Here is a 72,089-nt window from a genome sequence, read left to right as displayed (position 1 = left end):
TAGTTACAATTCTCAGCAAACTTGGATGGATAAATGGAAACCACCACATGGTTTAAAACAGATGGCTTATTCAGTTTTAAATTCTTTTGATGGTACACATTTATTTAAAAAAAAATGTTTTGCTAATTTAAGTGACATCTCAAAGCCTCCATGTAGTAGCTTCATATCCTACCAGGGAGTAATGGCCCACAGTTTCCTATTAACATTCCTAAAAAAATAAATTAAAAAAATATTTTTTTTAAAAAAGGACAGAGCACACAGAAGAATTTTCCTCAAATAGATTATTCTGTGACTAAAAATATATATATAATTCCAAGAAAACATTGTTTTAAAGATTTTTTTTTTTTTTTTTTTTTACAAAATGTGATTCAGCAACATTTTTAGGCATGACTCAGCCCAGTTTTAAGCAAGCGTTCATATTTCTGCTGTTGGATTTTATGGACAATTTCAAGACAGAAAATAAGGAACCATTTTTTTCCATAAATCTCAGTGTCCTAGGGTTTGTTTAGCTGGTTAGTGTATGAGGACAGGTGGGTGTTTTTAGCCACACAACAGGATGTGTTCCCATTTCCTGTGGCTGCAAGGCCACGGTTCAGGCTAAGGTCAGCGTGACCCTCCACTCGTGTAACTGCACTTGGTTTGCTTTATGAAGCTTGTTGCTCAATGTGATGCCCGCCCTTTGCGATAATGTTGTGTACCATTTCTTTCGGTATTTCTGTAGCCCCTGCTGATGAAGTCTGGTTACCGCTAATTGGCTCCTGCTTGTTGCCCCTGCCTCTATGACCCTTTCATCTTCATTAACATGAAGATGTTATCCACTCTTGATACACAGACAGTATTCCTCCATCACTCTACATCCTCCTCTGCTCACCCCATGCACTTCTGTCTGCAGAAAAAAAAATGGAGAAGCATTGATTTTCTAAAGCTGCCATTTGATGCAGAATGATTTAGCAGCCCCCACACCCCTCCCTTGGTATGGACTCTACGGTTGAGCCTGTCCAGAACAGGGCAGGGTTGAATAACTCAGACTTGCTGATGGATTTGGATGAGACCTTGTCCGCCCTCCTGTCTCCATAGCAGCATAATGATGGCAGCAGCGCCGGTTACAGTGCACACGATGCAGACAGAGATCCATATAGATAAGAGGAACAAATCACAGCTAGGGTCTTTCAGTGTAAATTAATGTCCATCCCCTTGAATTACACAACCAACCTGTGCCTTATCCACAATTATCAACACTCCATGACCACAAAGTCTGGTTCAACTAAAACAAGAGAATAAAACAGGCCTATCACCAAGCCAAGAGTGTAATCTGATACTATATTAGTAACCTATCTAGAAGCATACACCCCCTACAATCCCAAAGTACAGTTTAACTGTATTGATAGAGTAGTGCAGACTTTAATATATCTGGGTGTGTTTATTGGGACACATGGTGTGTTTGCTCACAGTAACAACTTATTAAAACTCAAGGCTCTAGACTGTTGCTGTCATTTTGTGTGGAAGTATGGGCGTTAAAATTTTACTTAGTAATTCATGGGAGTGGGCTATCTTCATACTGCAACTATGGGTAATGTGTCAGATATTGGGCGCTGATGTGCGAAACCATCCATTTAGCTGATAGCGTGTTTTAAAGAAGCTGTCTATAGGTGATCATTTTAAAAAGAGATTGATGGAGAGCTGACAAGAGGTCCCAACTCAGACACGACTAATAATGAGTGCAGGTACATGGAGGGAAATGCCGACTGAGACAGCAAAAAAAGAAAAAGTACTACTTTCAGTCAAGCCAAAATCAATGACACATTACCTCTTGTTGTGGTATAAAAGATGTTTTGCTGTGTGTGTATTGTTGGCAACATGGCATGTCCATTGAAGGCAACTCTAAATTTTTTACGTTGTGTGTATGACACACTCACACAATGAAACAGAGGCCAGACAAGACAAGAGCAGAAGAGAATCTCACTCTGAGCTAAAAACGATACATTTGGAAGCACGCAATGTCATGCACACGTTGCTTTTCAGTTTAGTGCGAGAAAGCTCTGGACTAAATTCTGCAACCTCACTATTGTCTCTTTATAAATAAAGGCAGGGCCAGCTGTTTCAAAGAAGCACACGAGCACAGACATGCACATGCAGCCAACTACCAAAACAATGAACAGCATAGCTCGGATTACCACACACAAATGGAGACACCGTTATTCCATTATATCCTTAAATATCAGCTAAAATTTTGGTCTTTTAATTATATTCAAATTATCACTTATCAAAACTTTGAAGCTTTACGACTATAAATAGAAAAACCTTCGGAGAAAGATTAATGACTGGAAACATGACCCGCCTGATTGCTTTTCAGTGGCTGAAAACATACACAATGACGTTGTGCTTTTCTTTTATTTATTTTGTGGATTAAATGCTTTTATTTAATCTTTTAATACATATAATACAACATGACCTATTTTGTCAGCCACTGCTTGTGGCAGAGATTAAGACATTCTCAGAGAGTTGAGAGTCTATTCATGAATGCATAACCATGGTATGAAAATTGCCAGCACCAATACTACCAGTGAAAATGTCAGTCTGGTGGCCTGCATTGAACAGAATGTTGAAGGGGGAAGTGAAAACAAATAATATTTATGCATTAAAATGTCATACAGTATTTCAAAAGCAGAAAGGTCTAGAAAATATCAATATCATCTCTGGATGTCAAAGCTGTTTCCTTTTCACTGCTAAACACACATTTAAACATCAACCAGAGGTGGATGTATGGTGATTCCCCCAGTTTAAACACAAGGGAAGAGCAAAGAAGCCTTAGAAATAGGCTCTATTCTTTAGCAGTTTAACATTCTGGGCATGCAGCAGCACAGAGATGAGAGCAGGGGGCTCAAAAGGTTTAGTTTGGGTTGCAGAATGAAACAGCGTGTGTGTGCATATGTGTATATATATATATATATATATATATAGCAATATAAATGTTGAGGTTGCTCTGTAATAATTAGAGAAAGGATGGTTCAGTAGGTTTAATAATATTTTCCAAATCAATTTAGCGTGGCTATAAATGAAGCTGACTGCAAGACCGACAATAAGTCATGCAAACCTCATTAGGTTTTTCTTTTGTGAGCGTACGTGTGCAGTAGTTATACCATTGAACTATAATGCAGATTATGAGATAATAGCTTATTAAAATTCAAAGTTCACTGTGGTTGTGGAAATTAATTTCAGGTAGGGAGCATAGCTTTTTGTAACATTTAGGTATGCCACACTTCCTTAATTGCACAACAAACAGAATTAGCCCAGTGGATAAGCTAATTTTAAACCACAACGCTGGCGTGTTCAGGGTGGCTGATGATTGTTGTAAGTGATGTCCACATGACACAGTCAATACAATTTGCCAGAATTTTTTTTTTTTTTTGTCTTTTTCTGGATTAAATCTGCCTAAAATGTCTTGGGTGACATTGTTTCATATAGCAAGTAAAATGATTCTCTTTATTTTCTTTCAGAATGCTTTCAGTATATATTTACTTTAAAGATTTAAAAATTATGACTGAATTAGTCCAATAAAGTCTAAAACTTTTACTAATGTGCGACCACTCTTGCTCCACTTACTGTTCACTCGATTTACCATTTGACCTTTTTCACTTTAGAAATCTATAATCTGCTTTAGACAGGTATAATTATTTGTTTCATGAAAAAAAAGGACACATGACTGAATAATTGGTAAGCAACCCTGTCATTATCACTCCTGAAATGCAACAGTGGAAATGTCCTGCCAAATATAAGAGTGTTTGTATCTAAACATTTGAAAAATAGCAAACTGCAGTCTTTGAATACTGACTGAACTTTTTAAATTTAGAGATGTGACGCCCCTGCTGAGTTTAGCTTATATCTAAAATTAAAGCTGAGCAGGGAAAGCTGCTGAGGGCAAGAAGGGCTCTTTTGTTCATCGTGTGTGTTTGGTCCAACAACTTGAAAAGGTCCAAAAAAATAAATGTAAACAGTTTGTGCAACAGCGATATGCAACGAGAAGTAGGAAGAATACTATATTTTACTAAACTCTGGGTGCTGTCTTGTCTACTAAACTGTCATGACAGAACAATATACCTACATCACAACAGAAAAATGACACCTTTTCATAAAAGCATTGGTATCATCACAGCACTGCTTTTCAGGCAACTGATGATACACTATTTTGTATTTTTTTTGTGCAGGATGCGTCACCCTGCTAACCAAGACACCAGAGGAGAACCTAACGTTCAGTTAATGGGAAAGCTAATTGAATCCAAATCATAATCTTTTGTGAAACCTACTCAAGTAGTTTTATTGCTTAAATCTAACTAAAGCATGACTAAAAATGTAAATAAAAACACTGAGAATTCCACCAATGAGACATGTACCCAAGTCATCTGAGCGAAAAGTCATGATTCATTTTCTGTTATGACGAGTGTTCCGCAAGTTGGCGATTTGTCATCAAAATGTCAGTCTAGAATAGAAAATGCAAATGGAAGTGCGCAGTAGTTGTGCCTTTATGAAAAATGATCACCCCTAAAGCTAAAAAGCTAAAAAGGGAATCTTTCTGATGTACTTATATGCATATCCAAGTTTAGAGACCTCTATGGTCTTGCTGGGTATATGCGTGGGAGGTCTGTTCTCATCTTACTTAATAAAGATCTCACTCAAATCATGTCTTCCCTCTTGGAAGCACATTTAGAGCTCTTATCCTGTCTGTGATTTTAGCATAGCTGGGGTCTTCTTAGACCATTACTCTTCCTGAGTTTCTGAATCAAGGCTAAGGAGCTGAAAGCCTCTTGTGTGCTGCCAGGTCTACCAACTGTACATCTCTCTCCATTAGCTATGTCAGCCTGTCTCTGTCTGATCACAGCCGCACACGTACACAAAAACACAGACACACACACACACACACGCACGCACGCACGCACGCAGTCATATAAGCATACTAGTAATACACATGAACACAGTTCGAGGTTGCAGATGGGCAGTGTCAGATAGCCTAGCTCTGCAAACAAGCTTGGGAGGACGACATCATGCCAAAACAGCTCATTAAACGCTATTAGCCTGTCATTTCATCTAAGTAAATCCTTTCTCGATTCCTCTGCTTAGCAAACAGCTTTGGGGGTCACAGCTAAAGATGAAGAAAAAAAAAGAGACAAGCAAATGAACCAGGGCCACTCGCCCTAATGGTGCTTTTGGGACTGGCATAGAGGATAATGTGTTGTCAACGATCAGAGAACAGAATTTCAATCTAATTATACACTGAAGAGCAGCTGATGCAGGATAGTTTGTGCTTTTGAGAACATGCGTCTCCCAGAAAAAAAAAAAAGACTTAATAACAACATCCAATGAGCTGTGTAACACAAAAACAGTTATCCAAGTCATACAAATTACCAATACACTTACAGGCCAATTCCAGAGTTAATGTTGTGTTGGAAGACTGTAATAGTTTCAAGAGCACAGAAACTAGATGAATATAAGGATGCAAAAGCTGGTTAGAGACGGCACATGCAGATGTGTATACAGTATACATAGCATAAAGGTACAGTCCTTGTGAAGATCGGGGGGGCACTGTTTTTAAATCATTATAAATATAGAAATGTGATCATGCACCACAATGTCTTCATCCTTCAGATGATCTGGTCTGGGGCCAGTTGGTCTTCACTAAGCCTGGTCATAACTGCCAAGTCAGTCTTTGTTAAGACTTGTCTTTAAAATTGGCTTTGCATTGATTGTACCAAGCACAATTAAGTCTCAACTACACCCGGTCTTAGCGATGCATGTTATTGTTCATGTACACACCTATGGCCGTTGTACAACAGTATGCCTCCATTAGAGCACGCTGATTGCCAAGCTGTTTAACTTGACAGTGAACTATAAGAAGCAAGCGACTAAGAAATAAATCAGTGTTAAATAAGGGCAGCCTTATTCAGAAACCAATGTCAGGAAAGCTAACCCTGCTTTAGGCAGCAGAAAATGGGACTACAGACCATCTGATTGCCTCTGGACCTACACAAACAGTAGATATTTTACAGACTCAAAGCCTCCAGTTCAACTCCTCATCACTGTATACTGTATATCCGGCTGATTGCTTCTGGCTCCACTGCCTAAAAATCTGTTTGTTGCGAACTCGGCATAAGACTCGCAACATTTCTTGTGGTCTTACAGGTTGCATAGAAATGGCCAAGATTCTGACTTCACTCCTGCTCTTGGCAAACTATAAGATTTTTGATGGTGCAACTAGCAGAACTACTAGTTGGGACTTGGAACACCAATTTACAACCAAGTTAACATGTGTAAGCCCTGTTGGCATAAATCCTGATGTATATATATTTACCGCAAAAATGTAATTCAAGGATTTGGACTCAGTAAAATCTGTAGTGGAAAAGTGGTAATGTCTGCAAAATAGCTGGATGCACATGTGATTTAAACTTTCAAAGATCCCTGATGACACTGACAAGGATTCAAAGAGGTGGTTTCACTTGAAATTTGAAGTGCATAAATCTTATATAATAGAGCAAAGCCTTTAAAGTAAAGTCTATTATGATGTTACCAGTTTATTTATTTATTTGTTCACTATGCCGTACAGGATCGAATGGTGCCATTCAACTCTATTTGAAAAGTTTTTGTCTGGTTTCTCCCTGCAGATGGGTGTATAAATCAATACAACTCAACAAAGACAGAATACAGCCTAAGTGGAGACTAAACAGATGATTAATATGGCTCGAGGTTTTTATAAAGGTCAATTTCGTAAAAGTATGCATCGGTTTGAAGCAATTACCACCAGTGATATGGCTCCACCTGCAAAATTAGAGTTGCCATGGATACTTGCTGAGCAGGAAAGAGTGACGCTTATCCTGCATGACAACATTTTAAATGTATTCATTACATCCATGTTTACCTGCCAGTGGAGCTGGAAACACGGATTTCTTCTGAATATTCAACAACAGGATTTTGCTGGATTGCGGTATATATAGTATACTATGTGCTTTTGTTTTTGGCAGAGTGGAAGACACTGACAACTATAATATTCATGTACATATAAAGAATTAAAGGCTTAACTCAAGTGCCCAAATCATTATATAAATGAAACAGGTTAAAAAAAAAATTATATGATATGCGATTAATATGATAATATAGGAATCAGGAATTACAAATCCTCCCCTGATGTGGCTGGCCTCTGTGGCCAACCTCAGATTCAACTTTAATTTGATCTCACACTTGTAAAGTTTCATGACTGCATCTTGCGCACAGTTTTGATGGTGTCATCGTGATAAAACCTTTCCACAAACAGATACATAAACACATGCTGAAGTAGACATATATGATACAGTGTCTCAAGGAACACATTTTGATATGTGGACACACACACGCACACAGTATGAACCATCAATAATCAGGTTAGTGTTTTAAGTAGTAGTCACCAAAGATTTTCTTTCTTCAACAAACATTAGCAAAAACAGACAATCTGCATCATCTAACAAAGGTTAACAGGAAACTCGTTAATCAAACTCATCTCCATTACAAACCAATGCAAAACTGATTCCCTGAACTTCTCTATGAAACAATTTGAGACTGTGTCCAGTGCAGCAACACAATTTCATTCATAACAAAGGTGAACACTTCAACATGAAGACGATGAGGTTACATCTGCTAAACCTCTTCATAAAAAGTTAACCAGGACCAGAATAACATGTAAAAACATCAACCTACACTGAAAGAGTAACTGTGATAAGATTTTAATGGTTATTGGAATTTAACATACAGCATTAATTTTTTTTTTTTTTAAAGTCAGCTTCTTAACTCACTAATGCATTTCTCCACATGTACAGAGTACAGTGACCTACAACCAATCTGATAACTCTAGTATCTCTACATTGATCTCTTCACGCCCACCACCTTAATCAGTTTCATGTGTTTTCAACACAAAAGTCAATTCTGGGTGAACATTTGTGTTTTTGTATTTGCAGTTAAAAAAGAATTCATTAACCACCGCATACCGCCCCTCGCAGCGCCTGCCGTGTTTATTCTTCCCACGGCAACACTTGCACTTCTGTTTTCATTTTTAAAATGACTAGATTTTCTTGCACTAACAAACCTGTCTCAAGTGATTTAATACACAGTAAATCAAATTTCCTGGTGTCACATATTGCTCAGGGGTGAAAAGCCTTACATCTTTCCTCTTCACACATTCTGAAATTGTTTCACAGATTATCAGTAACTCATCAGTGACCCCATGTTCACTGAATCTGTGATCAAATCAGCATTTGAAATTGAATTTATTCTATAGAGGTTCACCCCCGAGTCAATTACAAAACAATTTGACTTTCCAAGAGGGTGTGTTCATAGACTGTCTGGGTCTGGAGACTGAAGCGCCATAAACCTGCATTCTTTCTATTGGCCAACAGGGGGCAACTGCTCTAGTTTCAAAAAGGAAGTCCAGCTGTATAGACGTCAACAGGAAAATGAGCCTTCTGCTCCCCTGAGCACTGACTGGAGTGAGCATGGTCTGATTCTCCAGTTTCAGTTCTCACCAGATTGTAAAGTGCACTGGCAGCTTTCAAGCTGAGTCCAAATTAGATCATATCTTCTTAGTAAGTAATAATTACATTGCTGGTCAATAATCATTTGGCAGTTTTGAAGGTTAATTAAGAGAGCAGAATAAAGAAAATGTGAAAGATTCAAACATTCAATCTTGCTTTTATTTCAGCTTCTGCTACACGGAAAATGCATTTCTTAGATCACAGATACTGATCGGTTGAATCTTGTACATTAGTTAATGATGCTTGAACTGTTCTATCAGAGCCACCATCTCTCATTATATAATGTTTTATGCGTGCAGTTTGCAAAGAATGTAAAAAGGGCTCGCACATATTTTTCATCTGAATAATTGAAGATTAGATAACTTCACAAGCCCCACAGACCAAGACCATAGACACAAACACCCATATAGTATATTTGAACATGGAAGTGTTGAGCAACATGCTGCCTGTGGCTTCAGGGCCTCAAAGAGATGTGACTTCTGAAAACTAATCATTTCAAGTTACAGTTTTTCTACTTTATACTGGGTCCTAAGGGGAGACACCACCATGTAGCAATGTAAATCTAAAGTATCTGCTACTGTGTTTTGCAAAAAAAAAAAAAAAGATTACATTCATCAACAGTTCCTCCTTAAAACTGGTAAATAAGCAAGAAAAACACAGGTTTTAGTAAGATTCAGTGTCTCTCACAGGCAAAGTAGAACATTCCTCAGTGTTATAATTTCAAGATATGGCTGTCATCAACATGATTTGCAAACTGTCATTGTCAGTAAGATTTCAGCAGATATTAACAGGAGGTTGTGACAAATATAACGATACACCCAATCCCTTTTTAGCAGAAGATGTCTCAGAGCAGTGCCACTGCCTTCTAAGTGAGTAGGGTTTTAATTAAACCCACAAACACAGAACCTATCAATAAAGTTTTCACAACTTAATGCCCTGTGAGTTGCTACTGTGGATGTGAGGAGGTTGGTGGGGTTATTTACACCATAGGGGCTGAGTTAATCTTCCTTGATTCTCTTAGATCTCTAATCAAATGGAAAGAGATTGTAAATACCACAGAATAATCCACCCAACCTTTGTGGTGAGGAGTCAGATGACTTTCAGAGTTTACACACAGAGTTCATCCTAACAAATTAGACTTGGAGCAGGTGTAGCAAATCCTCATTTGGGACTATTAATTTTGTTCCTAAGTGGCGCTAGAAACCTATTCATAATTAGAAAAAAAAAACTCATATGGTGCAAATCTATTTTTTTAAACTCTGTCCACTCATTTGTAATCTCATTGTAGGTATGAGTGACTTTTACTGAGTAGACTAAGTAAAATATTTACAATGAGGTACCAGCCATACAATTAGTTTAGTGGAGAGGACTGAAGGCACAGAATAAGTATTGGGGAAACAAATCCCACAGCAGCTGAGTAACCTTTTTTTATAGCTTCTCAAGCAATAGCTCTTGTCAATTAGATTTCCCATTTTAAACTAATTTAGCACCACCCCCACACATACTTTTGTGCACTATGCTTTAATACTACATCCCCCCTAACGTTCTTTTGTTTTACAAATATTTAAATCTGCAAACAAAAAAAGAAAAAAACAATTTTAGACATTGAAACTTTCCCTGCAAAACAGATTCTCATAAATGTACAAAGTTAAAAAAAATCATCAGAACTTACTGTATACTATACTTATTATATCCCATCCACATGATTAACAAATAAAATGCATATGCATTAGGATGAATGTATGGTTAAATGTGACTTGTAATCTAAAGCGCTTTGAGTGGTCAGTAAGATTAGAACAGGGTTATATAAATGCTGCTCCAGTCCAGTCCATTAGGTCAGTTTCAGTAATTGCATGCAAGAGCAATGTGGCCGGGTGACAGGCAAACTGTATTGGCAGGCTGGTGCAGCTGAGATAAAATATTTCTCTGTGCAGAATGAGAGCAATGTGGCCTTATAAATATACACAGATATGGTATTTTTGACTTTTAAAGTAGCTTCAACACAAAAAAATTCTGATGCTTCAGAATATACAAAATGCACACAGCACAGGTCTGATACAACTAACCAAAATATAATGGAGGGACGGGGAAAATTCTACAGAAAGATGCAGATATTAAACAGAAGGAAAAAAAATGCCTTTGATGTCTAGTTACTGTCTTCACAGATAAAGCAGTCCCCAGCGAGCTTGACGAAATTGAGGCAATGTGCACATCCTCGCTATACTGGAAGAAAAGGTGTCTATATAAAACTCTACTGTCCATTTCTTATGAAACCAATCACACTCTGAAACCAGGTAAAAAAAAATTAGGGGTGAAAGTCTTTGATTCTTCAATACACTGTGGTTTATATGCATATTTCTTGGTTTATTCATATCTCCCATACAACTGTGAGAGCCTTAAGGCCAAAACCTCTGCTGAAAGGATTAAGTTCAAAGGCAAGTGAGAAAATTACTCACAGACTCAAAGTCTTCAGCCGTGCAGCTGGTCTTCTGAAAGCGACAAGACTTCACCATGTCCCACAGGCGGTGAGCTGAACGGTCATACAGTGTTTTCCAGTCAAACTGGCCACAGCATGGAAGCTCTGCTTTGGTTCCCATTGAGGTATTTCAAAGTTTCCCTATTCATCTTATACACAGAACTTGTGATGTTCCCTGTAAGCTTTGCAGGTATACCCCACATCTCTCTCAGATGTTCTATGTCACAAGCACAGAGTTTAGACTTTCAAAAAGGATTTATATTACAGAATGTAATAGCAGGGAAGGTTTTCCCAGAAACTATAATTTCTTCAAGTTTGGTGATATGATGGCACTCAAAGTAGTAGACAATCCCGCTAATGCTGTGGCAGGAAAAGAGTAAAAGACAGCCTGTGAAAGAAAATGTCCAGAGGCAGTGACGGACCTTAGAAGATCCTTTGTCGACAACATGAGCCAAACCATGTAGAGAGGTCTCTCTGGCAAATTGCCACAAACTCCTTTTCCCTGGACCAGGGTCAATATATTTGGAGCAGGGAGTTGACACTGGGTAAGTTTCACCCCAGGCTTTAAACACTGAATGTGTTGTTGTATAGCTCATAATCAGCCTAAAGTAGAATCTAGTGCTTTTATAGGAAAGAGCGGGTGCGGCACAAAACAAAGAAGAAAGGCATTTCCATTCAAATACATTATCCCTCTCCATGCAAAACCTTTTTCATCAACTATCCATCTCACACAAACAGGAAGCCAAGTTCAAGTCCGTGTGGCCCATTATAAAACAAATAAAAGCAAAGTTCATGCAAAATGGAAGTTAATGAACACTCACATTAAAAGCCCTTTTTTGTCTGAATGAGAGAGGAATTTCTAATGCAAGTTGCTCTCACTGGTGTTGATAAAAAGGCAAGATAAAGGTTCACTCAATAGACAATTAAGTTTAATTTTTCTGCCAGAGCAGAAATAAATTTGAGGATTCAAAATGTTGTTTTAGTCTGAAAGCACTGTAGCAAAACAAATGCACGTCCTAATTGTTTTCTCTGGAAATAATGACAGTATAACTGTCTTAATGGTTTAGAGAGCTAACATGCATTAACACAAATCTATCAATATATGCTTGGACACATGTGTTTTATGGTGCCTTCCAGGTAATGAGGTCATAACATAGGAGGGAGTATCCCCTCCAATCCCACCATCCAAAATATGGGAGTATAACATACTGCAGTGAACTCATTATAATGTTCAAGAGACCAGTTTGAGGTTATCTGAGCTCTGTGACATGACTGGAAGAAGCCATCAGAAGATGGGTGCACAGCAGTCATAAACTGACGGTCAGAAACAATACTTTTACAGGGAGGGTGTGGTGAGTTGATGGTGCTGAGGTGATACTAAGGCAGGGGTCGGCAACCTGTAATACGGAAAGAGCCATTTGAACCCGGTTTCCACGGAAAACAAAACAGTGAGAGCCGCAAATACTAGCAGAAGCCGCGAGTGACGCATATATTGAGAAACTAAAATAAATAAAATGATTTTATTTTAATATTTCAAGATCACAATAATGTTCCAATTTAAAACTACAACAAAAACCGAACTGACAAAAATAAAATGCACTTCAATTGGATACTTATAATTTACTTCCGCGAGCTGCACAGAGCCGCAGATTAAGCCTGAATGAGCCGCAGGTTGCCGACCCCTGTACTAAGTGAGCCAAGAGGATATCCCCTACATCATTACACCACCAGCATCAGCCTGAACTACTGACACAAGACAAGATGGATCCATGTTTTCATGTTGTTTATGCCAAATTTTGGCCATGCCAACTGAATGCTGCAAAGGAAATCGAGACTCAGACAAGGCAACGTTTTTCCCAATCTTCTGCTGTCCAATTTTGATGAGCCTGTGCGATTTGTAGCCTCAGTTTTCCCGTTCTTAGCTGACAGGTGGGTTACATCAGCAGATGTGTAGTCTTCTGCTGCTATTGCCCATCTGCTTTAAGATTCATTCTGCATATCTTGGTTGTAATGAGTGGTTATTTGAGTTACTGCTGCCTTCCCATGAGCTCAAAGCAGTCTGGCCATTCTCCTCTGACCTCTGACATCAACGAAGCATTTTTGTCCAGAGAACTGTCACTCACTGGATATTTTCTTTCTGTCTGACCATTTTCTCCAAATCCTAGAGATAGTTGTGTGGGAAATCTGAAATTCTCAACCATCTCCATCAAATACCAACAACGCCGCCACTCATTCACAGCTGCTTAAATCACCATTCTTCCCCATTCTGATGTTCAGTCTGAACTTTAGCAGGTCATCTCTAAATGTAGTGAGTTGCTCTCATGTGATTGACTGATTCAATATTTGCATTAATATTGTCTATATTAATAAGTGTTAGTTGAACAGGTGAACCTAATGGTGAGTATATGAACCTAAACCTTGCACAACTATCTAATTAAATCTACAGTAACAAGCTAATGATGAACATTTTAAAAACCAATAGGAGACCAATGAAATGGTACACTGCTTTCATTTTCAGTCACAATCCCAGAAGGTAATGGGAGACCAGTAAAACACTGAACTAACAATGCTTAATCATCCCACCGGCAAGGTGGCTCTGAAGCACTGAAGAAAAAAAATATATCTAATTGTGACTGTTTTATCTGACATCTTGGGGGAGCTGTCTTGACAACCAGCAAAATCAGTAGTCACAACTACTGTTTATAACTTAAACGTATTTATAGCATGTAACACATTTTTTTCTGCTACATTAATAAACAGTGTTTTCACAGTTTGAAAACTTAATCAAATTATAATTTCAATATAAAAATGACTAAATAAGCCAGCATGCATAACTGCAGCAGATAAATGGAATTCAGCTGTCAACAGTGGTATTATTTTTAGCTGTGGTTTTCCGGCTGTGACATGTCTAAGTGAATAAGGTTTCAAAATACAATAAATACTTGATTTGAAAAGTTACAGAATAGAAACAAGTGAACTATAACTTTTGGTATGAAAACTAATCTCAGGCATTAGAAAAAGTGAAAATCTCTGGAAATAAGAGGTAAAAGTGCTCATTCTGAGTATTATAAGTCTAAAAAAATTCTAAACTAAGATATTGAAGAAGCTGACTCTTTTTAAATATGTAGCATGAAAAATTACTATAGGCAGGGACTGAACCACAAACTACACTACAGTCACCACACTTAGATATGCGCATAAGATTTGGGTTAAAACACTGAGGCAGGCCTGGGTTAGAGTAATGTTTTGTTTTGTTTTTTGTTGTCAAACAGGAGTCATAACTAAGTAATTTGTTGTGAACCATAATCAGCTTTCTGGAAATTGTCAAATGAGACAATGAGCACCCCATTCTTGTACATGACAAGTAATTGGGTTCCGTCTCAGAAGTGACAATTCTGGAGTACATAAGAGCAAGCCTAGAGGTTTCCTGAGAACTGATGGCACAGAACACGCAGAGACAGGAATGTGGCTTATTCTAAGTGGTAAAAAGGTCTCTAATAATAACCAATGCAAATAAGAAAGTACCTGTCTTTGAATTATACCCGATATTAGATATCAGTGTCACCATTACTGTGCATGGTTTAAGGAAATGTAATAATGATGTCACTGCCATTAAAAACAGAGATTACTAACCTCAATGGATGAAGTTTAGAAGGGGTGTTGTGAGATGATGCCAAGCTGCATGCTTTTACAAACAGTTGATAATGCTGATACATATGATTCAGTACTGCTTTGCAAATGAATATACTGACAGTGACAGAACACCAGTGTTTGGAATGGTAATTTGACCTAAATCCTAAGTGCCAGTTGTTACCAGGCAGTCTTGAAAGTATTCTCTCTAGAGCTGGAAACATTCTTAAAGTAGACAATGTAGACTAAATTTCAGTGACAGTGATTTAGCTTGATGTACATATAAGAAATAACTAATATTTACCAATAAAATAAGAAAAAAATATAAATATTCTTAGAACCCGGGGTTAAAGTGGGATTTGGCCAGCAGGGGAACCCTGAGACCCAGCATAACAGTGCAGTGTGGGGAAAAGAATTACTTCAAATAACTCCCATAATAATTGGTTTTGTAAGCTCCAGTAGATTTTTCTTTGTGTACAGGCTGTGATCAGCTGACCTGTGCTGCTACTCCTATATTCACTGCTCTTTGCGGATTTAGCCAGTTGAAGTCAATAAGATATAAGCAGAGGTTACGTGAGCTGTATGTCTGATTTCCAACCCCGAGACGCTAAAGCTAGTGTGAAAGGTCAGTGAGTGAGTCTAATCAGCATCATCTCCTTAAATATAAAGGGATGTCTGCTACCCTTGTTGTAACCTAGTAACAGTACCGTAGATGTAACCAGTCCAACATAGTGCATCAATGTAAACTTGATCACAAAACTGCAAACTAACCAGTACAGCCTGCAATGAACTGCCTGGTATTTTCATGCCACCTTTGAATAACACATAGTGTACTTCAATTTGTTTTGCAAGTTGTTTCACATACACATACACAAACACAAACATAATTCAACAGATCATCGTGCATACATCCAGTATCTGATTTAAATGATGACATTACATTTCCAGGGATTACCTTGGAAAATAATCTTTCATCTTCCTCTCTTTCTTAAATCTTTCTCCAACTATCAGTGCCAAACATTAACTTTTGTTTTTCTCTCCCTGGGAGAGAAACTGTACATTTAGCTCCCAGACACACTGTGCGACAAACTGCACAGAAATAATTTGGTTGTTTGCTGAGCTGATTGAAACGTTGCATCTGAAATTACATTTAAACAACAGTTACTTCATTTAGTACTGCAAATACAACTTTGCATCTGCACCATGAACATGTGACAGGAACGATGGGATGTCATTATTTTCTTATTGCTGAGCTTATACAGATTTAGTTACTCATCGAATGAAGGTGGCGGAGTGCCGTTCTGGATCGCTCTGGCCCACTTTAACCCCTGCTTATGGGTTTTTATGGCTGATCAGATCAGAAGTTTTGAAATTTGTGAGAAAACTCAGCTTTCAAAGAAAAAGCTCAGTGTCTTTTTTGCTGTTGTTTTAGAGCTGCAATCATGAAGAAGTGTCACGATGCAGTGTATGTGTATCGCGACTTGATACCAGATTTTCCAATCCATCGGAATTGTACACCTCTGAGCTTATTAATTCCTATCAATTCTGGCATGTTTTACTGATGACAGTGCAGAGTAAAACAGTGATGATGAAATCAAACTCTGGAACGTAGAGCTGGTGCCTTTTTTCTGCTGTTCAGAAAAAATTGTGTTCAGACTGAAAGATAATAAAGTTGCCTGTATAGATCCCCTTTTCTCCCTCAGAAAACTGATCAGGAATCAGTAAGGGTGGGTTAGGTTGACTAAGGGAATTAATAAAGAATGTACTCAAAGTAGAAACAATTACATCATTGATATCAATAACATCTTATCAATATTCTTCTCCATTCATATGAAAGCTATGGTGGTAAAAGTGTTGGTTCTTGCAAGGCCACACTGACCACTTAAGCTTTAGCAAAAAATATGAGCAATAACAGTTACAACACTCATGCATCAGACACCAATTTAGCAGCAAAACATGAATAACTGATGTATAAAGACTTGATTTTTAAAAGCACACCAAGTTTCCTGTGAAGTTCAGATGAGCTAAACCCACAACGATGCAACATGTCAGTGTGTGGACTTTGTAAACAGAGAGATCCTTCGTTAGCTTGTGCATCAGTTTACATGACAAAGTACGCAAGGAAAACCTGACTACTGAGTTCTTAGATTTCTAGACTTCTGTGTTTTTGTTTGTGTGTGTGTGTGTGTGTGTGTGTGTGTGTGTGTGTGTGTGTGTGTGTGTGTGTGTGTGTGTGTGTGTGTGTGTGTGTGGTTAACCCTGGGACCCTTTGACCTTCATAATCAGGGTTTCTATTGTCAACTCATGTCGCTGGAGGGCACATGGTGACTCCTCCAAGTTCTGTAATGATGTCCTAGAAATCACTAAGCTCTACTCATCTGCACGTGTCACACTGCGTGTACATTTGTCTAACTTGTAACACAACTGGACACAGAACAGCAGACAAAAGCACTGCAGGATGTCACAGCCATCCCTTCTTTTAAGGATACACTCTCTAAATGTCTCTCCATCGCTTCTTGACAACTTTTCTGCCTGATAAATTTCCAGGTTTCTCTCTCTCAGCAAGATGTTTGTCTTTCCATAAGCCAACGATGCTTAAGAAACAATATTTTTTAATGAAATGAGTCTAACGGTTGCTCATGAAGCAGTATTTTTACACTTTTCCGTGTCACTCCAATGACTGTAAATTTAATCCAACTTAAATTCAAGTTTATTCAAGCTAAGGAATTAAGTAAAGGGAATGCAGTAAAAATCCTGACCACCACATTCACAGGTCATTGCTGCAACATCATAATCAAGATTAATTCAACGTCCACAGCACATTTTTCATTTATTCTGAAACTCCAGAAAGACCTTCATAATAACCTTTTACAGTTTCCATCAAAAATAATCAATATTATAAGAAAAAAAAAAGTCTTATTGGAATAATTCACATGCAGCTCGAGAAAGTTATCTTCCAATGTGGCACTTTCTGCCGCACTCATTTCAGTGTTGTTAATTGAGTTTAAAAATTCAGTCTCCTTCTAATTGTTCCTGATAAAGCCTCAGGCTATCTCTCAGTGTCATCACTGATTAGGGATTTAACTCTCTTGCCAAAAACAGGTAGAGTCCACTAACATAGATGGCATGTCAATTCTCTTTCAAGGATAGACTCACTCTCTCAGACAAACGCAGCGAGTGTTTAACATGTTAAAAGTGTCCGTAACAAATCATTTCCTTTGAAACTTTCAATTATCAATTATTACTTCTTCATATTACTTGTGAACTGACTACTTCATCTTTCCCATGTCATTACCGATATCAGCTCACTTATCAGCATGACTCTCATTTGTTTGTTATCTTAAACAAGTCACTCACATTCATAGTGTATGATTGCAAAGGCAGGATGTGCAGCTTCATTTTTACATTTTATTGTTTAATTTGTTCAGCATATGCTGTGGTAGCATAGTCACAGAAAAGGAAACAAAGTAGAGAAAAATAATCATCTCTAATCTTCTTAGTGTTTGTTTATCACTGCTACATTGTATAAATATTAAACTCACAGGATGACAATGGATGTTCATTAAACAGCGATAATGATTTTTTTTTCTTTTTTTAATATAGCTCAGTTTATCCATAATGCTCTAAAATTACCCTGAACTAGCTGCAGGGTTTTGTACCTCTTATCTTTCCAAATAGAGTGAAAAACATGTTATTTTTTTATATAATTACTTTCCCAAAATTATAACACCCAGCTAATTAATATTTTCATGTCTGTCATCTGTAATAAAATGATGGATTAGATGAATTACTGCCCTCCTGCAAGACTCAGAGGCATAATTTAAGACCATTCAGGGATGCGAACACTATTCAAAAATGTAGATTCATGAATGATTTCCATGTGAACTCCTAAGAAAGAGACCATCAGAACCTAAAAATTACTGCAAATACTGGAAATGTGAGTTCAAGTCCAAACACATCCTTTTCTCCAGTATGCACAGAGACAGGTCAGATAAGGTCCTTTGGTATTATGTCAAATTACTATGTTAAATGTAAAATTTTAATATATTAGAAGATCTTAAAGTTTGACCTCATTACTATGCATCTCTTTTATTAATTAGGGAAATGTTTCACATACAGTGCTTAACAAGTTTATTAGCCGACCTGTCATAAAAACAAGAAAACACAAATATTTTGTAAAAAAGATTTTACTAACTGAGTTAGTGACTAAGTACCCCCTCGGTGCTTCCATGAGAATTAAGGGCATAAGTAGCAGTCAGGCACTAATACTCAAATGCACTTGAATAACTGATCATCAGTAAGTGTGACCACCTATATGAAAGCAGATGTTCTGGCAGTTGTCTGGTCTGGAGCATTCAAGTGTATGTGAACACAATGGCTAATTCAATGAGCGGCTGCCCTAGCAAATTCACTAAATAATTATGACTTACTTAGAAGGACTGCCTGGAGAATGCGTCTTCTCTCTAAAAAGAGCATGGCAGCACAGCTTAGGTTTGCAAAACTGCATCAAAACAAACCACAAGACTTCTGGAACAATGTCCTTTCGACAGGACCAAAGTGGAGATGCTTGGCTATAATGCGTAGCGCCAAGTCTGGCAACAACCAAACACAGCATATCAGCACAAACTCCTCATACCACCTGTCATGCACAGTAGTGGAGGGGTAATGATGTGGGTTTGTTTTGCAGCCAAAGGACTTGGGCACCTTGCTGACCATGAACTCCTCTGTATTCCAAAGTATTCTAGAGTCAAATGTGAGACCATCTGGCTGGCAGCTAAAGCTTGGCCCAGATTGGATCATGCAACAGGAAAATGATTCCCAGCCCACCAGCAAATCTACAGCAGAGTGACTGAAAAATAAAAGCATCAGGGTGTTACAATAGCCTAGTCAAAGTTCAAACTTTAACCTGATTGAAGTGCTGTGGTGGGACCTTATAAGAGCTGTGCATAAACTTGTAAAGAAGAGTGGGCCAAAATTCCTCTACAAGAATGTGAGACACTGATGAAGTCACACAGAAATGATTGATTTATTTCCAAAGTTTACTCTCTTGACGCAAACTATTTTGTTCATCTATGTACACACAAAAATGGCTGCAACATGGACTAAATTAGCTTGTCAAATAGAAAATGTTATCACGGCACTTAGTGAAACAATCACATAATGCAGTGCTTCCATTTTGACAGCAGTAGGCTCGATGTTAGGAGGTGATGGGATGGTCATATGCAGCGAGTTACTCATGATTTACTCATTACTGATTACTGATTGGTTTGGTTCAGGCACTATAATTATGCTTTAGGTTAAAATATAATGTTAATCACTAGTGTCAAAGCCTTTGTTTCTTGGTTGCCTAAAAATTCATCCTGTAATACTCTAGGGGGAAAAAGGCATATCACAAAACATACTTCCAATTAAAATACTTTATTATTATAAATAATGTTTTAAATGGTTATAAAAATCTTCTAATTTTGATGTTGCCTTAATTATAACCTTTCCTTTAAATTGAGTAAAATGCCACAATTTTTCATGGTCCAGTTCACAGTGCAGAGTCTTGATTATCACAAAATATAATTATACGTAATTATAATTAATTTTTAGTATTTTTAATAAAGGCCACACACTTAAAGGATATCCCAAAGTCATGCATTTTACAACACCGACCTCATTTTATAACGCATTACATTACAAAACAAAGGGAATGAAAGCAAAACATTGAGAGCTTTTTATAGAATGAATTGCATGACTGCAGTGAGAAAGAGGTAACATCACGACAATGTCAGTAGGGAGTAGGGAGAGGGTTTTAGGAAGGATTCAAGTGCCAGGTCTCACAACTGCAGCACAGATCATAATAAAATTGCTATTTGCTTGGGTATTACCTTCCTGAATGACATCCATACTAATAGGAAGCAAATTCTGCATTCTCAAGTTAGGAATTTAAGTTGCAAAAGGGATGGGGACAGCTGATGTGCAACTTTCACTAAAGCTTTGGAATAGGAGTAATACTAATAATTGATGATGCCAATGAGACTGGCAAAACAGTATAAAAAGTTAGTTATTTAAGATGGAATCTCCTATTAACGACATAATCCAGAGACTAAGGTTTGACTTCTGTGTGAAATTGTTGTTTTTTTCACTTGATTTCATGGTTTTTTTTTTTTTGGTTTTTTTTATGTAACTTGTGTTTTCATGGATAGGTTTTGTTAGGTTAGGACACAAAAAAGAACTGGTAAAGTTAAAGCAACAAAAGTACTTGTTTGGGTGGAGGAAAAGATCATGGTAGTCCTGAATGAGCTGTTTTTTTTTTTTTTTAACCTTAAAGGTATGAGCAAAACAAAAGGAGAAAGCAGGAATATGGAATTATTGACATAAATATAATTCCATACAGGAATACAAATGGCAAAGAGATGTTCGTTAGAATATGTGAAACGTCACAAAGGATTGCAACCCGGGAGAAAATGCATTTCAATTTTTTTTTAAAAATGTAGTTTAGTTGTAAAGGAATATAGATTTTTAAGAAAGAAACGTGTGGATATATCCGCCCCTCAGGACACTGATTTCTCAAAAGTCATTAATATACGTGCCAGTGCTGACTCACTATTCAATATTCAACAAAGACAGAATGCAAATATTAGAACTGTGGTGGTAAGAAAAGGCTGTGGTGATTTTCTTCATTGACCTTAAAAGCCAATAGCAGTCCGTTTCTCTGCATTGCAAAATGTATCCACAGTGCCAATCAAATCTTTTGACTGATAGATAGATAGATAGATAGATAGATAGATAGATAGATAGATAGATAGATAGATAGATAGATAGATAGACAGAAGAAAAAAAAGGTCTTCTCAAGGTGACTGTTCGTCATCAAGATGAATCAAACTGAAGCCATAATTATGCAATAATGTTCTTTAATGAAAAAAAAAAAAACAGTTTCTATTCTGTGTTTAATCTCTATCAACTGGCGATCACAGCTCTCTTGAAACTAACCTTAGCAATGACCTGAATGTAATGCACTGGAAGACATAATCTTTTCTATTGTCAAAAACTTTAAATGTGCACTTGATTTTTTTTTTTTAGAAAGTTTTAACTAAATAAAATGTTATAGCTGAAAACTCTGGTCAGCATTTAAGTGCATTTGCACGTCTTTGGTACAACATGGTCTTTACCATGAACCAAACATGAATTATGGACTTTAAAAGCATATTATTAAGTTTAACTGCGCACCCTCAGCTTATTATTGATCATCTTAGAGTTTCAAAAGCATCTAACAGCATTCTTGGAATTTTACCTGCTCTTATTTGTGCAGCCAGTGTGTTTGCTGTTGATTTCAAACTCATCTAATTAATTATTCAAGGGTATTATTTTCTACAGTGAATCTATTTCCTGCATCAGCGGTGCCAGTAATGGCTCCCAGAGGATTCTGGAGTGCCATACTTTCACCTCCTCTGCTTATAAGAAAGTGCCTTCATAATAGGGCTGCAAACAAACTCAACACACATGCACACACACACACACACACACACACACACACACACACACACACACACACACACACACACACAAATCGATGTTTCAAGGACTTGCAGTGTTTAACAAAGTACTAAGTGAATTTCTGTTCTTGTTACAAGCACAAGTTTTTGTTTCATGTTTTTTTTTCAGCATCCTCTGTTCAAGAGAAGTTGATTCAAAGATGTAATACCGGCTACAGTGTAGTTGAATAGTTTAGGTGAACACAAAAAGACTCTAAATTGAGTTTTGTGTGACTCGTGCAATTGCAGCAGAAGTCTGAAATGCTCCTGACCCCCAAGTTCCATTTTTTGTTCAGAGTCCTATTGTATTATTTAAAAAAACTATGAAGTTAATGACCGTCTTTTACCTGTAAAGGGTTAGGTATATTTTATTCTCTCAAAGCTGACTTCTAATGTTTTGCACAATGACTTAAGTCAACACAGAGGACCAGATGCTTCATTTTTAAAACAGACTGACAATGTTTATCTCAAGTATGACACACACACACACACACACACACGCACGCACGCACACGCACACACACACCTACAGAAATACACACATACAGGTGGGGGCATGGAGCTTAACCCAGCTGTCATAGGACGAGGGGCAGGGTATGCCCAATCTATCCCAGGGCTAACACATAAAGGCAGACAACCATTTTTGCTCACAGTGTGAATGTGAAAAGAAATGTGTAAGTAGATATTTATAAAACCTAAGTTTGATGGAGAAATAATGATGATCCTCTTTAAACAGACTCCAGACCTGACACAATTGATTTTCCTCTTGATTAGTTTAGATTAGTTAGAGGTATTGGGGACATATGTGCTTTGAAGCCTGTGGTGAACTTTGCATGAGCTTCATGAGCACAGTGATTGGAATTTTTAATTAAAAGGTGTGAGAAATAAATGATTACACAAAGGTGTTTTGAGTAGGATGCTATGTCCTTAAAAAATAAATTAAAAGGAAGTGACCATGGCTTTCCTTCTTCGCAACTTCTACGAAATCTGCTTCTCTCATTTAAAAGATGGCTGATTAAACCCTCATCTGTTACAGTGTTATGTCATGGTAAATCATGCTCATTTTAACAAACCCTGAATTCAAGTTCACAGAAACCAACTTTTTCTGAAATGAGTCCACTGCACTACAAAGGTCATACAACCTGTGATGAGCAGAACAGAGCAACCCCGATTAGATTAGATTGGAGGAAAATATTTTCAGTGGCAAATGGTAGTACAAATATAATGTGTGGAGATCTGACTTGTTCCATAATTATCTTTCAAATATCTTTCAAATTGTAGTTGTAGTATATTTGCCCAACGAGTGAAAGCTCCCTGGCCAAATCCAGGAAACATAAATCCCTCACGGGTTGTGTCAGGAAGGGCATCCGGTGTAAAACTCTGCCAAATCTAACATGTGAAGCTACCAATTGTGTTAATCCCTTGTGAATAAGTATGGGAGAAGCCAAAAAGTAATTTTATTGTTAAAAGAACATTATGAACACTATTTCGGAAGAGGTTATAAGCACTTTATCCAGAGATTGAACTTCGGTGTGAGCAAGAGAGCTATTTACACTGAGACGCCACTTTTTGGGTACACTGAAATCTTTGAGGCCAGTAGAAAAAAGTAAACTTTAAAAACTGAACAGCAAGTATTTCTTCTAGAAACAGATGCAAAATGAAAATAAAATAAAACCACATTTGTGTGTCTGACTGCAGATAAGAAAATGCAATGCATAAACATCCAATATGTTCTCGTCCTGTGGCATCGCATTATGCTTTTTTCTGTCGCACTATTATGCATATAAAGTATCTTTTGGTGTTGGTCCCAAACACAGAAATATTGGCTACCAAGAAGCAACGACTCCATTTTAGAGATTAAGTTTAAGTAAGGAGGCATAAGACAGCTTCCTCAGCCAACAGACCCTGGTTAACATCTGATTTGAACTTTTATGTTTGCAGTTGGAAGTGAAAACTCCTTCTCCCCAGTGCCATAACGTGGTGCATCAAGCACTGCCACTAAAGACCACCTTGTGTGTAACTGAGACTGGCCAGTCGCTTCAGCAAAAAAGTTTTCTGCTCTTCTGTTGCTGCTTCAAGGTTTCTCATGTTGTGCACTCAGAGGTGCTCTTCTGCATACCTTGATAGGACCAAGTTATTTGAGTTACTGTTGCTTTGCTATGAGCTTGAAGCCATCTGGCAATTCTCCTCAACAAAGGATTTTCACCCAAAGAACAGCTGTTCACTGCATGTTTGTGTTAAGTAGCAGCTGAACAGGTGTGCCGAACAAAGTGGCTAGTGAGTGTATAATTGCAGTTTGAGTTTGGATTATTTAAAACATCACATTAAAATACCAAAATAATTCAATTCAATTTTATTTGTATAGCGCAAAATCACAACAAACAGTCGCCTCAAGGTGCTTTGTGTTGTAGGTAAAGATGCTACAATAATACAGAGAAAACCCAACAGTCAAAATGACCCCCTATGAGCAAGCACTTGGCAACAGTGGGAAGGAAAAACTCCTGCGACCGGTTGGGGTTGAGGGGAGAGAGGTATGACAAAAGACATTCTACGGAGGAGAGACAGAGATTAATAATAACTAATGATTAAACACAGAGTGAAGTATAAACATAGTAAAAAAGGTCATAACTAAGGGCTGGTTCAGGGTCACCTGATCCAGCCCTAACTATAAGCTTGGTCAAAAAGGAAAGTTTTAAGCCTAATCTTAAAAATAGAGAGGGTGTCTGTCTCCCGAATCCAAGTGTAACAATGCCAGTCCTTTGTTAATAGTGTTTATAGTTTACAGTTGTCTCTGCCAGTTATGTTCATATTTATTTATGTAGAATTTCACAAAGATTATTTTATTTAATTTACCTGACGTGTTTGTGTAGCTCCGGTTGGTGTGCGGAACCTTTCTTTTGTTATTGTTTTCTGTACCCCTACGTTTAGTTTTCTGGGACAACTCCTTTATAAGGAGCAGTTTCGCGCTCACTCTCCCCCTTCTTCCTGTGGCATTCGGCGGGAGCGGTGAGTGAAAGTTTAGGAAGTTTAGTAATCGTAAATCCAGCTGTACTAGACAACAATGTCTTTGTGTGTTTTGTTTGTGTAGGGGCTTAAAGCGATCGTCACCAACCAGACTGTGATGTTTTGTTTACTATTTGGTCAGAAATAAAAGGAGATCGCCTCCAAATCACGCCGGTGGCCTGATCTGATCATTGATCCACACAACGCAGAGAGCTGTAGAAGCCACCGGTTACACAAGCTGGGAGCTGGTTCCACAGAAGAGGGGCCTGAAAGCTGAAGGCTCTGCCTCCCATTCTACTCTTAAGTATCCTAGGAACCACAAGTAAGCCAGCAGTCTGAGAGCGAAGTGCTCTATTTGGGTGATATGGGACTATAAGGTCTTTAAGATAAGATGGGGCCTGATTATTCAAGACCTTGTATGTGAGGAGACGAATTTTAAATTCTATTCTAGATTTAACAGGGAGCCAATGAAGAGAAGCCAATATAGGAGAAATCTGCTCTCTCTTTCTAGTCCCTGTCAGTACTCTAGCTGCAGCATTTTGAATTAGCCGAAGGCTTTTCAGGGAGCTTTTAGGACAGCCTGACAATTACGAGTTACAATAGTCCAGTCTAGAAGTAATAAATGCATGAATGAGCTTTTCAGCATCACTCTGAGAAAGGATGTTTCTAATTTTAAAAATATTGCGCAAATGCAAAAAAGCGGTCCTACATATTTGTCTAATATGTGCATTGAAGGACATATCCTGGTCAAAAATGACTCCAAGATTTCTCACAGTGTTACTGGAGGCCAAAGTAATGCCATCCAGAGTAAGTATCTGGTTTGACACCATGTTTCTAAGCTTTGTGGGGCTGAGCACAAGAATTTCAGTTTTATCTGAATTTAGAAGCAGGAAATTAGAGGTCATCCAGGCCTTAATATCTTTAAGACATTCCTGCAGTTTAACTGTCATGGCCGGGGAGGAAACGGGCGAGGAAGGGCAAAAACGCAGGACTCCAGAGGTAACTTAAAAGGGCGTTTATTCAGGTAAGGGGGGAACACAAATACCAAAAAAAAACCTCGGAAGGGAGACGGAGGGCAGGCACAGGGAACACAGGAACACAGGAACACACGGGCACACAACGTCAACGACGCGACAAGGAACACATGGAAACTGAGGGCTTAAATACACACTGGGTAATCAGGGCAAGAGGAAACAGCAGGGAACAACAGGTGAGGCAAATGAAACTAATTACACAGGGGAAGCAAAGCTGAACACAAAGCACAGGAAAACCAGACTGTCAAAATAAACAGGAAGTGACAAACCAAGGAACATACTGACTAAACACGGGGAACAGGCACAGACTCAGGACAGAGACGCAGACATATCACAACACTAGGAAACACAAGACATCAACCTACTGGGAGGACACACTCAGGAAATAAACTAACACAAAACGCTGGGCCAACGGCCCAGGACATGACATTAACTAATTGATGTGCATCATCTGGCTTCATGGACAGATAAATCTGAGTATCATCTGCATAACAATGAAAGTTTATGCAATGCTTTCTGATAATGCTGCCTAAGGGAAGCATGTATAATGTAAATAAAATTGGTCCTAGCACAGAACCCTGTGGAACTCCATAATTAACCTTTGTATGTGACGAATACTCCAAATGTACTTGAACAAATTGGAGTCTATTAGATAAATATGATTCAAACCACTGCAGTGCAGTACCTTTAATACCTATAGTATGCTCTAATCTCTGTAATAAAATGTTATGGTCAATAGTATCAAAACCTGCACCGAGGTCCAACAGGACAAGCACAGAGATGAGTCAACTCTCCAGTCCCACATAATGTGGGTGCAGTAAACCATGCAACTGCCAAAATTACAGGCAGAATGGGACAAATCCTGAGAAGCTACAGAGATTACCCAAAGATTTGCCAAATGAAATTTGTGCAGAAAAAAAATCATATTTGCTTAAAAAGCAACATCACAGTAAGTGAGTCTGTTCATTTGTTACAGATCCCATCTATTGCCACTATTGGAATAGTTGGATTAGATTAATTAACCTTAAGATATAATCAAACAAAGAACCCTGATTGGTTCTATCAGCTATTTCCTCATCCTGCATATATGGTGATGAATTATGGAATTCACAGTAAAGAGATAGACCCCCAAAAAGCATTTTTGTTTTGTAGAATTGTGGCAAATACTACAAGTGTAGGCTGTCATCAACTGTCACCGGCAGCAATGTGTTAGTCTGGAATTAATAGAAAATGTTTTCAGGTAAAAGAATGACTCACCAAACGGCTGCTGGGTGGCCAGGCTGAACAATATTTTATCACAATCTGCAACTTACTGCTTTTGTAATCTGTTCTTTGATGATACTAACACAGCTGAATGTTGCTGAATTCAGTGTCCTGACTGCTGTGCACACTGTAGTGCTTTACACACACACAAAAAAAGACAAAACTGTTGAACCTCTTTAAAAGAAAACCAAAAAAATAAGATATATTGACCAACTTAGGTTGAAGAAAAGAGAAAATGGTTGGAATAGTTAAGCAACTGTTGCCCTAGGAGCTTTTCACTGACGTGTTACTCATTAAGGACCCACATATTAAGAGTACACTTAAAGACAGGAGTTGCATGTTCCACAGACGCACACCAGAATACATGATGGTGACCTCCTAAAAGCAGTTTCAGGATCATTCATTATGCCTGACTGTGATGCACGAAACTGATGCATGAGACGTGGGAAAGTGGCTTCATACATCCCACCCAGACTTGGACCCTCGTGGACAGGTGTAAGCATAAACCACAAAGGGTCCACCAGCAGTATAATGTAATGTTTGTAACCCAGTAAATCCAAATACAATACTTTGTGAAATATGTATATTAGATGCAGAATCCTTAAAGTGAAAGAAATATAACCTATTTAAGGGTTAATAGAAAAACAATTTCAGATTAATCTTAGTAATATAGTGCCAACATGATTTGCCTCTCTCTTGCCAATTTTCTGATATCCAGTTTACAATTTTCTCCTATAACATGCAGAGAAATCCAGCTCGTGAAAGCAAATATTTTTTCTCTCAAGACTGACAGTAATTGTAGTAAAGAGGACAATTAATAGCAATGTCAGCTTTGGCACAAATAATGTCTTCCACAGATAAACTCCATTTCATTTAAATGAATGTGCCAAGTTAATCCAGTGTCTTATTATTGTCTGCTGATAATTTTGAGTGTTTTATAAACAATGTTTTGTAAAGCCAGGAGCATAACAGATTCTGTATGACTCTCCCCATCAGGATGACACTTTTTTTTTTTTTTTTTAATTATTAAGTCTCTGCATTTAATTTAGTGAGCAAACCTCTACTTCCATAATCAAAATAGGATTACAAAAACAGGAAAAGACAAATGAAAAGACTGAAGAGGACATCAATAATAAACACATATTTTTACATTCATATACAATGGGAAAGAGTCGGGAGTGGTAGGAAAAGAAAGATAAAATAGAAACTACTTTACACAAAGGATAAAAGCATTCATTAATATAACTCTGTCCATTACTTCATTCAAAAAGACAACATTACAGAGACTTGGTGATGAAAGTGGCCGAGGACACTCACCTGCAAGATTTAAAATCATTCTTCTTCTCTGATGTATCGCTTCTCATTTGCATCACAGTAGGTAGATTTATATTAATGCGTAAAAATGTGCCAGCAGATTTTTGCACGTTTGTACCATATTAACACCTACTTTTAGGCTTATGCATGTATCTAAATCCAGTGGTGGAATTACATCTTTGATTTAAGACAAAGGTTTCATAGGTCAGCAAAAAGAAAATAATGATAATAATAAAAAAGTGATCTTGTTTATTTTTGTATGTTTTTCCTGACCTTACAGGTGTAGGGAGAACACTAGGCATAAATGCTACCCTGCGCCTTGTTTACTGAGTCCCACAAAGTCAACCAAAGTCTGCACAGCTTTGCTCAAACACTGTAATCACTGGGTGGTCACACAGACACACACAAGTCATCCCTGCCTTAATGAATATCCACAGTGCCCTCTACTGGGCACCCTTTAACTTCATCTTCAAGAAGATTAATTTTGAACAGAAATCCCAGTTTAGGGAACAGGTGTTTGCATCAATAAAAGGAAATTTTGTTCCTACTTTTTTTTTTTTTCTTTTTTGTGCATCAGCCACACTTGAGAACTTGGAGTGGATGGTTAACCTCTGGAGAGCTGTAGGGGAAAAAATCCTGTCAAATAAATATCAAGATAGGCAATTTAAATGTATTTATTTACTATTTCTTTCTGTATTTATTTTATTTTTTCAATTCCTAAATAGTATGATCTCTATAGGGGTGTTTTAAACAAATAAATATAGACATAATATTGATTCAGCATCTTTTAGTGCAACAAAGTTCAGAAGTGTTTGAACTGGACCACCCCTCAACAAGAGGTTTCTCTGCATTTTAAATCTTGTAGCTCCATGACCACTTAAAAAAATATCTGTACTTCTAGGTTTATTTTCCACTTATTTTGAACATAATGGCAGATCAAACACAGCATTTTGTATCACTCACTTCTACCAGTGGGCAACTGCATGGAACATATTATTCTAACGGCACAACATGTGGCTCACTGTAGTTCAGTAACGAGCTCGCTCAGATGAAGGGAAGCTGATGTGTTGGTGAACATAGCTACACTTTGACAAGACATCAATATACATAAGTCTATTTTAATGCAGGAACTGTCTGACAGCTGCTGCCAGCACAGCAGAAGCAAATACCCCACCCCCAGGACAGGGTGTTTCTCAGATGCTTTAATCTTAGATGTACAGAATGCGCAAAATTATGATTTTATGGAAATGATGCAAATAATCACACTGCCATCCTCCATTAGTATGTGACAGCCTTACATTATGCAATGTTGTGCATAATGTTCTGTCCACCCACCACTATTGCATTCAGAATGTAGAGTGATGGTGTGCATGTCTAATAAATATTGCAGGAGGATACATTTGGACCATCTACCCAACTGCATAAATCAAGAAGCTTTCCAGCCCCACATTATAAAGGCTTCTCTTGGCTGCATGGCTGCTTGGCCCTTCTGCTCTCCAGCAACTGTCAGTGGTTACTCATAAGCATCTGTGTGTCTATACTTTCATGTTTGCCTGCTCTTGGATTCGTTTCTCAGCCAGACTACACATGTAGTCCATTAACTTCACTTAAACCAAGTACAGTTAATTAGTCCTTCACTGAGCAGAGAAGGATCAGCAGTTCCTACCAAAGAAAAACTTACCCCTCTGCATTATGCACTTGACCAGAACTGCAGTTTGGCTTTCTCAACAACCAATCAGGTGGTGGCATATTAAGCAAAAATAAACAACAACAAATGGGGTACATCTGCTAGACTGTAAATAAGATTGTAAGTCTGTAAATAAGATTGAGGGGGAAAAGAAAGAAAAGAAATGCAGGCTCGTGTGTAAGCATCATTATCAACAATTTTTTTTTTTCCATACCAAAGTTGTGATAAATATAAACTAATTAAAAGCTATAATTGGCTGTTTAGCTGCACACATATATGTGGTTTATGGCAAAGATATAAATTTTTTCTCATTATCACTTTTTATTACTGTAATTATATTTTTCCCTGTTGTACAATGCCTTATTCTTGGCTGAAAAAGAACAAGTGCAAGTAATGTTAAAACAACAAATTAAGTTCTCCATGTTCAAACTAACACACAATATCATGACCTTAGGACTGACACAGCTGCAGCCAATTGCCACATAATTACAACTGTATTTTGGTTAAACACACCCAATGCAAAATTACACTGACCTAATAACATGAATGGGGATGAAATGATTTCTTGCAGACGTTTAACATGTAGGTACACCAGTAGGTACTGAAATCACTTTCAGTGAGAAAAGGCTAAGGTTTAGGGACATGACAGGCCAGCCGTCCTTTGAAAACTGCAGCTTCTGTCCCTCTAATCCAGAACCTGAGGCACACCTCCAAGATACCAAAATCCTACTTTTGAAGTTAACACAGATTTATCTTCTTTATGCTCCAAGTCCTTTTGTGACTTTGAGCTTTGAGCTCACAAGTGGATGAAAATGTCATTTTATGCTGTTAATAATGAAGCTTTATATTGCACATTAGGCTCCATAAAATTTAGAGGGACATAAACAGAAAGGCTAGTGTTTGGGAGCCTTCCAGCTGATGCTCAATTAGTCATTTTATTTGTCCTCCATGAACATGAGTGGTCAGAAACATTACCTTGTGTGACTGTGGTGTCTGTGAAGCAGTTATTCCAGTTCTTAGAATGCATCATTGCAGATTTGTATATCAATGCAAACGGTAAAGAAATGAAGCAGAAACTGAGTCAACACTACAGCTAGCCAGCTGGGATGCTGGGATGCTGGTGGGATTTAAACTTTGCAATGTTAGACCACAGGAAGTTAACTTTCTTACTCTCTGTTGCACTTTTATTGAAAAAAGTCAGTCAATTTTTTTTCAGTCTAGCTTCATTTCAAATTGCTGTAGTGCAGAGTTGCCTTCCCCAGTCTACGGAATGTGAGGAAGCAACAATACAAATGACCAGGAGAAAGAGAAGCCAGGGAGGTATAATTGGGAACAAAACAAAGGATTGTTATTAATTATTAAACTCAAAGAGACAGCCAAGCTACTATTATAACCTAGAACAGAAAGAAACAGTGCAACAAAACTCAGAAGCTGGAAATACATCGATAAGTTTATCCAGGGAAAAAAAAGAAAAAAGAAGAAGCACAGAACTTAACACTGGCAGAAAAAAAAAAGACTTTCGTAAAATGTCCTCTTCCCCTGCTTAACTGCAAGAGCTGATTGCTGAGTGGAGTCAGCTGTGCACATTTCACAGGATCCACAAGAAAAAGGCTGGTATCCATGACAAGAGTGAGAGAGCAATACCACACACCCACACAGGTAAAACCACTGCAGGTCTGCTAAGGCCTTAATATAAAATAAGAGGAAAATATGTTAGTGATTGAAAACACTTCCTTGTTACCTCCACAGAACTTATACACCTAGTGAGACAAGATATGTGCAGCAAGAGCCTTTGGACTTTCCTCTATATGTAGAGCTACATTAAAGCTCACAAGGATTGTTTTCCTTCTAAAAGCATTATAACTGGGAGAGTGATGCCACATCACCACAATGTGCTACATAAAATATTAAATGGAAGACTGTGAAAAATGATACAAAATTTGAATATATAAAATTGAAAATATTTTTTCCTGAACAAGAATAGATGGCATGACCAGATAACAATCTTGTTATCATTTTACTTGAAATACATTAGTCCGACCTTGACGGTCCTAAAATTCATGTTATTTAAGCATATATCACTTCAGTGACATCAGTAGGAATCTACTGATGTGGAGTTCATAAAGATACATAGGGACATTTTACCAGGATGAAACTTAGCTACCTGCTGTGGGACACAGTTACCTCACTACTTCTAATAATCACAACTGTTTCACTGAACTCATCCATTTTGCCTATACTGCATTTAGTGATTCTTTTCCCCTCTTCTAAGTTCTCAGACGTGTGAGGTTTTTTTTTTTTTTAAAGAAACCCAGAAGCTTAATCCTGAGCTGGAGCTCAGAAAGTACAAAGGGCTGCTGATGAAATCTGTCACTGCCAAAGCTGTTGTAAAGTTAAAACTGAAACGTGGCCACAGGTAGACGTGGATGTTCCTTCAGAACTGAGCCAGGCAGCCTCTTATGGTTAGACGGGAAGTTGTGGTTTACACACAAATCCTGCAAGAGTACATTACAATTTATTATTTTCTACCAAATGAATAAGAGAACAAATAAAAATGGGGGGAAAAAAAGAGAAGATTTTTCTCAAGAGTACAAAGTGAATTTAAACAGGAAACGGGGAAAGCTAAAGTTGCAGCAGCTGTCATCATGGAGAACGTAAGACCAAATGCTGATGGAGAATTTCCACTGGTTTCATATGAAGGAGTTCTTGTTCTTAGTTCTACTGTTTGCACCAACTGTGTTGCAGACTGTGAGAAGTTACTTTACAATCAAATATTTTACTGGAAAGATAGAAAACATTAAGGCCTCCTAGGGGAGGTGTCGGGGTGGGGGGGTTTGGGTGGATGGATGGCTCATTTCTACCACTACCTGAGCATTCACCATCCACCATACCATTAGGTGGTTTCACTCCCTTTATTCTATGGGATCTGAAGGACACTGTGTCTAACAACATTTAAAGTAGACATCATATCTCAGAAGTTGTTCAGAGAGGTTTTTGAAGTCATGGATTCTTAACATTATACAGGAGTCTATTTTATATGGTTATGTCCCAGACTATTTTAAACAGCATCCAGCTTCTCTGAAAAGAAAAAGATTTAGACAAAATTCTTGCTCATAACTACTGTCAAATCTTCAAATTACCCCTACTTTAAAAAATTATTGAAAAAGTAGTCAGTAGGCAGCTTTTAGAGATAATCGAAGCCAACAACTTATTTGATAAATTTCCATCTTGCTTTGGAAAAAAAATGACTACAGTTAGAAACCACCGTACTTATGGTTTTGAATGACATTTTAATGAATGCAATTTTTCTGTTCTTATTTTACTGCTGCTGGCTGCAGCAATTGACACATCTGACCATACATTAATCTAGATGAAAAAGTGCTTATATGTTTCTCCTGCTTAACAGAGTACAGTTTTTTTTTTGTTGTTGTTGTTGACAATTTTACTTCAGCTGCTGTCATGGCATGTGTGGGCTCAATTCTTGGACCTGTTTTTCATTAGGTACACCTTGCTAGTACTGGGTTGGACCCCATTTTGTCATCAGAACTGCATAAATTCTTCATGTCAAAGTTTCAACAAGCTGCTGAAAACATTCTTCAGAGATTTTGGTCCATATTGACATGATAACATCACACAACTGCTGTTGACTTGTTAGATACACATCCATGATGTGAATCTCCTGTTCCACCACATTCCAAAGGTGCTCTATTGGATTGAGAGGCACTGACTGTAGAGGCCATGTGATGATGCTAAATTTGTACTAAGGGGCAACAAAAATATCCCCCACCTTTCATCACCACCAGCAGCCTGAACCTTTGATACAAAGCAGCGTAGATCCATGCATGACCCTACCGCGACCAACAGTCACAGCAGAAATCGAGACTCATCAACCAGTTAACATTTTCCAATTTTTTATTGTCCAATTTGGATGAGCCCATGTGAATTCTAATCTCAGTTTCTGGTTCTTAGCTGAGAAGAGTGGTACCTGCTGTGGTCTTTTGCTGCTTTAGTTCATCTGCTTTAAGGTTTGACATGTTTTGCATTCAGAGATACTCTTCAGCACACCTTGGTTGTAAATAGTGGTTATTTAAGTTACTGTTGCTATCAGTTCAAAGCAGTTTGGCCATTTTCCTCTGACCTCTAACATCAACAAGGCATTTTTGCCCAGAGATCTGCTGCTCACTGGATATTTTATCTTTTCAGATATTCTCTGTAAACCCTACAGATGGTTTTGTGGGAACAGCCCAGAAGATCAGCAGTTTCTGAAATACTCAGACCAGCTCGTCTGGCATCAACAACTGAGTTACCCGTCTTCCCATTCTGATGCTCAGTTTGAACTTCAGCAGTCATCTTGACCATGTCTACATGCCTAAATGCACTGAGTTGCTGCCATGTGATTGGCTCATTAGATATTTGCATTAACAAGCAGTTGAACAAGTGTACCTATCAAAGTGGCTGGTGATTGCACTAAGTGCCCTACCATTATTATGCCAATTACTGCCAGTTTTATGTCTCGGTTAGTCCAGAAAAACGATCTAGATTCTCTGCATTCCTGCCGCACTGCCATTAAGGACTAGATGACTTCTAATTTCTAGCAACTGAACTCAGATAAAACTGAAATCATTCGTGTTGGTCTTGATCATATTTCTAATAGTGTCAACTCCCCATTTTGGACAACTGAAAACTGACTCAAAGAAATTTGGGAGAAACAAAGACATTATTTTTAACCAACTTCTCAATTTAAACCAGCATGCCAAATGTTTGGTTCAGCCTTGCTATGTGCAGTCATGGCCAAAAGTTTTGAGAATGACAATGAGCACTGGTTTTCACAAAGTTTGCTGCTTCAGTGTTTTTAGATCTTTTTGCCAAATGTTTCTATGGTATACTGAAGTAAAATGACATGCATTTCTTAAGTTTCAAAGGCTTTTATTGACAATTACAATAAGTTTATGCAAATAGTCAATATTTGTGTTGGCCCCTTCTTTTCAAGACCTCTGCAATTCACTCTGGCATGCAGTCAATCAACTTCAAATCCCGAGTGATAGCAACCCATTCTTGCATGATCGTTGCTGGGAGTTTGTCAGAATTTGTGGGGTTTTGTTTGTGAATCAGCCTCTTGAGGATTGACCACGAAGGGATTAAATTCTGGAGAGTTTCCTGGCCATGGACAACTGAACCTTGAAGTTCTTGATGGTCTGCTATATGGTTGATTTAGGTGTAGTCTTACTAGGAGCAATAACCCATGCCCGTGAAACAATGATTACTGCACATGCTTCCTTGCAGGTAGCCATGGTAAAAAGAGGAAGAACAATGATTTCAAGAACCACCCTCTTTTTAAAGCATCTAATCTGCTATTCAAACTCAATCAGCATGATGATACGAGATATGAGATAATGAAAGTATCACTGAAATTATGTCAGCAGGTACTTCGGTGGCAGGGCTAAAATGAAGTGGAAATGGATTTTTTGGGATTTAGTTCATTTTCATGGCAAAGAGAGACTTTGTAATTATTTGCAATTCATCTGACCACTCTTCATAACATCCTGGAGTATATGCAAATTGCCATCATAAAAACTGAAGTAGCAAACTTTGTGAAAACTAACACTTGTGTCATTCTCAAAACTTTTGGCCACAACTGTACAGATTAGAAATATTGCCAAGGACAGACCAGTACTTCAGAAAAATATAACTGAACACCTTATCCACACCCTCATTTCCTCCTGATTAGATTATTGCAGGTCATTGCATACAAGCCTATATGATACAGCAGTTTACAGTTAGTGCAAAAAATGGCAGCAAGGCTACTAATAAACACATGACACTGGTAACATATCACAAAGGCAGACCATGTTTTCACTGTTTTAGCCCAAACACTGTGGAACAAACTTTCTGTATTGGATCACCACAGTCAGGTCCCCTTTAAAAACAAGCAAACAATAAAAAAGAACAAAACAAACAAACAAAAAATACCTGTATAAACTTGTGTTGTTTTACTTGTACCTTCTCTATTATTGCCTTTTGTTTGCATTTCTTCTTTTTCATTCATTTTATGTATTTTGAAATGTTTCATTGCTTAATCATTATTTGTGGACTGCATACCTAATCAGTGTTTGCTACTTTATAACTATTATTTTGATAGATTGAAGATTTCCAAGATGGCGCCACTGTGTACGGGCTGCCGTCAGCTGTTCTGTGTATTGTTTGCTGTCGCTCTGTTCCTGGTAGTCATCTGCCCAGATGTCTCCGCTTTGATCACCTACGATCGGCAGACACTTCTAAACCTCCAGTTTGTTTTGGTACCAGCATATACTGTAAAGAAAAACTCAACGATTTTTCCTCCACACCTGTCGGATGTACCTGAGAATTTGCGCCGGCTGCCCAGTGCTCCGGTCCCCAACAAACGCCAGAGGAGACGCGGAAAGCGGGGAGGTATCGCGGTGCGGGTCAAAACTTACCTGAGACTCCTAGGTTTGTCTGTTCATTACCCCCTGGATGGTGGTCTTTGCCGCCTCAAGGCTGTTGGGCTGCCTGTGGATTTCGGGCGTCGCTGGATCAGGCCGATTGTCCCACCTGTCATCCTGGAGACTCGGCGTCCCTCGTCCTGGCGCAGGATGCGGGATCGTGGAGGCGGCGTAAACCATGCTAACCTTCGCCTGTTGAAGCGGGCCCCGGCCTCAGCTAACAAGGATCTGGTCATCCGAATGGCCCTACTAAATGCTAGATCGTTAGCCAACAAAACTTTCCTTCTCAATGACTTTTTCATCGCACAGCAGTTGGATTTTATGTTTGTGACTGAGACGTGGCTTCATGCTGGTGAGTCTGCACCTTTTTCCGAACTTTTACCTCCCGGCTGTTCTTTCTTCAGCTCCCCGCGGATCTCTGGAAAAGGTGGAGGACTTGCTTCAATATTTAAATGCAGTTTTCGCTGTCGTCAGGTCTCGGCAGACCTGTACGCCAGCTTTGAACTGCAGCTGTTGGAGATAAACTCTTCCCCCTCGGTGCTCTGCGCGGTGATTTACCGACCACCGAAGTGCACGAAGGACTTCATCGGTGACTTTGCTGACTTGCTGACGGGTCTCATACTAAAATATGACCGTATTTTAATTGTTGGCGACTTTAATATTCATGTGTGTTGTGAGAGTGGTCCACTGGTTAAAGAATTTGCCTCGCTTATTGACTCTTTTAACTTAACACAACTCGTGTGTGGTCCCACTCATGAAAAAGGTCACACACTGGATCTGGTGTTGTCTTATGGACTTAGAGTCTGCATCACAGGGATACGTGACTGTGGTATATCGGACCATTTTCCTGTTTTATTTACAGCAGCGCTCCCCAGCTCTGGGATAAATAGAGTATCCTCTACACGTCGTGTGCGCTTGGTTAACTCTTCATGCGCTGCTGATTTTGCAGCTGCTTTTAAAAACTCTGACTTAAGCAATTTGGATTTTGCTTGAGCCTGAATACCGAGGACTTCACTAACTCTTTTATATCTGCTTGCACTGCTGTACTGGACTGTATTGCCCCTTTTACAACCAAACGCACCAAACCTTCCTCCCAGCCCTGGCTGAATGAGACAACCCGCGCTCTCAGACGTGAGTGCAGACGCGCTGAGAGAAGGTGGAAAAAGGATAAGCTCCATGTCTCCTTAGAGATCCTGCGTAACTGTTTATTGAAATACCAGAAAGCAGTAAAATATGCAAAGTCTGCTTATTTCTCTAACATTGTTTCAAGTAACAGTCACAGGCCTCATTTTCTTTTTAGTGTTTTTAATTCACTCGCTGATCCTCGCTGTAATGTAAACCAAGCGAAGGTCTGTCCTGCACTGTGCGAAAACTTTAAGAAATTTTTTGTGGAAAAAATTTCTGCCCTCAGGCCTTCATCACCTCAGGCTGAAACAGACTCATCTGCACCTCCTCCCAGCAGAGCTGTCTTTGAGCAGTTTGAGCCTGTCACACTCTCCACACTAAAGGAGGTGATTCAAAATATGAGACCTGTAAACTCTCCCACAGACTGTGTTCCGTCTCGCCTTTTTAAAGAGGCTTTTGATTCAGTGGGACCAACTATCCTCGCTCTGATTAACAGTGCGCTTGCATCTGGTTGTGTTCCAGCTGCCTTTAAACATGCAGTTGTACAGCCTCTAATCAAGAAGAAGAACCTTGACCCTGATGTTCTTTCAAATTACAGACCAATTTCTAAATTACCATTTTTATCCAAGGTTCTTGAAAAAGTTGTTTTTAAGCAACTTCAAGCATTTTTAAGTGAACATGGAATGTGGGAAAAGTTTCAGTCAGGTTTTAGATTGCGTCACAGCACAGAGACGGCTCTTTTAAGCTCTTTTAAGCCCCCCCCCAGCGGCCAGGGGGCTGGCCGCTGGGGGGGGGCTGGCTTCTCATCGCCTTGGGTTCCCTGGAGCCCTCGCTCCTCGACTGGGGGGGCTCCGTCTGAGACCACCCTCTCCCGTCTGCTGGGGTAGGTGTGCGGTTGTCTTTGGACTGAGTGGCCGGGGGTCTTCCTGGCCCTTGGTGGGCTGCTGGTGGCCTGGGGTTCCGGGGGCTTTCCGTACCTGCCTCTGGCTTCTGATGGGTGGAGCTGCAGCGTTTTGCCCTCATTGGTAAGTACGTTCCATGACACAGACACAAACATGACACAGACACAAACGCCCACTCAATCACAACTCAACAAAATTGTTGGTGTGCGTAACATGCTTTGTTAGTTTTGTTTTTCACACACAAATTTATTTTTGCAAGTATTGATAGTATTTTTTTATATGTTAAAGTGATGAAGTATCTGATTAATAGACTTGTGCTCTTTCCCCTTTTTTTTTTTTTTTTTTTTTTTGCTCCCTTTTTCTCTCCCTTTTTCTTCTCTTTATTTTCCTCTTCTTCAGCCTGTCAGCTCTGGCTGTTACATAGTATGTGGAAAAATAACTCAGATAAATAAAATAAAGGGTTAAAACATCAACAAGAAGAGCCTATTGAGAACCTATAGAGCTCATCTTGAAATAGCAAATATGTTTGGCACAACAACGCATTCAGATCACAGTTCTGCTTGCAAGATCTACCAGACATGACAGGCTAAAAAAAAAAAAAAAAAAAAAAAAAGAGTTTTTAACGATCTGCTTTTAACTGTGGACTCTGGTAGTCCTGCAGTTTTAGTATTTCTAGACCTGTCAGCTGCCTTTGACACTGTGGACCACGAGATCCTTCTATCCCACCTAGAACATGAAATTGGCATTAAAGGCACGGTTCTGACTTGGTTCAGATCTTATCTTACTGATAGAAGTTTCTCTGTCCATCTAGGAAACTGTTTTTCTACCACAGCAAAGCTTTCTTGTGGAGTGCCTCAGGGGTCCATTCTGGGCCCAATTCTTTTCTCATTGTATATGTTGCCTCTAGGGTCGATTTTTAGGAAACATAATATTTGTTTCCACTGTTTTGCTGACGACATCCAGGTGTATATGCCCATCAAACTGAACAGCAGAGATCCATGGGAACCCCTGCTGAACTGTCTAAGTGACATCAAGTCCTGAATGAGAAACAATTTCCTAAATCTTAATGAAAGCAAAACCGAGGTCATATGCTTTGGTAAATTTGACCCCTCAAGCTACTCCTCTGGCACTCTGAGTCATTTGGCTCCTCACTGTCGTGATGCTGTGAAAAATCTGGGTGTCATTTTAGATAGTAGTTTTAAAATGGAGAAGCAAGTAAGTGCTGTTACCAAAATCAGTTTTTACCAACTCAGAGTCATTGCCAAGGTAAAATCTTATCTCCCACAGCAGGACCTGGAAAAAGTTATTCATGCTTTTATTACTTCCCGCCTGGACTACTGTAATTCTCTGTACTTTGGCATAGATCAATCATCTGTGCGCCGCCTGCAGGTAGTCCAGAATGCGGCAGCTCGTCTTTTAACCGGTTTAAAAAAGCATGAACACATTACCCCAGTCCTGTCATCCCTTCACTGGCTCCCTGTCCGTTTTAGAATCGATTTTAAGATTTTATTGCTTACTTTTAAAGCCTTAAACGGACTGGCACCTTTGTATCTGTCTGAGCTGCTTCACTGTCACACCCCTGTAAGAGCTCTGAGGTCATCGAACCAGCTGCTCTTACAGAGGCCTAAAACTAGACTAAAACAGAGAGGTGATCGAGCTTTTGCAGCAGCAGCACCAAAGCTATGGAACGATCTACCTCTCCATATCCGCACAGCTCAGACGATACACACATTTAAATCTCTATTAAAAACACATTTCTTTTCCTTGGCATTTGGCTGCAGTGCTACCTCCTTTTAGATGATTATTTTATGGTATTTTATGGTACTTGTTTTAAACGTTTTAATTTTTAATTTTCTTATGTTATTTATTGTTCTTACTGTTTTTATTTATTTATTTTTATTTTATTATTTTATTTATTTATTTATATATTTTTATTTTTATTTAGTATAGTCCTTGGGGTTACAGATCTTGTACAGCACTTTGGTCAACGTCGTTGTTTTAAATGTGCTTTATAAATAAACTTGACTTGACTTGACTTGACTTGATAATTTATAAGTTGACGGCAGGATATTAGTACCCTTCTGGTTGTTCCAGCAGTTGTAGATGCAGGTGATGTGTGGTTTGTGGACTGCAAATATTTCAGAAATCTCCACTGGCTCATTTGGACAACACTAATGTCATCCCGCATAAAAGCAGCTATCTGAAGGCTAATATATATAATGCATGCTCATAGACTGTCAACTTGTTAATCATAACATATTGCATAACCTGCTTTATACTTGTTTTAATTTATGTAATAGTGAACATCTTGAGACTTGAAAGTAGGGATCAACTGAGATCATACAGCCAGGGAGTCTGCATTGTTTTCCCATACTGTTCTACTCAACCAGACACAATTATTGAACCATGGGTGTTGCCCCCTGTTGGCCATTAGAAAGAATGTTTAGTTTAAGTTGCTTCACAACCAGAAACTATGTCCATCTTTTATATACAGTTTACGATCTGCTTCCACCTGTCAGATAAGTGCCATAGTGGTTTTGCCTTTGATTTGCAGCCTCCTCTTGTGGATATTTCAGACTTGTTGCTATTCAGTTATAAATAGATCCTCATCAATACTTTGAAAAGGACTATGGATTAACTAATACAGTCCTCTGTACATTGCAATACAAGTTTTTCACAACACTGTACTCTGCAAGTTAAAAAAAAAAAAGCTGATACAATTGTAGTTTCTTGCCATTTCAGGCATTGTGGTAAATCCTGTGCTAGAGAGAAAGCAGCCAAGTTTATGAAAGTTCAGTCTGCTGAGAAGTGGAACTAAGACTGTTTCAATGTAGGGATTCTGACTTGGCTCAGCTTCTCTGTATTAAACTTCACAAAGCATACAGAGAAAAGAAAAACACAAATGGAACCAGAAACATAATCAAACTACAGAGCAACATTGTTGAATTTATGCTGCTACATTTAAAGTCCAGTTAAAACTGTCAGCTGGTGAAGTGGAATCACTGTGGCACCAGGCAGATTTTTTTAAAATGCTGGTATGTGGTGCTATGAAGGTATGAATCACAGCCATATTAGTCAGGCTGTCAACATTTAAGCAAACATCTATACATGCTGAATTTATCTCGCTAAACCCTGACTCAGTATGCCCTGCAGAGGCTGAAATGAGCAGCTTGTGTTTGTTTGTTGAGGCAGACGTGTTCAAGGACAGTCGTCCTGAGACATAAAAAAAGCTAACAATTTCACGTTTAACGTTATTTAAGTTGCATATCATGGAATGATAGTTGAGTGAATGCTTGATATAATAACTTAGTATTAGCATACCTACATCCATTTTTTTTGTAATGTACAGTATTTTATTTGTTTAGAAGAACTTGTCATACTCAGAAGGGTATTACTTTAGTCTTCTAACTTCAAACTTTTGCAAATGGAAAATATGCCTAACACGTAAAAGATAAGAAAGCATTTATAGTATATGTCAGGTTGTTCAACAGGAGAAGCTACCTTCTATTAAAAAAAAAAAGAAAAAAAAAAAGATATCAAATCTCCACAAAGTGTTGAAAACAAATGCTGTAAAGTTTGTAACAAATGCAACTTTAAATCTTTAAAGTTGAGACAACCTTTATTGTCTAGCTTTGTGTTTTGTTTTGGGTTGTTTTACGACGCATTTATCAAAGTCAGAAGTCAAAAACTTGAGATTTCTACAGCACAGCACATCTGCTGGGTAAGAACAAAAATGCCATCTTTACACCTCTTTGGGGATCTGGTGTGCTTGGATGTTTTCAGAGCACAGTTTAGCACAACATTAGCATTCGCCAGCGATGCATGACAGCCAAATCCAGTTTTTCTTTACCGTATGATTTTGAGTACCGTGAGATGTCAGTTTCTATTTGACAGCTCATTTGTCAATCCTTTAGGCTTCTGTTAGGCATCATCCTTTCGGTGTACTGACACGCAAACCCTCCACCTGTCCTCTCAAGTGGAAACATCCCTGGACCTTTGCCCAAAGTCAGTCTAGCCTCTACTGTTAGCCTTCCTACACACACTCAGAGTATCTGGCAGCAAACAACGACCAGTGAAGCTGATTTGCTTCTGTTTATCCTTTCATATTAGTGGACATCAAGTTTGTCCGCTAAGGTTACAGGCCATCATCTCAGCTAGGAGCTTTGCTTTTTCAAAACCAAATTAATTCTTCATGTGTATGTTGACAGACACATGACGAAACATGTACAGCATTTGACATGCATCATTGTCATTGTCTCTGCATAGATGCTACCAAGGTTGGAAAAATACTAAATCCTGTGGGAAACTGTTTGGCTGTTGCAAAGCTAACAATTTTGGAGTCAAAGTGGACTTAAAAAATATCCTTCAATTTGACAGAACAGAGCTGGAGCCACCTTTTTTTAAGTCATCACTTATGTCCTTGTTCTAACCTGGGGCATAGATTTTAATTGCATCTGACATTTGGGTGTTTTTACATTAATAGATGCTAATGCAGTTTTCATTTGCCAAGCTCCAGCTGAAGTCACAACCCCAGATGGTATTGCTTTTCCATTGTAATTCTCCACAAGACCTGGATTTACGAGAAAAATTGGTGGAATTAGTAACTGTAGATAACAACATGTATATCTCAAGAGGAGATGATGTACATCCTTCCCTTGTATGAAAGCTATTGCATTTGTCACCTTCACCTACTAGAGAAAAGACTTCACAGCTAACCTCTGGGAGAACACCTGGACTGCGACATGAGCCATTTATGTTCGACTTTTGTTTCTGTGGCTCTGACAAGGACTGCTCTAACTAACTAAAGGAAACATCACAAATCCACAGCTTGGTACCTTGTTTCAGGTTACATACTAATATAACATCTTATGCTATCAAAGCAAAGATACAAAATGCTTAATTTCAATGAGTGGCCCTGGCACTGCTTCATACCTCATTTTATTTATATACTCAGTAAGATCAAATGAGAGTAAATGGTGTCACACATGCATTTTTGAAACCCCCTTTGAACCCTGGAATTTAAGTTTAGTGGTTAGAGGTACAGACACAAATAAATTAAACATTTTAACCAAATAAAATTTGTGGTGGGATTAATCTGATATCTGCATAAGTACACTGCTCAGAAAAATAAAGGGAACACTTAAATAACACATCCTAGATCTGAATGAATGAAATATTCTCATTGAATACTTTGTTCTGTACAAAGTTGAATGTGCTGACAACAAAATCACACAAAAATCATCAATGGAAATTTATCAGCCAATGGAGGCCTAGATTTGGAGTCACAAAATTAAAGTGGAAAAACACTACAGGCTGATCCAGCTTTGATGTAATGTCCTTAACACAAGTCAAAAGGAGGCTCAGTATTGTGTGTGGCCTCCACGTGCCTGTATGACCTCACTACAATGCCTGGGCATGCTCCTGATGAGGTGGCGGATGGTCTCCTGAGGGATCTCCTCCCAGACCTGGACTAAAGCATCCGCCAACTCCTGGATAGTCTGTGGTGCAACGTGACGTTGGTGGATGGAGCGAGACATGATGTCCCAGATGTGCTCAATCGGATTCAGGTCTGGGGAATGGGCGGGCCAGTCCATAGCTTCAATGCCTTCATCTTGCAGGAACTGCTGACACACTCCAGCCACATGAGGTCTAGCATTGTCCTGCATTAGGAGGAACCCAGGGCCAACCGCACCAGCATATGGTCTCATAAGGGGTCTGAGGATCTCATCTCGGTATCTAATGGCAGTCATGCTCCCTCTGGCGAGCACATGGAGGGCTGTGCGGCCCTCCAAAGAAATGCCACCGCACACATTACTGACCCACAGCCAAACCGGTCATGCTGAAGGATGTTGCAGGCAGCAGATCACATTGATGTACCATCCTTGATGAGCTGCACTACCCGAGCCACTTGTGTGCGTTGTAGAGTCCGTCTCATGCTACCACGAGTGTGAAAGCACCACCAACATTCAAAAGCGACCAAAACATCAGCCAGAAAGCATAGGTACTGAGAAGCGGTCTGTGGTCGCCACCTGCAGAACCACTCCTTTATTGAGTGTGTCTTGCTAATTGCCAATAATTTCCACCTGTTGTCTATTCCATTTGCACAACAGCATGTGAAATTGATTGTCAATCAGTGTTGCTTCCTAAGTGGACAGTTTGATTTCACAGAAGTTTGATTTACTTGGAGTTCTATTGTGTTGTTTAAGTGTTCCCTTTATTTTTTGAGCAATGAATATAAATATATAGGCCATCATACAATAGCCAGTGGGTTACGAGATTAAGATGGGATGAGAAAGCAACGAGGCACTGAATAACAAAACTTAAGAGACAAAAGCTTAAGAATAACCTGAGACACAAATAACCATTCATCTAAGCCTTAATATCAGGATGACAGTTGCACAGACCTTTTCTGGATACAGTGCATCACGGTCGTTCAAGCAAGGGCAGCCCTGAAAAACTTGAAGTTTCGACTCTCACTTTTTGAAGAGGTCACTGGAAATTAAATATGGTTCAAGGAGCTCAGGGGTGAGAAATTTTCAGCATTGTAAGCACTGAAGCACACGCAGGACCTACACGCATTCTAGTCTCAACGTGGCTGGAAGTGAGGCACGAGAACTGGATGTCACCAGGCAGCAGATCAATGGCTGCTCAATGGATCTTGACAAGGAGACAAGCACTTCACTAACCTGGCCTCTAACACAAACAGTCAGAACTCTGGAAGTTGAATTGTTTAAGACTGAAAAGCATTAACTCCAAAAATAGATTTGAAAAGAGCGAATTTTGCAGTTTGTTTAAAATTGATGTGTAAGCATTCGGTTAATGGTAACTGATCTACTGAATGCCATCCTTTTAGATCAGACTGTGTCCTTATACAAATACCTCATGTTTCTCTAATAGACACGAGCCAAATTCTGCATTTTACTCCACCAATACAATACAGATTGGATCCATCCAGTGGAGACTTTCTAAAGTCTAATGGAGACACTTAGGCTTTCCTCATGCTTCATTCACAGACAACATCTTACACTGTACTGCCCAACTGTTAAACACAACATGTGGCACAAGAGTGGCTTGTCAGACTGCGGCAGCAGTTAGTAGCAAAGGTTGGCATGAAAATAAAGAGGATGAGCAACTACAACATATGCGGCAGCTACCCAGCATATACTGCTGTTTTTTCTTGAGCCAGTGCTGTACTTAAAAGGGACATGAGGAACCTTGAGTTAAATTCATTGATTTGTTTGCTTTTTATTTCCTTTATATATATATATATATATATATATATATATATATATATTTTTTTTTTTTTTTTTTTTTTTTTTAAATTACATTGCTGGTTAGAAGCACATTCTTTGAATCAGTATTAATTTCCAACAAGTGGAAATGCAAAATGAGTGGGGGAAGGGAAAAAAGCATCATATATAAGAGCAGAGCAGTTTAAATACCTACTTCTAACAAAACAAACAAAAAAAAAAACTCCATGTTGAGTGAAAAAGATGGAGACACACCATTTGGCAGCCGACATGCCCTCTGACTCACCGCACTAAAATGTCCTTCATTTACCCAGGACAGGAAGGATTTGTCACATGTCACCTTTGGTGCCTTTCCCACCTGATGGTTCCTGTCACTCTGTCCTGTACATTTCAGTCATCTTTTAACACACCCATCCCTCCATCCCTGCTCCTGAGCCTCCTCTGCCAACCTGCTCAAATACAAACACTTTCTCCCACAGTCAGAAGGGGGGTGGGGGCATGTTATTAGGTGTTTGGTAAGTAATACTGTAATTTAGCTTTACAAGCGCTACTACCACTATGCGTATCTCTCTGCATAAATAAGTAAGTTTTACTGTTATGGGAGTGGAAAACCTATTTGATCTAATGAATTTTAGGATTGCCTTTCATGTGGGGAGCATGGAGATTTGCCTCATCCCAGTCTTCAGGGCCTCATTATAGTGTTTTTATCCTCTTGGTGGGATCCTCATCAACTGGGCTCAGTCTTTTGAAGCTGTAAGGCACCTGAATCAACAGTGAAAAGCATGTAAAAACCTGAAACCAACCCACCATGAATAAAAATGTGCATTCAATTGTGAAGAAGAGACTTGATTAAAATATATTATGAAGAACTTCCAGTATCGCAGTTTACCATTTCTTAATAGATACTCATTGTAATAATTAGAACAAAAGTACTGAAGTGATCACGGGTGCCTAATAAGTAAATGCTAATGTGCTGTATACATAAACTGGAACAGTTTCTTCAATGATTGCACAATTTAAGTATCTCATGTTGCTGGTGGCCGCACCCCTACAAAATTCACATTTCCAAAGGCAACGTTACTTGATTGCAATGTAAATCTCAAGTCTGCTGATTTATTTTGATGGTAGTCCAATTTTTTTAGACTAACAATGAAGCCGCTAAAAGGTTTTAATCAGAGCGCCAGAAAAATAATCACCTCTTAAAATTAACCACAGTCGGTAGCCAGTGATTTTTATTTTCCAATAATTCCTCGTCTCATGTCGAAGTAACAGTTCACGTTAGTCAAGGATGCCCTTGAGAAACAGAATGTAGGTTTTCCATAAACTCTTTTTTTGGTTCCCTTTTCTTTCTTTACATAATATTAAATCAACTACATAAATTACACTAGTGTCTGTGGTAATTTTACAGTTCGGTAAATTTGATAAGTAAAAACAATATAAAACCTCTGGCATGACAGAACTTTTCAAGGTGAATCAACATGCATGATTACCCTCTCTCTAATGCTGCTGACACTTAATGTTGCATAAAGGCTCGAGGACAAATATATAAAAAAAAAAATCTATCTTTCAAAACTATGAAATGAATGTTCCATATATTCATTTCTGACATCTTATATACAGTAACTCAGAAGCAGAGCCAGTGGCTGGGCAGCAGCATCCTTCATCAGTGACAGTAAGTGGACAGAAGGGTGAGAAAGATTAACTAGAGAATAATTTGGTTTTTGAAGCCACGGTTGAGGTCTTTATGTGGGAGGACAATTGAGTTCAGTATAATCACTTCGGAGGGGATAGTCACGTTACAACCTGCGGAGACAAAGCAAGGCAGTATTAAGTCTCTACAAAGGACAAAGACAATTTCTTGCAGTTTTGACTCTCAAATCACTCTCTAACATTATTTGTGTAGATTTTTTTTTTTTTTTTTAGCCACAGTTTACAGAAATGTAAAGACAACTGCATCAATCAGTTAATCTTAATTTCCATAGCACCTCGTGTACAAGTTAATGCAAATCAAAGTGCTTTACCTGTGACGTACAAGCTGATTCACAAATATCTAAAATAACTATTCAAATACATGCCGGAACTGGACCTTAGGCTAAAATCTTGTCTAAACAATATGAAGTTGGGAAACAGAAGCATTTTTTCTTTAACTTTTAATTTCTGAGAACAATATAAAAAACACTGAGCAGAAATATATAATTTCAAGTCAGAGCAGGCTCACCTAAAATTGTAATCGAGGGTGTGAGTTTTCCATCTCTGAAGAGTGTCTCGCTGTCGATCTTTGCATAGGGATCATTTGGATTCGGGTCACTCGGGGTTCCTTCTACTCTTGCCCACTTTCCAATGGTACTATCCCATCCCACAATGCTGTTCAAAACACAGCAGTGATCCTTGTGGAACAAGAGCATGACCAGCTGGTGAATAATCAGGAAGCCTTCAGCAGATAATTGTTGTGTTTCAGGCATCAACATCTGCTCTGTTACATGTGTTCCAAAATTCTGGGGGACAGGGACCACCCCTCCACTTCTAATAAGTATACCAACATTTGTAGCTGGAACTATTTATATAGATGTATGTCATGTACCGTATTTTCCGGAGTATAAGTCGCACTTTTTTTCATAGTTTGGCTGGGGGTGCGACCTATACTCCGGAGCGACGTATATGTGACATTTATAACACATGAACCAAAATACTCCAGCCACTTGACATCTCCGTGAACTGCAGCTTTAAGGCAGTCTTGCGTAACCTGTGGGCGCAGTGGATGATGGATGGAGAGCACAGCTTAACGGCAACTGGGAGAATGCGCCACCCAACTTTCCTGGAAGTCATTGGATGGATCAAGAAAACATGGGCTTCAGTGACAAACCATCCTGTTGGGATTCAGAAAGGCTGGAATAATTGGAACTGCAGCTGACGACGTGTCTGACTAACGCGACACAGAAGAGGAAGCGGCGCTTCGTCTACGGAGTGTACGGAGTTGTTTAGAAGTGACACCGAGGATGAAGAATTCAATGGATTGATGGTTTGGTTAACTTGTTAGTATGTTCTTTATGCTATGGTTATCTGAATAACTTAATGTTACGTTAACATACTGTAGCGATTCTCTTAGAGAGCGTGTTGATGTTGTGGGATTTCGGACTGTTCGGGAGGTTCGTGAAGGCAGCATGGAGAGAGAGAAAAAGACCGAGAGCTTGCCTGTGTGTGTGTTGCTGTTCCGCTGTTGTAGTTGTGGTTGGCGTGGCTGTGGCGTACAGCAGCCGTTTTTCTGTTAATAAAGACGACCTTTGTTGTGAATATCGCCGACTTTGGAAGTGTGTTTACAACGTTACAATACCGAACACGTGTTCGTTGTGCGTCATGTAGCTGAATGTGCTACGTTAGCATAACGTAGGTGTAACCGTGTTCGTCCTGTTCTTTAATCCATTATTATTTTAAATTGCCGTTCAAGATGGAATTTGTGCTCTGAGTCTCGGATTCTATCAACCCCCCCCCCCCCCCCCCCCAAAAAGTGCGACTTATAGTCCAGTGCGACCTATATATGTTTTTTTCTTCTTTATTATGCATTTTTTGGCTGGTGCGACCTATACTCCGGAGCGACGTATAGTCCGAAAAATACGGTAATGTGTCACAATCAGTTTAAAGTTTCCATTGCCTCTCAGAGATATCCCATCTTTAGACTTAGTGTTAATTATTTTGGGGACCCCTTGGCTATGGGCCATGAGCCCCTGGAGGCCCCAAGACTTCACTTTGAGAACCACTGCTTCATTAGATACTGTTCGAACATGTAGGGGGGAGCAAAAAAATATAAGTATTACAACAGGGAGTGACGATTGGTAAGTATTGCTCAACTACCAAATTGTCCTTGTAGGCAATATGCAATGAAACCCAATAAGTCACCAGAAATATAAATTCATTTTAAAAGGCAACCAGTCATCGCTGGAGGCATGGGATTAAATTATTCCAGCATCAAAATCGTTAAAAATGACATCTTTGTGAGAGGCGCGTGGAACAATATTTCTGTCGTGACAGATGAGAGTAAAGATAAATTTCAGAGAGGTCACAGCTGAAGTGTGGATAATGTTTACTAATAAAATGTGAAGATGATCACTGTCAATAACTAGGGAGATAAATTCACTTTCACCTCAATCGGTCTGAGGTTTAGTCTAATGCCAAGGATGATGCCTGATGCAGTGAAAGCAGTCGAGAATTTGAGAAAAGAAAAAATAAATCTAAACAGGAGCGGGGCCTGAAAACTACTTTATATTCAGAGGTGCTCACCTGTAGATTTGCACCATGGAGGATGATGGATTCTCGAACTCTGACCCCAGCACCAATAGTCACTCCAGTGCCGATGGAAACGTTGGGACCCAACTGCAAAGAGAAAAGAAATGACTAAGTGATAACATCAAACATCTCCACATTTTATCACACCATTTTAGAGGGAGAATGACCTTTACCCACTCACACCATCTAAAAGCATATCCTTTTTGTAAAGTGATAACAATATTTTTAACAGGAGGCAGTGCTGTTAACAAGACATGATGTTTGTATTACAGCAGTTTGGAATACAATAAAGAAAAACCCTTACCACAGCAGTAGGATCAATATTAGCTGTGGGATGAATATAGACATTACCTGGAAAAATGAAAGTGAGTATGAACAGACCTGTCGGTTTCATTATGAGAAAGAAAAACAGATACAGGAAGTTCATAAATTGTACCAGTTATTTTAGGTCCTCCCTCCTTATTTGAGGCCAGTCTTTCAGGATGAGTAGTGTGATATTGGTTGAGGTACAATCGACTGGCATAAATTGCAGACCTGAGAGGGGAAAAAAGCCAAAAAAAATAAAACACGGAAACAAATCGTCACCCTCTAAAAAAAAAATGTCCCAAGTGATTTTTTTTCAGGTTTCCCAGAAAACACAAAAAAGCGAACTGATTAATCAGAATATGATGATTTAGGCAAAAATAAACTTTTTGTTAAAAATGTCATTTTTTGGGGGAGGTGACGAAATATAAAATCAAATATAAAATCAATAATCTTCTCATTTAAGGCAGTAATTTATATTTTGTACAATTTTGAGCTTACTTAAAGAGCACAAAGACTGACAGTCCTTGGTCGGTCTACATGGACTGTATAAACAACTGTAAAAAGTTACTGCCTCTGTCTAAATAAATAAATTCTACTTCAAGGTTTGGAGCCTATATGTATGCAAGTCTCTCCCATCTTCTCTGAAATTCAGGGTTGCCCATGTTGCACTATCAAATTTATGCCCTCTTGAATGCGACACCATTTATGACACCTTCACTCACCCTGCAGATTTAATCTGGCTCCAGAAGCTTAGGGTTTTATATACGTAGAGTTTGCCCTGTCCTGCCAGGGCAGTGAAAATGTCCTGCTCCAGCCTGATGGCCTCCGCTCGGTGCCAGCCGTTGGTTGGCTCCTCTCTGCCAGAAATAGATCATCAGTTTGTAGCACAGAGTTACTAACCTCATTTTTCAAAATAAAATATTGTACACAAAGCTAGAGGCTGGAATTAAATTCAAGACAGAATTGGCATTCATGTGGAAATATAAACTATGCTGAACTAAAATTAAGGTCAGATGAAACAGTATTTTTTTTGGAATTTTTAAAAATGAGGTGATAAGTTTTCCAAAACTCATAACCTAAAAGTAGATGTCAAAACCTGAAAGATGGTGATAAGACGCTGTGGCCACAGGTCGTCCCCTGTGACTGACTGAGCAAACCTATTTATAAGTTCTATTTTGTCCTTATAACCAAGTTCACCCCTGTCTCCAAATACCAAATAAACAATTCACATATAAAAAAATGTGATATTTTATCATGTTCCTTTTTCTTGTCAAAAACTGTACAATGAAGAGAGAATGCTTTAAGAAATGAGAATTGCTTCCCACTTATCCTCCTTCGCTCCTCTTGAGTAGCTTTTGAGATTCCTCAAATATTTAGTTGTGTGCAAAAAAGAAAAAAAAAAAACACCCAGTGGCTCTCATTACCTCTAAAGTCTCTTAAGAAAACAAGAATTTATTGCCATACTGTCCAGCCCGCAGAGCGAAATGAGAACGCCGAGTTAAAATGCATCACTGTTATCTTTGATGGTGTCGGTGCGGGGCTGAAACCAAAGCTGATTACCTAGTTGTGATCCAAAACTTAAGTAAAAGAGACTATGTGTTCCATATTAATCAGGGTCTCTGGCATAATGTATTGTGAGAGCCCTAAGATGAAACAGAGTGTTAAATATTGATGAAAAGAATATTTTAAAGGATTGCACCCATAATCGAAGTTTTACCAAAAAGGAGGGGATGTAGTTAGAGGCAAAGCAGTCCCCGAGAGACTGCAGTAAAAGCCTTCTTATTTCTATCAAGTATCTCTGATGTGTTCAACAATTTTGCTGATCCAGTGCCCAGCTTGATTTAAGTGCTATTGATGTTAGCAGGTGAATTATGCAAAGCCTGGTTTGACCTGTTGCAATATATTTCAAGTGTCCTTGGTGTGGTATTTGTTAGGTCAGCTATTGTACAGTAATAACACAAAGTGAAAGCATGTCAAAAACAGTTTTTATATTGATCCCATGATCTGTGAAATACTAGGCTACACTCAGTCCACATGCATATTTTTGTTCAAAAGAAAAGCAAACGTGTTAGTGAAGCAATGAGCCAAGCAAGAAATCTGTAACAGTATGACACGAAGCTTCACTCTCTAGAAGCTGTCTTAATAGTTTCTGCTGAATAAGCTACAAAAAATGATACCAGACACAAGTCCATGTCCTGAGCCTCTGTAAGAAAACAGACAACTGCAAAATGCAGGGGTTGTTACTCAGAAGAGCAGGTTACAATAGTGGAGATGTTTTTGGCTATGGAGGTTTTAAACTTATGCATATGGATGTGAATTGCATTTTGTCTTTACTCTATAACTTCTGGAGGTTAGAGGAGAGGATAGCCACTCTCATTAAATATGAACTAACACCCTGCCTTACTGTAGAGGGAGTTACTGATGCTTCACAATAGCACGCAATGGCAACTCCCGAGCTGAAACTAGTTTTTAACTGCCATGTCAATGATGTAATCAGTATACATATATCAGGTGCTCAGGGAATCCCAGATTATACAAAGGGAGATACTGAAAAAGGTTGAAGAGCTGAGACTTTATGGAGAAAACTTTGGAGGAAAAAAAACAAAACAAAACACAACTGCAATTTCTTTGCTTCTGGTTATAATTTCTCCTACTCCTATACTGCTGCTGATACAGAGGTTTTTTTTTTCTGAGTGGTGACACCCATCTTTCAGGAGAAGAATGCAGCAAGTCTGGCATGCACTCAGCACCAGTACAAAGCTTCGTTTACAGTCCGCTGCAGACACAGACACGGACAGCAGGAGACCTGACGGCTGAGTAGTCATTCCTGTTATACTGCTTTGAAGCCTGCTGCCTGGGGCCCAAGAGTAGTTGGTGTATTATAATGTAAATTCTCCACGGATGAGTCTGCAGAGTCCCAGAAAACAGGCAGACACGCAGACATCCACACAGACCCATTGCACTCACCGTCTAATGACAAAAATTTGCATCACTTTGACCTGAGCAGACCCTAGAAGACTTGCGGAAGTGGAAAGTATACTCAAGATAGTGACAGCGCTATGGTGATGTCACTGCCGGTGTGTGACACAACCAATGTGACAACCGTAAATGAATCACAAGTTGGTTGGCGTGCTAAAGTCAGTAGATACCTCTTAAATCCAATGCAGAGACGTCTTTGCCAAGACATCAGAGCGGTTGATACTTTCAGTTCATTTTTACCATCTTGAGCTGTTTCTAAATGAATCATTTTACATATTCCACCTTAAAATGCACCTTAAGGTGGTTGGTCAAGCTTAGCATAAAGACTGGAAACAGGGGAAATATTACCAAAATCCACTAAAAATCTTACATCTAAAATAAACTGCCATTTGGAACTGAACAAGAAATAGTGCAGCACATAATCCACAAAATAACAGTAAATTGCTTTTAAATTTCAGCTTCTGTACAAATGGAAATTCCCTACTGGGAAAATGATTTCGTACTAGGTGACATTTTTTTCACCTTTGGAAAAAAAAAACAAAGTGCTGTCTTACTAGTTTCCAGTCTTTGTGTTAAGCTAAGCAAAGCTGAACTGAATAAATACACTAATCTAAATGTCAAACCATGAAATAAAAAAACTAAAAAACACTATGAAAAAAATATGGTTTCCATGTCACTGTGCACAGAAAGGTGACAAAAGTAACACTCAAAGAATTCTGTGTGCTCTCAGCTTTACATGGATTTATGGTTATGAATCACACCATACGCTAAGTGCTCTAAAACCACACCATACATCCTAATCATACCCACTTACCCATCATACGGGTATCTGATGATTGTATGAAGAAACAGAAAACATGGCAGGGAGGAGAAAGGAAGGAAAAAAGACAAATGAAGAGAACCAACAAAATGGAGTAAATGGTTTTCACATGCATTCCCATGCACATATCAACAAGTGGGAGAACTCACAGTAACATATCCTGCTGATTCTTCTGGAAGACTGTGCCGATATGTTGGAAGATGTCTGGGTTAAAGAGGTATATGCCACAGTTGATGATGTCACTCACAAATGTGCTCGGCTTTTCCACGTAATGTAAGACCTGCAATCCAAAAAAAAAAAAAAAAAAGGCAGATTAATTATAATTTCAGTTTCAACAGTACAGAGTTAATATCTAGGAAAACCAGACACAAATGGTTAAATACCTCATTTGTTTCCTCATTTTCCACAATACAGCCATAATTCATGGACTGCTTTCTGTTTGCCTGATTAGATTAGAGAAGAATAGCAGTATAATTTAGGGTAGTTGAAAAGTGAAACAGAACCATAAAGTAAATCCAGATTTACTTGCACTACAGTTCACGAATTCTAGACAACACCAGAAACTAATCGTAAAATGTTACCGTTGTCCCAAGGATAACAAAGCTGTTTGGCTCTCCATGTTCTTTCTGGAAGCTGAGCATCTCTGCAAGAGGAAATGCTGAACAAACATCAGCATTCAATACAAAGAAAGCCTCTGGACTGCCAGAGACAATCTGATCTCTGAAGTGATAGATGCCCCCTCCAGTGCCCAGGGCTGCATACTCCTGCAAATACCTGTGGTGTAGAGTTAAGAAGAATGACATTCTACAGTTATTCAGCAATGGGTGTTCATATTGGCAAGTAAAGCAACACAAGTGGAACAAAAAAGATCAACTTTAAAAGACACCAAAAAAAAAAAAAAAAATCAATAAGAGTGTTTTTGTTTTCATCATATACAAAATGTATTTATAAATCTTGACAGTGCAGCATAATTATCCATGTCACTGCTATCAATACGCCTTGGAAAATGTAAAGGTTTCTCTATAATGTTGAGTGACATAGCCAACAGCTCTACTGTTTACCTGATGGAAATTTTGAACTCCTGCTGTGCATTAAACAGAAATCTGGTCAGTTCTTCATTTGGCTGATAAAAACCGATGAGCAAAATCTCCTTCATGTTTGGAACCTGTAAAAAAATAACCAACAACAACAAAGAGGGTCAGCATTAGACTGACAGAGCCTTTTGTCTTTATCACAAAGTACAGGCCAAGAAATTATCAACACCCACCAGTAGCTGAGAGGACAAGTATTTAAGACTTACTAAGCTCTTACAGATAAATTTATCTTAAAGAAGTCAAGAGAAGCCAACATGTGAAAATGGTGAAATCGCCCTTACTTTAAACTGACTGAATTCAGAGAGCTGAAAATTGCACAATATGAATTTATTTAATATATTCAACATGTAATCTTCAGACAGTCTACTATGTGTTCCAGCAGCAATACACTATAATTATTGACTATTATGACTATGGTAGAGAAACTCACCTTGACACATGCTTCAATGTGGTGCTGAAGCATGGGAACACCAGCTACTGGAAACAAGGGTTTGGGAACTTCAAATGACAGTGGCCTGAATCTTGTACCTGAAAAACAATGTGTTTGAATATTTAAAATGACATTATAATATAGATCTCTGCTTCTCATTTCTGTCAAAACTACCGTATTTTCCGGAGTATAAGTCGCACTTTTTTTCATAGTTTGGCTGGGGGTGCGACCTATACTCCGGAGCGACGTATATGTGACATTTATAACACATGAACCAAAATACTCCCGCCACTTGACATCTCCGTGAACTGCAGCTTTAAGGCAGTCTTGCGTAACCTGTGGGCGCAGTGGATGATGGATGGAGAGCACAGCTTAACGGCAACTGGGAGAATGCGCCACCCAACTTTCCTGGAAGTCATTGGATGGATCAAGAAAACATGGGCTTCAGTGACAAACCATCCTGTTGGGATTCAGAAAGGCTGGAATAATTGGAACTGCAGCTGACGACGAGTCTGACTAACGCGACACAGAAGAGGAAGCGGCGCTTCGTCTACGGAGTGTACGGAATTGTTTAGAAGTGACACCGAGGATGAAGAATTCAATGGATTGATGGTTTGGTTAACTTGTTAGTATGTTCTTTATGCTATGGTTATCTGAATAACTTAATGTTACGTTAACATACTGTAGCGATTCTCTTAGTTAGAGAGCGTGTTGATGTTGTGGGATTTCGGACTGTTCGGGAGGTTCGTGAAGGCAGCAGGGAGAGAGAGAAAAAGACCGAGAGCTTGCCTGTGTGTGTGTTGCTGTTCCGCTGTTGTAGTTGTGGTTGGTGTGGCTGTGGCCTACAGCAGCCGTTTTTCTGTTAATAAAGACGACCTTTGTTGTGAATATCGCCGACTTTGGAAGTGTGTTTACAACGTTACAATACCGAACACGTGTTCGTTGTGCGTCATGTAGCTGAATGTGCTACGTTAGCATAACGTAGGTGTAACCGTGTTCGTCCTGTTCTTTAATCCATTATTATTTTAAATTGCCGTACAAGATGGAATTTGTGCTCTGAGTCTCGGATTCTATCAACCCCCCCCAAAAAAGTGCGACTTATAGTCCAGTGCGACCTATATATGTTTTTTTCTTCTTTATTATGCATTTTTTGGCTGGTGCGACCTATACTCCGGAGCGACGTATAGTCCGAAAAATACGGTATATAACATGAAGTTTATGTGTACATTCAACAAGGAAGATCTTTGTTCACTCGTCTGCCTGCATTACTGGAGTGTTTGGGCTGCTAGTCTAGCAGTCTTTACATCACTTCCACTTCCCCCACAGTCACACTCAATTCTGTCATCATCACTTTAGCCCAGTCATTTTCTAGCCTGCCTTCGGTGAGCCAATCAGTCTCTGTTCTGTGTGCTTTAAATGTCAGTGATCTTCTATAATTTTCCCTATCAGACTCATTTGTGTGACCCACCTCCTCCCCAACTCCACCTCATCCTGGTCAGTTAGAAATCCTCATCCAAGCCTCCACCTGCTTCATCTCTGTTGCCACTGGCACCTAGACTCCAGGGGGCCCTCTCCTATTTCCTACCACTGCTGGGCTCCACTCTGCTATGTTGCTAACCTCCAAATAATTTATTATTCAAACTCTGTATGTCAATAAATTTTGTTCAGTTTTTTCAAATGATCTCCTCACTGAAATGAGGTGATACTTATGAAGGACAAAACCTGCCAAAATCTATGATTAAATAAATGCCTGAAGAAATAAGTGCCCTTAAATGTGGGAGACACAAATCCTGCATCAATTAAAGAGCTGCATCAGGAAGGGCATCCAGCATAAAAACGCTGCCAAATCAAACATTCGGAGCTACCCTCTGTGGAGACCCCTCGTGAATAAGGGATCAGCTGAAAGTAGCTTCTAAATGCATCAAAAGAAATGTTCAAAATAAATACAATGTTGGCATTATTTCATTTACTAAATGTGACACAAATTAACAGTTGTTAAGATTTTATCCTCTTCTTATTTACTTACTAATTCATTTATTAATTTCTAAATGTATGTATCCATTTATTTCTGAATTATTTTCCTGAATTACATTTCTGCTTCAAATGAGAGTGTGTGCTTGGGTCAATTTTGCACCAATTTATTGACAGACTGGCCAGACTGGCAACTGTCTTCAGCCAGGAGGCCTGTGGATTAAGGGACTTAGCTAATCAATAATATCGGTCTCAGTGTTAAATAGTATATAACTTCATTGCTGCCTTTATTTGTTTTTTAACACCTCTACTGCATTATTTTAGTTCTTGGCTGCTCCTGTCCTCCATACATTGCCCCCTCCTGTTTAACAAATAAAACTCAGAGCTAATCAGAGCATTGGGATCTAACAGTGAACAAGATGAGAGCAGATATGAGGTATAAAGAATGTAGCTATCTTCTTTAGTTCTCTCGTAAAAAAAGACAGCTGATGTTGCCGAGCTTTAAAGCTCCTCGTTACAATTCTGTTAACTTTATTATTTCATCTTTACTAATGATTCAAGATTATTAATTGAAAATATTGATTTAAAAGTAAAGGATAAATAATCTAAAAAAAAAAAAAAAAAATCTTCTTTAAATAACTGTTGATACTTGTTGATACCGGAGGGAATGACACTCCTGACTCAGTAATATCAGGTAGAAATGTGTTTTTGCACAAAAATAAGAATAAAAATAAGTCAGTGCACACGTGGTGTTGTAGTTTATAAGAGGGCGGAGTTGTGGTCATAAAATCTTAGGGTATAAGAGCCATATAGATAATTTTCCTCTTCTTTGCGAGGCACGTTGTGACACGTCAGTGATAAAAACAAGCTCAGCCAGTCTGCTAGCATTAGCAGTTTAGCTTTGCTTTAACCACACGCGTAAATGACTTTGAAAACATCCCGAGGATTAGAGTTACCTTTTTGGGGGCCTCCAATTAAAATGACCGCCTTCAACATCTTGACAGAGAAACCGTTTGGTGACACTCGAGTCCTGCCTGAAAACTATCCGTAACAGTGAGCAACAGCTGTGCGAGCAGTTCCGCGCTCACTTCCTGATTCTGACGTAAACGAGATTAGCGTGAAAACGCGAAGCGGAGTCCTCGGAGAGAAACGGAGTCTGAAGGCTCTAGGAAACGAATGCCCTCAGAGCTTGACTGCGATCGCTCTACACATGTGGTAATATTTTTATACCATTCATTTGTATTACACTAATAAAAAAAAAAATACAAGATTGATTAATGCAAAATCTACAAATATACCTAGTTAAGTAAACATTTTATATAGGTTCAAATGTATTTTGTTTTCTATACTTATGCATGTCATTGAACTAAATAATCTGCACTGTTTTCTTAAAGGCCCTTCTTTGTGCTTTCTTTTCTTTTGTTTATTTATTTATTTTTTTATATTTACTTCTTTTAGGCTGCTCCCTTCTCCTCCATCTTCCTTCCATTTCTTTTTCAGGTAAAAAAAAAAATCTAGTCATGACAGAGCAACAGTTATTGGTAATAGTGGAGAAAATGGATAGAAGGGGGAATCGCATTTTTTAAGTCTCTTTTGTTCTCTAAGACCCTGGTTCTCAAAGGGAGAGTAGATCTTTACGTGACTTGAAATGTAAAAACCTGTGGATAATAAAGGCTTCAAGCACTGATCACTAACACCACTGCAACCTCAAGCAAACCTACAAAACAGGCCTGCTGTGACTTTTGTAAACATCAGTCAACCCATTTTATTCAATGCAGTACACGTGTACAACTGTGTGACACATTAAATGAAAAATTCACATATAAAGCATTTTAGTAAGGTGTCAGTAGGATCAGTGGAAAGCCATTCTTCCAAGAGATATTCTCTCTTTCAGTGTTTTGATGATGGTGAGAGAGAAATTTGCCAATCTAAATCTACAGGGGTTTAACTGGGTTGAGATGTGAGGGAAACTATTTACAGTGAACTCAAAACGTAAGAAAACAGGTGGACAGATAGGTTTTCCTTCATTTAATATGTGATTAAAAATCCCACAATATTAAGTGATTATAGTTAATCCTAAACCTGTGATGTGCCACAATTTAAGAATTCTCATTTCCACTATATTATACCATCTTAGGTCTAATAAAAATATATATTTCTGTTGAGGGAAAAAAAAAAAAAACAGGGGATGCATAAAATCTGCTTAGGACAAGAAACATTGGTTTGTAATCCTACAGTGTTTTTGTAATATTTTATTGCTGTTCATCTTTTCCTTTTTTAGAACATCTCTTGCATCTGCACAAAGTAGGTTATTCTCTTATTTCAGTTGAGGGAAGTTCTAGCAGCGGGGAATATATATCTCAGCTGTCAGTTTTGAACACTTGCAAAGACAACACTTACACAGCTCTAATAGAAGAGTTTACTTTCATGCTTACTCATTAAAACATAACCTGAAGTAAAACAGTCTCCCATGTGGCAGGATTCATAACTCAAATATATGCAAATAAGGTGCAAATCTGCATCAAACAAACAGAATAACATTTTAGTCAACAATCACCAAGGGACGAGGTGCTCTGGTACAGGCTTTTCTGCAGGAGCAACACAGAAATCTGAAGCGCTTTCAAACCTCCCCAAAAGTTTAAAGATTTCTTTTTCATTTTGGCCCCCTGCACATACACAGATGTTGCATTACAATTTCTTTTGTATATAAATAAAAGACACACAAATGTGCAAAAGAGGACCATGTTTTCTCATCTGTATTGTCACAGTTCAGTAATGTTTCATACTACCAATTGTCCTCATAAAATCCTAATCTATTTCATGTTTCATTTCCACATATTCAAACAAGACTTGAGCATAAAAACTGTATGTCAAAGGTTCTTTTTAGTGCAACTTTTTTATGAGCCAGTATTAATATCAATTAACATCAACATCAAGATGAGAAACAAAATATCTTCTATATTAATGACTGTTTGTCTCCAATCCACTATTTAACTATGGACTTCAGTGGCCTCAAAATAATGAATCTATGGAGAGTCATGAGACTTTTCATTCACTCTTTCACACACTTCATTCTGCCAATGACTGTGAGGAGTACGTGAAACAAGAACGCCAGAGTAGCTGCTAAAAAATTAACAAGAATTAACAATGAATGCGAGACTCAACCAAGAGGACGATTCCCACCATGATAATGACCAATAATTCAAGATCATCACAACCTAACAGGATACAAGCGGTATGCAACATGTGTGGCAAAGCAATATTTCAAGCTATCCCATCACATAGCATTTCATGAAGTTTTAATCATATTGCACATGCAAAATGTATCAACATCAAGCACATTATGTTAATGACTTAATGACTTCTTGAAATGGTTTGAAGTGAATACTGTGTGGAAAAGTGCCCATAAAGCAACAAATGTGACCGTGAGAAGTGGTGATTATTGTGAATTGTGAATGGGCAGACACACCATGGCATTGAGCTCATTGGTCCTTTGTCCAGATGTGCTAATAGCAGAGAGATTGCAGTTTCAATAAGAGATATGGTAAAGTTGAAGCTCAATACATTTGATTAATTTTTTGACCACGAAGCAATGCAAAAGGTAACAGGTTATCAGAAGCCAAGCAAAGTTAAAGCATGAAAAATCATTAAATACAGATAAAAACAAGCATACAAATGTGTATACATTTTGCATTCCAAAGTTTTTAATTGGTCCAAAAAAAAAAATATTTTTTTTGACAGTCACATTAAACTTCATCATAAATGCAGTCTTAAAACTATCATCTCTTGAACATGTTTCATGTTTCATTACAGTTAAGTACCAGTCAGATCCTTCACATATTTTGTAGTTCACATTCATGGAGTGAAACAAAACTTGAAAAATACAAATTAAAAATTATAAGAATAAGTTTACAAAAAAAATAATAATAATAATTTGCTCAGAGGCACAAAAGAGATCTGTTCTAGAAAATATACATTTTGTCTTTGGCCCACTTGCTTACGTTCTTTACATAAACTATAAAATACAACTTCTAGAAAAAAAAGAAAAACAGCAGCCCAAACATAACCACCACGAAGACTGAATAAATGAATGTTTGTGTTACTTTTTTAAGTCAACCTAAAATAAGTTGACATATTAAAAAAAAAAAATGTACAGACATTTTTCACACACTGTGCTCACTTTGACACAAGGTACCAACAGAAAAGGGCCTTTGAGAGTTAAATTAATTTCTGTTGAAAATATCACAACAATATCAAATATTCACAATCAAATATTCAAATCCCAAAGTGTCAGTCTTCAGGGAGAAGATAATTACTCTTCAGCAGCACTGTAAATCTGAAACCAGGGTAACAAATACAGCGTGTGTACCAAAGATTGTCACAAAAAGCTTTTAAATACTTTTTCTTACTTGTTCTAAAAATTACTACAGGGTAAATATATTTATGCTTCAGTGTGGTGTATTGACCTGTTATCACCCTGTGTTTCAAAAACCTCAATGAGGAAAAAAAAAACTATGCACTACTATTGTAAATCAATATTATTATTATTATCCTATGCTAAAAGATCAATAAATCAGCACTGCTCTGCCCATAAACACAAAATGACTGTAATTTACAGCATGTGGAGAGGTAATAGGACTATTAGTGAGTGTTATGTAATAATGAAGTTGTGATTACTTTCCTAGTTAACTGTAATTTCCCCATTGTGGGACTAATAAAGGTATTCGTATTCGTATTCGTATTAGTTACAGGCTTATAGGTCAAACACTACTTAATGCCCGTTAACATTTAGAAAATAGATCAAACCTTTTCTACAGTACCTCACAGATCAGCTTATCATTAGTTTTCACCTGCAGACGTCTGCTTTTGTACCACTGCCTGGCGCAGCTGAGCTCCCTCTGCTGTTTAGTGGACATCTTGGTAGTACTATCTCCTGTTGTAGAGGTCTTTGCGTTTTCGCAGTTCCTCCAGTACCCGTGCCCTAAACTGGGTCCAGTCTTCATCCTGGAATTGCTGGACACCCAGAGCCAGGTGGAGCTCTGCAGAGTGGCTGCGCAGGAAAGGATTGTACTGCTTCTCTTCTCCAATCGTGGAGGGACTCTGAAAATAAAGTGCACGTCAAAATGCAGCCACCTCAAAAAATGTTGATTCAAAGGCCATTCACTTGCAGAAAGACATTATGGGTAACAAGAGATTTCTGCCAACTTAAATCAGCACAGCCTTGTACCTGTGCATTTCTGCCCCAAAGCAGAAAAATGTCTCCTTGTCTTCTCATCTATGCATTTAGTTCATCATAACTGACAGTGACTGCCAAAACAACTGGTAAAGCCCTGCATCACAAAAGTTAAAACAAGGAGTTCAAGCGCTAAACCCAGCAGCTAATTTGTTACCAGGATACACTCACGTTTAGTTTGGCAATAAACCTCAACAAAGCAGACACATGTCACAACAGGAAAAGCACAGATGGGTTGATTCCTAGACATCTGCTTCCATTTTAAGTCATGGCAGAAAGTAATGCAGTGATCCTAGTCAATTGTTGATAATGCTTGTTCTTATCCTATTGTGACAATCTGTTAAGTTAGACTTTCTATCCCTTTCCAGTAATAGTTGTATATCAACCAGCGAGATCTAAAATTACACTTATTTTAAAGAATCTCTGTTTATGTTTTAAAACTCTGCCATATAGCAAGATTTAAAAAGTTACCTTTATAGGTCATCTTTTTTCTCAAGATTTATTTTTTGGCATTTAACCTTTATTTGACAGGATAGTGTTGACAGAAAAGCAGGGAAAGCGTCCAGAGGAACGATGTGCACTTCTAGGGTGGACTCAGGCCCCTGCAGTAGCCTTTGGCATATGGATCGCCTGCTTAACCAGGTGAGTGATAGCAGTGTCCCAGCTGGTGATATATTTGGTCAAACTGAGATGCAGTATTTCAGGGGTTTGGTGGATCACCTTTAGGCAGTTCTGCAGTTTTTATGTATGTTTTTGTTTTTTTTAATATTGTACTATACATCTTATCGTCCTCTAATGTCCTTAAACAATCCTCAGAGATCAAACTCTGGCAAAAGCTTCATACATAAGAAAAAGACTACACATGAAATGTGAAATGAGTCACATCTGTGAAACATGCAGGCTGCAGAGGAAACTTTATAGTCCATCATTCAATACATTTTGGGAATGGAAATCATCAACTGGAAGGTGCAATCTTGTGAAATAGCCTTTAGAGCCATGTATTGATAACAGATAAAAAACTAATCTAAATTCTGGATGGACACTTCACTGAACAGCAGACCTGTGCTCTGCTGCAGACTATATCACAGATGGACTCGACTGAGGCTGGAAGAGGGGAAAGCGAGAGGGCGGCGTGCACTCAAGTGCACTGTCAGCACGTACGCTGTACGCAGCTGATAAGCCCTTATTTCAGGTGTTGGACAACATGAATCCTGGGATGGCTCGCTTGAGAGGCATAACAATGGTGATACATCATTCTCACCGTGCACAGCTTCTGGCCTCGCTGCTGCAGCACCCACTGATATTTGTTTTCCCTGGCTGCATTGCGTGGCTCAACCTCAGCAGCAAACAGCAGGTTGTCCTCTGCATACTCATGACCTGTGGGATAGCCAGCGGACACACAAGAAAAATATCAAGGCCACATGTATAACCATACTTAAAAGTCTACAATCCAAAGAATTCCCTATGGAGCTACTTCTTATGCTTTGGCTATATACCAGTAAAACACTCGTAAGGCTTAAAAAACAAACAAACAAAGAAACAAAAAAAAAAAATACACACACACACTCAAACCACCACTTCGTCCACAACATGAAAAGATTCTCCTACCAGGCCATAATAGAGTATCATCGCTCAAGGAGCCAACTGTGTCCAGAGATGACAGCATTGTTGTTGCACTGCCTTCAAACATCCTCCCTAAAAACATTAAGGACAAATTCACAAACAATTCCAATTTCCAAACAGGGCACCTGCAACATTCAGATGGTCTAATCTACAATCTTATCAGGATATTTTCATTACTACTTAGAATATAAAACTTAAAAGGAAAATTTAAATTTTTAAATTTGTCAGTTGGAAGATAAAAATAACCAATTTCTCAGGGGTCGAGAGGACAAGCGCTGCTATTAAGCCACAAACTACTGTATAATACTTTCAAGCTTTTCCCTTATTTCCCAAAAGGGTCATCACAGTGAGTGGATCCATGTATTACTGAGGCTTGGTTTGTCTCTTGCTGGTCTCAATCTGGGGATCTTTGGTGTTTTTTATTAACCGCTACACCAATGAGCCACTAAACTACTATACAAACTCTATTCTACATAAGAAATTAGTAGAGAACCTGTTGGCATTGCATGGCAACTAAAAAAAAAAAAAATCAGTAAATATACTATACTTAAGATCTATTTTTTAAGAATTTAAATATAGGTATTAGGTTACAGGCCCTTCTTATAATTGCATTGATTTAAACACTGATGGCAGCTCAGTTTTTGGATTTGTTCATGCCAAAAGTATTTGCTTGTCTGCCTTCAAATGCATATGAACTTGAGTGACATCCCATTCTTAATCCACAGGATTTAATATGTCAGTCCACCCGTTGCAGCTGTAACAGCTTCAACTCTGCTGGGAAGGCTTTCCACAAGATTTAGGAATGTGTTTATGGGAATTTTTTAACATCATAGCATCTGTGAGGTCAGACACTGATGTTGGACGAGAAGGCCTGGCTCACCGTCTCTGCTCTAATTTATCCCAAAGGTGTTCTACTGGGTTGAGGTCAGGAGTAGGGTTTAATATTTTTCCCGAAAATGACATGAATCAAATCCCGGGAAATGACGAGCCATTTCCCGGGAATCCCGGGAAAAAGTTTCTTTATTTTTTTATTTTAATTAGGCCTTCTGTAGCCTGTGTCGGCCTTAACCTATTGTGATATTGTAGAGGTAGCTTTCCAGCTATGTCCTGTTATGCCCAGTAGGGGGTAACGTCGGCTTGATTAATGCAATAAAACCTACATCTCTGCATTGGAGTGCTCGAGCTATGCGGTGTTGTGTCGTTCCTCAACACTCCCTTAACAAATATAATTCGAATATTCCTCCATTGTACATGGAATTATACCAAGATATTTTACAACTGCTGGTGCAAAACAATACGGTTCATCTCCACAGCATTGATAAAGGCTCAGCCACGCTGTCGTGGCGACATCTGTTGCGCTATATCTCCACCAGTGGAACGCTATAATAGTCATTGAAAAGTTAACTACCGTACTTCACTATAATATGACATAACACAGGGCCTTGAGTAATGCACTACGACTTGGTCATTGCCATTCTGGCAACAGCAAATTTATAACACCGTGTCTGAGGGTTAATGTAGGTTCGCTGTGAATCGTCTATTGAAAAACTGGCCAATCCTTATAGCCTAAAAAATATACATTTTACTCAACTCCATTTTAAAAGCGAAATATGTTAAAGCAATCTATTTCATGATAATTTCTTCACACATTAGGCCCGTATCCTAATTCATGATTGTTAGTAAGCGGCTGCAAACGAGGAAAAGAAACACTCGAAGTTACACAGATATTTCTTTATTGTTCAGGGCAGGCATATTTTATAGGCTATATAATGCAATATAACAATATATAATAATATAAAATTATATAATACAAAATACCTTAGGGTAAACACATTGCCTACGATTTCAACAAATTAAAGAGGAAAAAAGTACAACTGTGTAATACCTCTATTAAAACGCTTGAGATGAAGGGTGAAGCCTTAAACGGAGGCTGAACGTGCCTGAAATGAAGAGTAATGCTTTTCGCAATAAACGAACCCTTCTCTCAATATTTCCTTAAATTTAACATTCTGAAGCTTTCTTTTCTTTCTGAAAGTCAAATCGACGCGCGCGACTTTTTTCCCGGTTTCCCGTCTAACGTTTCCCGGGAAACGGGAAATGGTTCTGATCGCATTTCCCGGGAATCCCGGATCCCGGGATTAAACCCTAGTCAGGAGTCTGTGCAGGCCAGTCAAGTTCTTCCACACCAAACTCACTCATCCATGTCTTTGTGGACCTTGCTTTGTGCCACTGGTGCGCAGTCATGCTGGAGCAGGAAGGGGCCATCCCCAAACTGTTCCCAAACAGTTGGGAGCATGAAATTGTCCAAAATGTCTTGGTATGCTGAAGCATTAAGAGTTTATTTCACTGTGACTAAGGGGCTGAGACCAATTCCTGAAAAACAACCCATACCATAATCCCCTCTCCATCACTTTACACTTTTCACTTGGCGCAGTGCAGTCAGACAAATACTGTTCTCCTGGCAAACGCCAAACTCACACTTGTCCATCGGATTGCCAGATGGAGAAACGTGATTTGTCACTCCAGAGAACAAGTCCCCACTGCTCTAGAGCCCAGTGGCAGCATGCTTTACACCACTGCATCTGATCCTTTGCATTGTCCTTGGTGATGTAAGGCTTAGATGCAGCTGCTCAGCCATGGAAATCCATTCCACGAAGCTCTCTACACACTGCTCTTAAGCTAATCTGAAGGCCACATAAAGTTTGGAGGTCTGAAGTGATGGACTCTGCAGAATGTTGGTGACCTCTGCGCACTATGCGCCTCAGGTTCCACCGACCCTGCTCCGTGATTTCACGTGACCAACCACTTCATGGCTGAATTGCTGTCGTTCCCAATTGCTTCCTCTTTGTTATAATACTACTAACAGTTGACTGTGGAATATTGAGTAGCAATCAAATTTCATGACTGGTGGCATCATATCACAATACCACACCAGAATTCACTGAGCTCCTGAGAGCGGCCTATTCTTCAACAAATGCTTGTATAAGCAGACTGTGTGCTTAGGGGCTTGGTTTTATACACCTGTGGCCATGGAAGTGATTGGAACAGCTGAATTCAATGATTTTGATGGGTCAGTGAATACTTTTGGCAATACAGTGTATAAATTACACAGCAGAAGTAAGTCAAAAGCAATCTGCCTTTGTATTGTTACCATCACAGTCAAACTGATGCATTTTAGCTGACCTTTAGCTAACAAGTCAATTAATTATACCTTTAAAGTGTGTAGTCATCAGGTACTTTGACTTCAATGTTTTTACTGCCAAGAAAAAAAAAATGCTGGCAAAGATGTTTTACCCTTTCCTAAAAAGAAACTTACCCAAACTGTAATAACAACACACAAGTTTTTTTTTTTAAGTGTGGGTGCATTGCATTGCCATAACTGTGACCAATTGTGTTTCCATGTATAGTGACCCCCTCCAAAGACCCACTTTAAGCCAGGAAAAACCCAGTGCTTGCATTATATGTGGAATGACTCCACATCAAACAATTTAGGCCAGCATTTTCTGTAACTCTGATTTTATTTTAGTTTTTTTACTAAAAGCAGACACTATTCAAAAACAAAAACAAAAAGCAACTAGAATAATTCTTCTGGATCGTGTTTGCTGCATAACTCACCACATCCTGACAGAAACACCAGGTCACCAGAGAAGAGGCTGGAAGGGGCACTGACCGTTTGGCCATCCAAGAGATAAATCATGTGGCCTACTGTGTGTCCAGGGGTAAAGAGGGCCTTAAAGTGCATACGGCCAACTGTCACTGAGTCATTGTGCGAGAGAGGGCTGGAAAGAAAAGGAAAATACAGAGCAGTGATATAAACACAATACAACTGTTTTACTACCCTGATGATGTATCGGGCAGTGTTTATGTAAAGCAACACTCTACAGCTTAATATTAATGTATTAAAATACAATATGAAAAACCTAAACCCAGAACAGTCATTTACCTGAGTAAGTGGGAAAAAGTGATAAATAAGCAAATCACTAAGTGCGGAGTTAGTGACTGTTACTGAAAAATAAAAGATTAAATAATAATCAAAATAGCCTTTTATTTTTTTTAACAAACCAGTTGAAGAATAAAAAGGCAAAAACTACTTGTTATAGATGTTATTTCAACATCATTTTCTTCATCAGTCTGGTAGTTTGGAGGTCCTAAAATAACCTTCACTCTTAGTCTACAACCCCTCATACATAACAGAACAGTCCCTCATACCATGATAATTTAGTGTGAAGTCAGCTGCCACGAGTGCTGACAGAGGGAACAAGACAGGACTAAGTACAGTAAGCATGATTCAAAGTAAGTCAGTGTGCTACACTGTGCAAACTGGGACTTACTGCGTGAGGCCAGGAATGCTATCAGCTGCATTTCCATAAACTCGGCATGAGCTGTGCAGCCTTTTCAATCCTTTGTTTCCCCCACTGTGGTCCCTATACAGGGATCACAAAGCAGGTTTACAGAGTAATTTAGACAACATCCATGTATTACAGACACAAAATACACTTAAAACACACACACACACACTGTTTATTTTAAAGTGAGGACAGGACTTTCAAAATATGGCAAAAATGTCTGATATACAAATACAAACAACACCATCCAGTCCTATATTCATATGGGAAATGTATGCAGTTCTTATAATCTGTAATACTGCAATATTTAGCTCTAACTGCTTGTGTTATTTAGACATATAAATTATGTCAAACTCACCAGTGCTTGTGTGTACACAGTATTGCTTCCAACATTACTCCCTCTTCCTCGAGGACTGCCTGAAAAAAATGAAATGGTAGCTGGTAATACCTTCAATTAACACTTCAGACTGCTGATACAGCAGTACTGTACTTGTGTATTTCTGAAGGAGCAATACCATGGACACATAACGCACTCATTGACAACAACTAACTACTGATAATCAACAGCTGCAGCTCTAAGCAAGACATGATTGTAAGGTAGCATAAAAATTAAAGTGCAGAGATACCAGCTGTACGAGAGAGAGGGATATGAGCCCTACAATTACAATCAAGCCTTGAACATAAAAACACACACACACACACACACATATATAATATTTGGTTTATGTTTGTTTTTTTTACACACCTCATATTTTTATGCATATACAGAAACAATTATAAATAGGCTTTATTATAAATAAGCTTTACTTTGATACCTCATATTTATTTTCATATCTGTATCTCATATTCTTAAAGCTAACCACTTTTGATTCATTCTAGCTGTACACGATGGGTCAGGGGAAAAAAAGGCATTTTGATCACGTGCATATCCTGTTACAGAACTGACAATAAAATTGACATTGATTTTTGAATAGAATTACAACCACACTTTAATACCATTATACAAATTCCCCTAAATACATTTTATGCATTACAACCTTAATGTTAAAGGGTCCACTGGATTATGCTATAACTATATAGCATAATCCATATATCAGCAGCTGACAAAAGCCTGACACTGATTTTAATCTGAAGGGTCTTCAGAGTTGTGGTACACATTTCCAAATCTTACTGAACTAGAAGCACAGCAATCATGATGTTGCGCTACTATCTGGCATGTCGAGACCTCTCTGCAGCAATATGTTCTGGAGTAAAACTTTCCCCTATAACTACACGGTTACTGCCAGATGTTTTCAACGTAGAAGCCTAAATCTATTAATCAAAGACGCCAAACTGACAGCACAGACACTCACCTGAACTATCTGAGGGTCTGCAGGGTCTACAACAACTGCAACGCTGGAGGCTCTGTCAATGACAAGGTAGCTGTAGTTGTCAGAGAGCACAGAGATAGGAATTATTTTAATACCTGTGGGCAGAGAAAGAAATGACAGAATAGTTATTCATCAAAACATGAATCTTTTTAGAAAAAGTGCAAGCAAACATGTAGTGAAAAAATTGATAGGTCTTGCATGAAATGCTATCATTTTGCATCGATGGTAGTTACAATTACTTCTATAGGATGTACAGCATGTGACAAGGCATTGTCTGCCCCAGTGTCAGTCAGATGAACCAATAATTGCTGCATATACCATTGAACTCCACGGGATCAGCAGCTGAATGCCCTCCAGGGTAATTTTCACGAGCTTTCCGCATTTGCCTCTTGTAGTACAGGTAGCCAAGTCTGGTCTTAGTGTAGAGTGTGTACCTGGGAGGCGATTAGAAATGTTACGTGCCGGCAGTAGAAGTTGTTAACGTCGCTAACGCCACCACGTAGTTACTATCATTTTTTTTTAGGTTTGTTGAATGGGCACAATCTGGTATGTAAACAACCTCTCCTAAAATAAAGTTGAAGTAACTGCACAACAGCATAAGCAGATTAACAAAAATTTGCTATTATCGGGTTAGGAAAAGCCTCACACCAAAATCTCAACAGCTGTACTATTAAATTGGACCATATCTCAGTTCTAGTAGGTGGGATACAGCTGTGCCAGATAAAAATGGCTAGATGTTGCTAAGCTACGCCGAGAGAATCGCCAGGGAAACGACAGAATTTCCTGTTACCAAGAAAAGCCGTGCCATACTCACGCAATTCGGAACAAGGGCTTCTCAGTTCGGGCCATTATCTTGCCGAACAATTTTCTCCAAAACACCTGTCCTGTACGTCTGTAACGAAGGCACAAACAAAAACAGATGAAGAATGAAGTGGCTACCAGCGTTACCATCCAGTCAGGAAGCGCCATAGCCTCTGAGCGGAACGCAATGACGTATCTAGCGACACGTCAGTTCGCTGGTGTGAGACGTTCGGGGTCCTTCCCGGTGCTGTACCAAAGAGTGATTTCCGATGTTTGCATGTGTTTTGTTTTTTTTTTTGTTTTGTTTTGTTTTGTTTTTTATATCTAATATCGTTGTATAGCTGTAGTCGACACCATTTATGAAGGGGATAAATATATAATATAAAGAAAAGACCTGTTTTGCAAGCATCCTTAATGCATTAATGCATTGTATCTACTCTGTGTTTTACGTCATAGTAAATTCAGTCCTTTTTCTGGCCAATTAAAATATCTTTATAGCACTGTCATGTTATATTTGTTGTAATTTGTTGCCATCTTGGCCCGGTCTCTAAAAATAGATTTTTAATCTCAATTAGACTGATTGCAGCTTTTATCGTGTGACAGAAATGTTCTGCTTCAAAA

At 38.7% G+C, this 72,089-nt stretch overlaps 2 protein-coding genes across 4 annotated transcripts; both read right to left on the bottom strand.

Annotated features, from left to right (window-relative positions):
* Positions 1–47,411: 47,411 nt before the first annotated feature.
* gmppaa (GDP-mannose pyrophosphorylase Aa) lies at positions 47,412–59,187 on the bottom strand. Of its 2 annotated transcripts, XM_030758033.1 has the most exons (13): positions 59,052–59,187; positions 56,125–56,222; positions 55,662–55,765; positions 55,182–55,374; positions 54,984–55,043; positions 54,750–54,880; positions 54,595–54,609; positions 51,524–51,658; positions 50,932–51,029; positions 50,800–50,846; positions 50,490–50,582; positions 48,433–48,601; positions 47,412–48,017 (listed from the first exon to the last, which is right to left on the bottom strand). In XM_030758033.1, exons 1-13 carry the CDS (start codon positions 59,089–59,091, stop codon positions 47,917–47,919), a joined length of 1,284 nt encoding a protein of 427 aa, XP_030613893.1. In that variant the 5' UTR covers positions 59,092–59,187; the 3' UTR covers positions 47,412–47,916. The 2 variants fall into 2 exon arrangements, with proteins under 2 accessions (XP_030613893.1, XP_030613894.1); XM_030758034.1 differs by lacking the exon at positions 54,595–54,609 and having other exon boundaries at positions 47,413–48,017.
* Positions 59,188–61,268: 2,081 nt separating this feature from the next.
* Positions 61,269–71,668, bottom strand: pnkd (PNKD metallo-beta-lactamase domain containing). 2 transcript variants are annotated; one of them, XR_004021718.1, is made up of 10 exons: positions 71,482–71,647; positions 70,986–71,101; positions 70,650–70,762; positions 69,656–69,714; positions 69,283–69,375; positions 68,567–68,730; positions 64,937–65,023; positions 64,590–64,705; positions 62,946–63,195; positions 61,269–62,431 (listed from the first exon to the last, which is right to left on the bottom strand). XR_004021718.1 is itself a non-coding variant. In XM_030758875.1 (9 exons), the coding sequence occupies exons 1-9, from the start codon at positions 71,634–71,636 to the stop codon at positions 63,022–63,024; spliced, it is 1,077 nt and encodes a 358-aa protein (XP_030614735.1). In that variant the 5' UTR covers positions 71,637–71,668; the 3' UTR covers positions 61,269–63,021. The 2 variants fall into 2 exon arrangements, 1 of the variants encoding a protein (XP_030614735.1); XM_030758875.1 differs by having other exon boundaries at positions 61,269–63,195; positions 71,482–71,668.
* Between the last annotated feature and the right edge of the window lie 421 nt (positions 71,669–72,089).

This window comes from Archocentrus centrarchus, chromosome 21 (assembly GCF_007364275.1).
Source record: "Archocentrus centrarchus isolate MPI-CPG fArcCen1 chromosome 21, fArcCen1, whole genome shotgun sequence".
NCBI lineage: Eukaryota > Metazoa > Chordata > Actinopteri > Cichliformes > Cichlidae > Archocentrus > Archocentrus centrarchus.
Note: the sequence above shows the minus strand (reverse complement) of the source record. Positions and strands in the feature narration are given on the sequence as shown.

Excerpts from the sequence above, each read along its gene's own strand:
- gmppaa (XM_030758033.1), bottom strand. The coding sequence starts at position 59,091 with ATGTTGAAGGCGGTCATTTTAATTGGAGGCCCCCAAAAAG. Across the intron at positions 56,223-59,051 it reads AATTGGAGGCCCCCAAAAAG|GTACAAGATTCAGGCCACTG; the intron begins GTAACTCTAATC and ends ATTGTTTTTCAG. Across the intron at positions 50,583-50,799 it reads ATATTGATCCTACTGCTGTG|TTGGGTCCCAACGTTTCCAT; the intron begins GTAAGGGTTTTT and ends TTCTCTTTGCAG.
- pnkd (XM_030758875.1), bottom strand. The coding sequence starts at position 71,636 with ATGGCGCTTCCTGACTGGATGGTAACGCTGGTAGCCACTTCATTCTTC. Across the intron at positions 64,706-64,936 it reads TGATACTCTATTATGGCCTG|GTCATGAGTATGCAGAGGAC; the intron begins GTAGGAGAATCT and ends GCTATCCCACAG. Across the intron at positions 63,196-64,589 it reads GAGGCCAGAAGCTGTGCACG|AGTCCCTCCACGATTGGAGA; the intron begins GTGAGAATGATG and ends CTTTATTTTCAG.